Below are 72,089 nucleotides of genomic sequence, written 5' to 3'. Positions count from 1 at the left end.
CTCTCGCCTAAACGGGACACTGATATCAGTTTGTTGAAAAACCTTGGAAATTATAGGATTGAATTTTTTAAGTATTTTCTAATATCATTCCTACTTGCTATGTGCTTATAATTTCTGAATTGATCTTGTGTTAAACCATTCTTAATTTCTATTTGTTGATTTCTATTATTTTGTAGTATCCTGTATCATCAAAATGAATCCCATGTTATCATTGTTGACTGAAAACAAGCTGAATGGATCTGACTTTAATTAGTGGAATGAGAACATTAACATTGCTCTCATAGGAGAAAGTGCCTTGTTTGTTTTAACTGAGCCGTCACCTGAAGTGCCTGGGGACAATGCTTCCAAAGCTGTGAAAGAAAAGTATGACCGTTGGCAAAAAGCAAATGACAAAGCTCTATACTTTATGCTTTCTAGCATGGTTGACACCCTCAAAACTCGGTTTTCTAAAAATGAGAAGGCTGCTGAAGTTATGACGAAGTTAAATGAGCTATTCGGTAAGGCATCACTTCAGTTACGCTTTGACGCGACTAAGAAGTACATTAATGCACGGATGGAACCTCATCAAAACGTGCGTGACCATGTTCTCCTAATGTCAAGTTATTTCCAAGAAGCCTAGGATCATGGTGCTGAAATGGATAGTTGTAGCGCCCTAATGCTCAGGCACGCTACAATGCTTTTTCAATTATTGTGCAATCTTTGCTAATCAAAGAAATTTCTCGAAAAACGTGTCAAATTAAAATTTTTGCTTTAAATATTAAACTTTGTAATATAATAGAATATTTACAAATCCCGGGATCCCGATTTCAAACTTTTAAAAATTTACTGTTTAAACTTTACATTTCAAAATACATAACTTCCAGGTGGCACAACGACTTTCAAAATATAACTCCCAGATGTCCCGGGACCGAACACTCCAGGTCGCGCCGCTCGACATGTACAATCTCACCCGAGCTCAGGTTCATTCCTGTTCAGCCTTCGCCTTTCCTTTACCTACACATGGAAGCAGAAACTGTGAGTCAACAGACTCAGTAAGAAATGCATATAACATACCATATAATTTCCGACCTGTAAATAGGCGCCCATACACCTATTTACAGAGCTTAACAGATGAGTATGAACGTTCAACACCAGGGTACAACCACTATACCACATACACATCGTACCTCACTATACGAGTGTTGGTAGGGTTTATCCCGATCACTGAGTAACACTGAGTGATGTACCACACACCTTAGCATTTTCCCATGCTTGTGTTGGTATCACTGTATCGTACTCACAATCACAACAATCACTGTACCAATACACTCTATAACTTATTCATACAAGTGTTGGTAGTGTTTAACATAATTCAAGCATGCATATATAAACACATATACACACATTCAGATAATCACATCATACATTATACACAGTTCTTACCTGTTTTCCGAATTCAAGTGTGCTGGCCGACCTGAACAGAATTCACGTGCTAGATGGATGCCCTAATCACAATAATAGTAATACAGATGAGTGACTCGCTAAATCACTTTCCGGGACTTTAAACTTGAAACTAAAAGTTTCCCTATCGATAAACCTCATGACAATACCCTAAATATCCCAAAATCGGCCAAAACTAGGGTTCTGGAAAATCCCCCAACAGGCAGACCGGTTCCCAACCGGCATCCCGGTTCTGGGTCCCCAACCGGTCGACCGGTTGGTACTGGCCACCCAGAACCGGAATTCCGGTTCTACTGCTGGGAACCAAAAATTATCCCCCTTGATTCAATTCAATCCCAAACTTTACCAAACTCTCCAGTATACCTATACAATGCATAGACATCCATTTCCAACCAACAAATCACAGAACAAACCAATAATTCAATTTATGCCATTAAAGCTCAAAGCTTGAGTTTCAAAACTCAAGCTTGCTTAAAACCAACATCAAGCAATAAAATCAGCTACTAGGGACTTCAATCAACTTAAACCAACCCTAGAATTCGAACCCCAGGTACTTCAAACCTTAACAGCCCCTACTTAACAATATCACCAATTCAACCTAACTTTAAAACTTGAAAACTAAGAAGGGTTTCAATAGGGCTTACCTTAATTTGAATCTCCCAAGCTTTCTTTGCTGAAAACTCCAAGAATCAACAGCCCTTCCCCCCTTGATCAAGCCCCAGCCGAAAGAGAAAAGAGAGAAAGAGAGAGAGTTCTCTAGATTTTGATTTTTCTTTGATTTTTCCCTCAAATGAAATGGTTTTTCCCTTAATTAAAACTTTCTAAAAAAAACAAAGTGCTAGGTGTCAACTAGAGGGACAGCCACCTAATCCACTATTAACAAAATGTCTAAAATGCCCTTAGACTTAAAACTAGGGTATTTCTAAAGCTAGGGGTAAAATGGTCAATTTCCATAACCCCGCTCAATCCCGATAATTTATTTTCTCTAAATTATTTCCCACAATGAAATAGGATTCTAAACTTACCCATGTGATCAATCTAGCCATCCATCGCATTTTCCGTTGTCGCCGAGCAAAAATTACAAAATTAACATATTTCACATATAAGCTAAATAATACCCCTAGAGTTTAATAAAATCTCCGAAATTGAGAAATTATAACTCTAATATTTATTTCTAAATATTGGGGTCCACACTTAAATAAATTAATAAATAATAATAAAATAATATAAATTAGTGCTAATTGCTTTTACTAATCCACATTACTAGAGCGGTCATTACAATAATGCTACTCAAGTAAGTCTTATCTTGAATAGCCTAACTCCAGCATTTCTACCATACACTTCAAATTATAACATGAATAAGAAGGAAATTGACTTTCATGAATTAGTCAATGACCTTCAAACTTATGAAAATTTGATTGGAGGACCTAAGAAGAAAGGGAGTAAACCTCACAATCCTGGGAATGGTAATGGGAAGATGAAACCTGAAGCAAATGTTGCCTCTACTTCGAAGCCCAAATCGAAGAAGAAGTGGAAGAACACCAAGAAGCGAACAAAAGCCATGAAGAATAAAATGGTTGCTCCTTCTGGTGATGCTACACTTAAAGGAAAGTGTTTCTACTGCAATGAAAAAGGTCATTGGAAACCCCAATGTCCTAAACTTCTTGCAAAGAAACAAGGTATTTCTATTTATAAACTTTAAGAGTTTTAGTGAATTGTTATCCAATTGGATTTATGATTCTGGACTAACTTTGTTTATTTGTTTTCTTCTTCTTATAGGCCAAGCTACTTGAACTCAGATGAGTTGGATCAGAAAGCTGGATCAAAGGGTGAAATCGTCCAGATGAAGATGAAGCTCTTCAATTTTATTTATGAATTAATTGTTTTAGTTTGAAAGACAATTTTGATTTCAAATTTTAGTTAGGGATATTTATCCCTGTTCTTCTCATATTGTTGCAATACATTTTTTTTATTAATAAAGTTTTTTTATTTTCGAAATTCCACAATTGCAATTTATGAGATTGAGCTTCATTTACTTTATCTTCATCAATTATTACCACATTATATTTATATGTTTGTATGTGTGAGTGTTTTTTATTATTGATGCAAATTCTATAATATTTACAACTCTTCATTGAGTTATATTAAATAAACACTAGATACTATTTCTATGTTTATTAATAATTGTTAATTCTAATACAATTATTAAGAATTTGTTTAATAAAAGGATCTTTTGATCTGATAGGGGTGGAGAAAAGTTAAGAAAACTATGCAGTTCAGCAATCTTTTATATCTAATGAACTCAGGATAGTATTCAACTCCACATAATGACTATCACACTTAGAGAATCATGATCTTTACAACCTTTAGGGGTGGATCATAATCTCTATATGCTTAGGGGTGGAGGTTATCCATAGTACCCTATATGTATATTCTTAGGGGTGGAGTCTATTCCACAATTCCCTATGTAACACATATCTTCTTTAAACATGGAAGTAATATAATGAGTCAGCTATTATCAATATAAATTCTTGATCTTGATTGTATGTTCCATTTCGATTTTACTGTTGTAAGTAAAAGTTTTGATACCTATAAAATTTCTTTGTTAAAGTTTCACACTACCTTAATTGAGTGGGAGAATTTTAAAATTCTATACCCATCTTCATCAGGTTGATACTTGTGATAGGTACTTAAGAACACTACTGAAAAGCAAATCTAACCATTCACATGGATAGGAATAGATTATCAGAATTATGAGAATAAGATAAAGAACTCAAGTTCAGTCCATTCGAATGACTTGAACCTAGAATTCTTAATCCTCATAAAATTTGATGGTATCTTAATTTTGATTACTTTATCTCTGGCATGTATTTTTCACTTCAAATACTAGTCTGCTATGTTGATGACTTAGTCTTAACTTAATGATTCAGACTAATACAAAAGTCACAACTAGATAACTCTCCAAATAATCAGAGGTTAAAAGTATTATTTAACCAGACATCTGCTATTGAGTGGGAGCTATTTGAGATGTAATCAAATAGGGAACATTAGAAGATATTCAAGAAAGATTTATGAAAGTGATCTATATGACAGATATTAAGGAACTGTGTATCAGTTGTCCTGGTATCTCACCAACTCATTTCGAGATCCATGAGATGGTGCTTACTTTGGGGGTGGAGGAATTATTGAATAATAATTCAAGCTCTACCAGAGATGAGTTATAACTTTGTAAATTTCGAAAATACAAGAAAGTTATATTGCTGAAGAAGAGTCTACATTGTATTATCTCAATTACATATTTTAAAATATGAGAGATATGTATTCTGTTTATTCAGATGTACATTTAAAACAATAAAGATTTCAGTATCCCTTGATGAGTAAAGTATATAGTAAAGGATGTTTCATAAGAGTATTTATGAACTAGTTTCCAGAAGTTTGGGTGGATTCAAATATATTACACTTGATCTGAAGATCAAGACATCAGATTGACCTATTTGCATAGTTTGTTTTATATTAGTGCAAGTGGGAGTTTGTTGGGTTTTATGCCCTGAATAAAACTCTTTACAATCTGATTAGTTATCAATATAAGAAATTTGAAGTGATTGATGTTTGCATGAATTTTACATGCTAATGGTTTAAATATGTTTATTACATTTACACACAGAATAAGTTAAATCCAGATCATATGTTTATTCACAATTACAGTATAGTCAACACAGTGGAATGTGATTGTGATCATATGTATCAAAAGAATAAGTCCCTGTTTCATCAGTGTTATTGGATTTACACTAATGTGATAATCGGCGATGATGTGTACTTACACTTGGAGTAAGTGTTATGTTCTTTCCAGGACATTAGTAAAGTATACTAGTTTCGAATGTATGGAGTATACATTGGATTGGATCGATATTGCAACTAAGTTAAGATATTACAAACTTACCGTTATATACATCTTTCCAAGTCAATATCAGTAGTTGATCTTAAGATTAAAAGAATCTAAATCCTGATATGCTTGGGCTCAACTCAGGAATGCTATTCATGTTCTTTGATTTATTAGTTAAGCCTACTTTTAGGTCAGGGTGATACGTATATTTTGGGAACATGATAGTATGATTGAGTGGGAGTGCTGAACATAAATATGGAATCTATAGCTTCTACTGGTGTATAGAAGTAAAGTGATGATTCCCTTCGAGCTTAGCAAATAGAAGTAAATGGATGAGCTCTTGTGTAACTGACTAATCATTAGATCACTAAGCACCATTTATAGGTAGCTAAGTGTTTTAAGGGGCAAAATACATTGAGGGGTGAGAACGGTAAAGAAATCCCATCTCGATGTAGATCATCTATATAGAGGATCTTTAAGTCACAATAAGATTATAACAATGGTTAAATGAGATAGCATATTGATATCGTGGAACATACAATATGCTCTATATAAGTCTGAGAGTGCAATTCTAAGTTCTAAGAGTGGATTCAACGAAGAATTAATAAGTAGGAATTTACTTGGTAAATTTGGTTCACTTATTGGAAGCTCATCATATAGATCCATGGTCCCCATTCTAGTTGAGAACATTCTGTTTGTAAGACTCATTAATTGATTCGTGATTAATCAATTATAATTCTAAAGTTAGACTATGTCTAATTTTATGAATTTTCACTAAGCAGGAGTGAAATTGTAAAGAAAAGAGTTTCTAGGTTTATTTATTTATTAATGGACTTTATATGTCTAATTAATAATTAAATTAAATGACAATATAATCTATTTTAGTTATTAAATAATTAGTTTTGGCATTTAAAAGGTTAGAATTGGAAAATTGGCGTTTTTGTGAAAATAGAAATAAAATTTGATAAAACTGCAAAATCAAGTGGGGTCCACTTCTACACCTTGGCCGGCCACTTATTGAGGTTTTTCAAGTTAATATTTTCATTATTTTAATGCCAAATAATTCCTAACCTAAACCTAGTAGTTGCCTATAAATAGAAAGTGATGGCTCAGTCAAATAACAAGTTTTCACAAGCCTTTCTGATAGAAATTTCTCTCTTCAGAAAAACTGAGCCTTCCCCACTTTCTATACCTGGCTGAAACCCTCTCTCCTCTTTTCTCCTTCATCAATGTAAGGTTTTCTTAACTTTATATGTGTTTAATTTATCGTTTTAGAAAGTTCATATTTAGGGTGTTTAAACAACATACTTGTGAGTAGATGTAAGATCCTGGTAAAATAAATTCCAAGAGGAACAACCTTTACAGTGGATCAGTTAGCAAAATTGTATGTTAGAGAGATTGTAAGACTTCACGGGGTACCGAAGTCTATAGTTTCGGATAGAGATCTGAAGTTCACCTCCAAGTTTTGGCAGAGTTTGCAACGAGCAGTGGGTACAAAATTGAAATTAAGTACAACATTCCATCCTCAGACAGATGGGCAGTCCGAAAGGACAATTCAGATATTGGAGGACATGTTACGAGCCTGTGTTATGGATTTTGAGCCTGTGTTATCAGAGTACAATAGGGATGGCTCCCTATGAACTGTTATACGGTAGAAAGTGTTAATCTCTCATCCACTGGGATGAGACAGGGGAGAGGAAGTATCTAGGTCCGGAGTCATTGCAGCGAACCAATGAGGCAATTGAGAAAATAAAAGCTAGAATGCTTGCCTCACAGAGTAGACAGAAAAGTTACGCAGATCCAAAACGCATAGATGTTGAGTTCCGAGTAGGGGACCATGTGTTCTTACGGGTATCTCCAATGAAGGGGATCAAACGTTTCGGGAAAAGAGGCAAGTTACGCCCTAGATTTACAGGACCTTTCGAGATTCTCGAGAAGATATGTCAAGTGGCATACCGGTTAGCGTTGCCTCCAGCTTTATCAGCAGTTCACAACGTATTCCATGTCTCTATGTAGAGAAAATACGTTTCAGATCCTTCTCATATACTCAGTTATGAGAGCCTTGAACTGCAGCCATATATGACTTACGAAGAACAGCCAGTGCAGATCCTGGATAGAAAGGATAAACTCCTTTGGAATAAGACCATAGCATTGGTCAAAGTACTTTGGAGAAACAGCAAGGTGGAGGAAGCCACCTGGGAGCTAGAGTCAGATATGAGAGCTCAATATCCAGAGTTATTCAGGTTAGATTTCGGGGACGAAATCCTTTTAAGGGGGGAATAGTTGTAAAGACCGCTTAGTTTAATTTGGAAATTAGCAATTAATTATGTTTAATTATGAAAATTATTTATAGATATTTAAATAATTATTTATGCTGTTATTATCGAATTCTGCAATGCATTTTATGTGATATAGTTAATTTTATAATTTTGTATTTTCGGTGTCCGGCAACATGGAACTCGGTGTTTGGCTCAATAAGATCACAACTTAGTATGTTAGTATTGTGGGACAGTTATTTAGACATTGGGAATGTCGAGATTGGCCGGGAATTTAAAATTTTCCGAAATACCCTTTTAGTACCCTTAATGTGATGTTAGTGTGGAGGGGCAAAATGACCATTTTGCCCCATTTGTATTCTTGTCCTTTAGTGGACTTTGAGTGAAAAATTAAATGTTATTTGATTTATGATGGATGAAATAAAGAGTTTATTTTGAATTTATTCTCATTTGGTTCAAAGTTTCAAAAAGTAAGAAAATTAGAAAATTTGGAAAATTGCTTTTCTCTCTTCCTCTCTCTTTCGGCCACTTCTTGAGCAGCTGGAATTGGAGTTTTTCTTCTGTATTTCCAGCAAGAATCATCTTGATTTTGAGGTGCTTAAACTTTAGGTAATTTCCTTGTAGCCTTTCTTGGTGTTTTCTTGTGTTTTAAGAAAAAGTTAGTGAATTGCATGCTTGATTTTAGAGTGTTCTTGCTGCTGTATGTTGTTGTTGATTTCTGAAGTTTATCCATGAGTATTTGTGTAGATTAGAGCTACTTGTGTTGCATGTTGGTTGTGTTGTTTAAAGTTATGGAATTTCTATTCAAAAGCTATAGTTTTCAAAGAGAAAATGTGAAAATAGTTGCGGTAATGTTTGGTTGTGCTTGAGTTCAGTTTCTGCAGTTTTTATATGCATGAATATGTAGTTTTATTCAGGTTTTGATGCTTGTAGGTGAGCTTTAGCCAAGTTGAGTTTTCAACTCAAAGCTTGGAGCTCACATGGCATTTTTAGTATCTGTGTGTTCTGGGTTGTTTTGTTGCTTTGGTATTGTTCTTTGGGGTATTTAGAACAGGTCTGGAAGTTTTGGTGTGGTTTGGAATTGATTTGAGCAAGTTATGAATTTTTGAAAGTTTCCTGCGAGGAACCGGAATTCCGGCTGAGAATCCGGAATTCCGGATGGGGTTCAGGAATTCCCAGAACTGGAATTCCGGTTGCAGAACCGGTCTGCCGGTTGGGGGATTTTCAGGAACCCTAGATTTTCTCGTTTTTATGTTATTTGGGGTATTGCCATGCTTTTTATCGATAGGGAAACTTTTAGTTTCTAGTTTAAGTCCCCGGGAAGGGATTTAGCGTATCACTTATTAGTGTTGTGATTGTTATGGTTTAGGAGTCTGTAAACCGCTGTGCAGTTCGTTCCAGTCAGGTTGACCGGCACACCTGAATTCAGAATTGAGGTAAGATTAGTATAACAGTATGCATATGTATTACATGTTTAGCGTGCATGTTAGGAATCCTGTTAGATTACATTAGATATGTATGTTGGCTTTGTACCATCCGACCATATCACATCGGTTAGGCTAGACTATGACTAGCAACTGGAGTATGTCCAGTATACCGAGTATAGGCTGATTCTAGGGTTGGTGGTACTGTGCTATTTGACCGTATCACATCGGTTAGGCTAGAGTATGACTAGTAGCTGGATTATGACCAGTGAACCGAGTATAGGCTGACACATCGGTTAGGCTAGAGTATGACTAGCAGCTGGAGTATGATTAGTGAACCCAGTATAGGCTGTTACTTGTCAATAGTACCGTCTTATGAACGTTCGGGACTCAGTATCGTGTGGGACAGGACAGTTAGGGTTACGGTCAGGGGTATGGGCGTCTGATCATAACCCGAGATTTATGTATGATTATGATTTATGCTTTTCTTACTGAGTCTGTCCACTCACCGTGCTATGTTTATGTGTAGGTAAGGGCAAGGCCAAGGCTAAGGAACCGTGAGAGCGAGCCGATGAAGATTGTGCATGTCGGGGCGGTTAGGCCTGGAGCATACGATCCTCAGGACAGCAGTGTTTTTTGTAATTAGACGCTAGGCGTCAAGTATTTTGTATTAGACAATTTACCTTTGTAAAGCTTTTTTGTAAATGGGATCCCACAGTATTTTGTATGAAATATTTATAAGTTTAATTAAAAAGCAAAAATTTTAATTAATCACAATTTCCATAAACCTCGTTGATTAGCAACGAGCTGCATAATATGTTTAAAAATCACGTAATACGCCTATGCTAGTTAGGGTGTTATAATTTTTCACTTCAAATACTAGTCTGCTATGTTGATTATTTAGTCTTAATAGAAACTTAAAGTTTCAGACTAATACAAAAGTCACAACTAGATAACTCTCCAAAAAATAAGAGGTTAAAAGTATTATTTAACCAGACATCTGCTATTGAGTGGGAGCTATCTGAGATGTAATCAAATAAGGAACATTAGAAGATATTCAAGAAATATTTATGGAAGTGATCTATATGTTAGATATTAACGAACTGTATATCAGTTATCCTTGTATCTTCACCAACTCATTCGAAATTATGAGATGGTGGTTACTTTGGGGGTGGAGGAGTTATTCTATAACAATTCAAGCTCTACCAGAGAAGACTTATAACCCTGTAAATTCGAAATTACTAGAAACTTATATTACTGAAGAAAAGTCTACACTGTATTATCTCAATTCCATATTTTAAAATATGAGAGATATGTCTTCTGTTTATTCAGATGTACTTTAAAACAGTAAGGATTTCAGTATCCCTTGATGAGTAAAGCATATAGTAAAGGATGTTTCATAAATATATTTATGAACTAGTTTCCAAAAGTTTGGGTGGATTCAAATATACTACACTTGATCTAAAGATCAAGACATCAGATTGAATTATTTGCACACTTTGTTTTATGTTAGTGCAAGTGGGAGATTGTTGGGTTTTATGCCCTAAATAAAACTCTTTACAATCTGATTAGTTATCAATATAAGAAATTTGAAGTGATTTATGTTTGCATGAATTTTACATGCTAATGGTTTAATAAGTTTATTACATTTACACACAAAATCAGTTAAGTCAAGATCATATGTTCATTCACAATTACAGTATCGTCAACATAGTGCAATGTGATTGTGATCATATGAATCAAAAGACTAAGTCCCTGTTTCATCAGTGTTTTGGATTTACACTAATGCGATAATCAGCGATGATGTGTACTTACACTTGGAGTAAGTGTTATGTTCTTTCCAGGACATTGGTAAAGTATACTAGTTTCGAATGCATGGAGTATACATTGGACTGGACCGATATTGCAACTTAGTTAAGATATTACAAACTTACCGTTATATCTTTCCAAGTCAATATTAGTAGTTGATCTTAAGATTAAAAGAATCTAAATCCTGATATGCTTAGGCTCAACTCAGGAGTACTATTCATGTTCTTTGATTTATTAGTTATGCCTACTTTTTGGTTAGGGTGATACGTATATTTTGGGAACATGATGGTATGATTGAGTGGGAGTGCTGAACATAAATATGGAATCTATAGCTTCTACTGCTGTATAGAAGTCAAGTGATGATTCCCTTCGAGCTTAGCTAAATAGAAGTAAATGGATGAGCTCTTGTTTAAGTGACTAATTCTTAGATCACTAAACATCATTTACAGGTAGCTAAGTATTTTAAGGGGCAAAATACATTGAGGGGTGAGAACGGTAAAATTATCCCATATCGATGTAAATCATCTATATAGAGGATCTTTGATCACAATAAGATTATAACAATGGTTAAATGAGATAGCGTATCTATATCGTGGAACATATAATATGCTCTATATAAGTCTGAGAGTGCAATTCTAAGTTCTAAGAGTGGATTCAACGAAGAATTAATAAGTAGGAATTTACTTAGTAAATTCGGTTCACTTATTGGAAGCTCAGCATATAGAGTCATGGTCCCCATTCTAGTTGAGACTATACTACTTGTAAGACTCAATAATTGATTTGTGATTAATCAATTATAATTCTAAAGTTAGACTATGTCTGATTTGTGAATTTTCACTAAGCAGGGGGCGAAATTGTAAAGAAAAGAGATTCTAGGTTTATTTATATATTAATAGACTTTATATGTCTAATTAATAAATAAATTAAATGACAATATTATTTAATAATCTATTTTAGTTATTAAATAATTAGTTTTGGCATTTAAAAGGTTAGAATTGGAAAATTGGCGTTTTTGAGAAAATAGAAATAAAATTTATGAAAATTGTAAAAATCAAGTGGGGCCCATTACACACCATGGCCAGCCACTTAAATAGGTTTTTCAAATTGATATTTTCATTATTTTAATGCCAAATAATTCCTAAACCTAAACCTAAACCTAGTAGTTGCCTATAAATAGAAAGTGATGGCTCAGTCAAATCATAAGTTTTCAACATAACTTCGAATAACCTTTTCTGTCAGAAAATTTTCTCATCAAAAAAACTGAGCCTTCCCTTTTCTCTCTATATCCGAAATCATCTCTCTCTTTTCCTTTTCATAAATTTCGAACCTTAGTGATAGAGTAAGTGCCCACACACAACAAGTGGTAACTCAATCATAAATTGGAAGACTGTGAAGGATCTGTTGGTATTATATTTATCCAGGATCTTAGATCTACTTATAAGTATGTTGATTTAACAACCTAATATTGAACTTCTAAAACGATGAACTAAACACATAAAAGTTAAGAATAACTTACAGTGATTGCAGCGGAATTAATGTCTCCTTCCACTCAGATCTCTAACCCTTGATTCTGTACCGTAGCAGAGTATAATCAAGATCTGAGCCCGAAAGTTCTTCAGTTGGATGTGATCCTTCACAGTCTTCCAAACTATAATGAGGTACTGAATGATGTGTGTGGGCACTTCTCTCTCACTAGGAATTTCGAAATTTTCTCTCTTGTTTTCTCTCTTGATTTCGTGTGATACACAATGCAAAGCAAAAATTTCACATTCAAGCACACCAAGAAAAGAGAGGGGGCGGCTATAAATAGGAAAAGGGAAGACCACAACTTTCCAAATAAACAGTTTCCTCTTTTACTGTGTAATTGAATAACTGCCTTATTTAGTGTGATTCACCACTTTCCTATTTAGGCTAGGCTTTGATTAGCAATTATATGGCAAATTAAATTGAAAATAATAATTGGGAAATATGCAATCATGTGGCCGGCCATGGTGTGTATGGGCCTCACATGGATTTTGCAGTTTCCTCAGTTTTATTTCTATTTCTCCAAAAATGTCATTTTTCCAATTCTAATCATTTAAATGCCAAAACTAATTATTTAATAACTAAAATAGATTATTAAATAATATTGCCATTTAAAATTAATTATTAATTTAGACATGCAAAGTCTCATAATTAATAATTAAACCTAGAAACCCTCTTATTTACAATTTCATCCCTAAACTGTGAGAATTCACAAATTAGACATAGTCTAACTTTTAGAATTATAATTCATTAATCATAAATCAATTATAGAGTCTTACAAACAGTATAGTCTCAACTAGAATGGGGACCATGGATCTATATTCTGAGCTTCCAATAAGTTGAACCGATTTACCAAGTAAATCCCTAACTTATTAATTCCTCGTTGAATCCACTCTTAGAACTTGGAATTGCACTCTCAAACTTATATAGAGCATATCATATGTTTCACGATATCAATATGCTATCTCATTTAACCATTGTTGTAATCTTAATGTGATTTAGAGATCCTCTATATAGATGATTTACATCGAGACGGGACCAATTTACCGTTTACACCCCTTAATGTATTTTGCCCATTTGAACACTTAGTTACCTGTAAATGATGTTTTAGTGATCTAATATATAGTCACTGAAACAAGAGCTCATCCATTTACTTCTATTTAACTAAGCTCAAAAGGAATCATCACTTTACTTCTATACACCAGTAGAAGCTATAGATTTCCATATTTATGTTTAGCACTCCCATTCAGTTATGCTATCATGTTCCCAAAATATATGTATTATCCTGACTCAAAAGTAGGCTTTAACTAATAAATCAAAGAACAAGAATAGCACTCCTGAGATTGAGCCTAAGCATATCAGGATTTAGATTCTCTTAATCTAAGATCAACTTCTGACATTGACTTGGAAAGATACAACGGTAAGTTTACAATATCTTTAACCAAGTTCAATATCGGTCCAGTCCAATGCATACTCCATGCATTCGAAACCAGTATACTTTGCCAATGTTCTGGAAAGAACATAACACTTACTCCAAGTGTAAGTATACTTCATCGCTGATTATCACATCAGTGTAAATCGAAAACACTGATGAACAGGGACCAAATCTTTTGAATCATATAATCACAATCACATTCCACTGTATTGACGATACTGTAATTGTGAATAACTATATGTTCTGGATTTAACTGATTTTGTGCATATATCAAGTATATGTATTAAACCACAAACATGTAACATACATGTAAACATACTTCACTTCTAAATTGATAACTAATCAGATTGTAATGAGTTTTATTTAGGGCATAAAACCCAACAAACTCCCACTTGCACTAACATAAAACAAGTTGTGCATTACAATCAATCTTTTGTGTTGATCCTCTGATCAAGTGTAGTATATTTGAATCCACCCATATATCTGGAACCAGGTTCATAAGACACATGAAACCTCCCTAACTTATGCTTTACTCATCAAGGGATACTGAAATCCTTACTGCCCATTAAGTACATCTGAATGACCAGAAGACATATCTCTCAAATTTTAAAATTTGGAATTGAGATAAAGCAGTGTAGAATTTTCTTCAGTAAAATAACTTTCTGGTAATTTTGAATTTACAAAGTTATATCTTCTCTGATGAAGCTTGAATTATTATAGATGGGTTTTAACACTCTTCTATAATGATTCCTCCACCCCCAGAGTGACCACCATCTCACAATGAGTCGGTGTGCATATCAGAATCACTAATGCATAGTTCCTTATATAACATATACGTCACTTTTGTAAATCTTTCTTGATTGTCCCCTAATGTTCCCATTTGATTACATCTCAGATGGCTCCCACTCAATAGCAGATATCTGGTTAGAAACTTTTAACCTTTTACTATTGTTTCTGGGAACATCTCATTGTGACTTATTATCTTAATCTGAAACTGTAAGTTTATTAGGTCAACAACATAGCAGTTTAGTATTTGAAGTGTAAAATACTTGCTAAAGATTTAAGCAATCAAATCAAGATACCATAAAATGTTATGAGAAATAGACATCTTGAATCAAGTCTTTCGAATAGACTGTGCAAGAATTCTTCTATCTTACTCTCATAATTCTGATAAGTTGTTTCTATCCATGTGAATGGTTAGACTTGTTTTTATCAGAGGTGTTCTTAAGTTCCTATCACAATTATCAACCAAACGAAGATGGGTAAAGAATTTTAATATTCTCCCACTCAACCAAGGTAATGTGAAACATTATCAAAGAACTTTAATGGTATCAATAACTATTACAACAGTAAATCTAAACTGGAACATATAATCAAGATCAAGGATTTATTCTGATAATAGCTAATTTATTATATTATTTCCATGTTTGAAATTATGTGTCACAAAGGGTACTGTAGAATAAAGTCCACCCCTAAGTTTATAGAGATTATGGTCCACCCCTAAAGGTTGTAAATCTCTAAGTGTGATAGAGAGTCTGTGGAGTTGAATATAATCCAGAGTTCATTAGATATAAAAGATCGTTTGAACTGCATATTATTATTAACTTTTCTCCACCCCTATCAGATCAAAAGATCTTTTTATTAAACAAATTCTCAAATAATTGTTTTTTGAACTAACAATTATTCATAAACATAGAAATAACTTTTAGTGTTTATGTAGTAATAACTCTGTAAAGAGTTTAAATACCTTTTGAATTTGCATCAATAATAAAAACACATACACATTCAAACATAATAAATATAATAATCGGTAATAGATAAAATAAAGAACTGAAGCTCAACTCATAAATTGCAATATAATTGAAAAAGATATTTTATTATAAACCAAAAAAAAATTGTTTGCAATATTTATGAGAACCAAACAGGGAATTAAGATCCCAAAACTTGAAATCCAAATTGTTTGAAAAACTAAACAATTAATTCAAATGAAAGAGCTTCTTCTTTATTGTAGACAATCTCCATCCACCATCCAGCTTTCTAATCCAACTCGCTAAGACAGCACCCGAGTTTAAGAAGCTTTAGCTATAAGAAGAATAATAAACAGGGTTAGTAGTCCAGAATTATTAATCCAAAAGGATAATAATTCACTAAAAACACATCAGTTTATAAAGAAAATACCTTGTTTCTTTGCGAGATACTTAGGACATTGGGATTTCCAATGGCCTTTCTCATTGCAGTAGAAACACTTTCCTTTTGGTGTATTGCCAGAAGCTCCAGCATTTTTGTTCCTAGCTGCATTCGCAGCTTGAGCTCGCTTCTTGGCATTTTTCCACTTCTTCTTATGATTGGATTTGGAAGTAGAAGCAACAAGTGCCTCAGGATTACTCGTCTTATTACCGTTTCCAGAATACTGAGGTTTATTCCCTCTTTTCTTGGGACCTCCAATCAAATTTTCATATGTCTGAAGGTCATTGACTAAAGTATGAAAGTCTTGCTCCTTCTTATTCATGACATAATTTGATGTGTAGGGCAGAAAATCTGGAGTCAGACTATTCAAGATGAGACTCACTTGAGTAGTCTGATCCATTTCAGCACCATGATTCTGGGCTTCCTGGAAATAACTAGCCATGTGGAGAAGGTGATCACGCACATTCTGATGGGGTTCCATCCGTGCGTTGATGAATTTCTTAGTCGCGTCAAAACGAGACTGAATAGATGCCATACCGAATAGCTCAGTTAACTGCGTCATGATTTCTGCAGCCGTGACAGTGTTTGCAAACCTTGTTTTCAAGGTGTCAACCATGCTAGAAAGCATGAAGTAACGAGCTTTATTGTTAGCATTATGCCAACGCTCGAACTTCTCTTTCACAGTTTTGGTTGCATTGTCACTTGGCTGCTCAGGGGACGGCTCAGTCAACACAAACGAGGCACTTTCACCTATGAGAGCAATATGAATGTTCTCTCTCCACTTTGGGAAGTTAGACCCATTTAGCTTATTTTCAGTTAAGAGTGACAACATGGGATTTGACATTGTAATTCAGGATACTACAAGATAACACATAGATATCAATTATGGTTTATCACAAAATCTTATTTTGAAATTATTAGCACATAGCAAGTAGGAATGACTAGAGAAAATACAAAAAAAATTCAATCCTAAATAATTTCCAAGGTTTTCAACAAACTGATATCAGTGTCCCGTTTAGGCGAGAGTCAAAGCTATCATTCATCGAATAGAGTTGTCAGCTCATCTAAAATGGCAAACATTCTAGCAACCTTTTATTCGATCGAAAAGAGAATCCGACGTTGTCCCATTTAGGCGAGAGTCAAGGTCATTCTTATGTCTTGAGCTTCTACCATTGTTTCATATGTTTGTAAGTCTTATACAGTATCCACCATTAGGGTGATTAATACCAATATAAAACACTTACATACATACTTATCTTTCAAGATTAAACGGCGCTAACTTGCTAATGAACGTTCCTCCATTAGGGAGGATTACTCACTAAAACAATAGCTATGTAAAACCAACAATGGAGATCGAATATCTCAAAATAATAAAGCTCATTATTTATATTGTATTTTCTTCTATTATTTATTGATTTTAAATCTATATATATTTATTAAATTTTAAATTTAGAATAGAATCTAAATAAAAAATTTAATTTAATATCTGTAAAAATTAAACTTAGATGGTTAAGAAAATAAAATGAATTATTTCCATCTTAGTGTTAATTTTCCAACAAATATTAACAAAATTACTTAATTTAAGTTGTATTAATTTAAATTAATTTGCAACTCAAATTAAAATTTTCTACAAATATATATATTGTATTTCCAAAAATACACAATTTTCGAAATACATTTAAAATAAATCAAACTTTACTTAGAAAAAATACCTCAAGCAAAAATATTATCTATCTAGATTTTCTTGACTAATTAATCCAATTTCTAACAATATATTTCAGTTCCTTTATTTTAAATTAATCATTAAATGAAAAAGATCATTGATTTAAGTTGATTCAAAATTAATTAAAATAATTAATTTACAACTTCAATCTATCTTTCAAGATAAATTCAAAATCATCTTGCATAATTAAATGCAATTTTGAAAAAATGATTAATAATATAAATAGAATATATTTTGAAAATTATTCAAATTTAAGTTTTTATGGAAATACCCAACTTAAAATAATTTTCTTATTTAATTAAATATCATGAAAATAACAATATCTAAGTATCATTATGAAAATCAACTTAGATATTTAATTTTCAATTTAATTAAATGTATTAAATTCAGGAAATAAATAATTAAGTATAGAGAAGGCTTAATCATTAATTTCCAATTTAATACAAGGAAAAATATCCTTAATTGAATTGTACAAAAATTAATTATTAAACAATTAATTTCACAATCAATGATATTTTCCTATATTAGAAATAATAATTAGTATAGAAATTAATATCTAGAAAATATCTCAATTCTACTAAGTATCTTTTCAAGATCTGGAAAATGTCTGATTTAAGTTATTATAGAAAGAATCTATAATTTACAAACTTAAAATTTTCCAAACATCATTTAATTAAATATCAAAATTAGGTGGTAACTACCTAATTTAAAGATATTCCCTTTTTAAGTCTAAAACCAACTTAAAATAATATCTTTTAAGATTCTTCGATAACTAATTCCTAGAATTCCTCAGCTTAATATTATTATCAAAATATATTCAAATTTAAGTTAAAAGGAAAAATTAGTAATTACTAATTCATAACTTAAATAAGAATATTTAATGAAATAATAAAAGTAAGTTTCAGAAAGAATCTAGTTAGTTAAAATTCTTTATTTAATTAAATACAAGAAAAATACAAATAGTTTATCTAGAAATGAAATTCATTAAACTATGTTTTTTCTTAAATTAATTTCGAAGAAATTAATTATGTTGCTATTCAATTTTATTAGGTCAAACTAATATAATTAACCTAGCACAGTTATCCAAATCAGGCAAATGGGCCTTCACAATTGGGGTTGTTCATGTGAGGGGGGGCTGGGTCCAGTATGTCGCACCCACTTCTAAGGCTCCCAACTCTCACACAAGGCCCAAAAGAGAGGAATTTAACCTTAAAATGAACAACTGTTATTAATTGAATAGGCCCATTAACTAAATGAGCCTAAATAAAATCTATCAGGTTATGACATTTTATTTAGCAACAACAACCTATATGTATCTATAATAGAAATTAAACATATAGGCTCACAGAGGCACACAGATTTGGATGGATCCTATCATGTTACTAGGTCATACACAGATGAAAGAAGTTTGTAAAAATTACCTGTTACAAATTATCTACTTGATCTATCATCAATTGAACCATGGGTTAAAATCAGATCATTTGATCTGTCAACAAGTTAACCCTGGCAATTTAGATCAAGTAATAATAGGTTTTAGAAAAAAAAACTTACAAACAATCTAAAACACATACTCCTGCAACAAGGTTAGATCTGGATAGTTGGATGTAGGATTTATTTAATTTTAAATCTATATTTCGAAAAATAAAATTAAAAATTAAACCTACCATTTTGAAAAATTAGGTTTTGGGTAACCTAAATGCATTTCAAAATTAAATTGCTAACTTTCCTTTTAAATTTCATGTTATTTAATAAATCAAATAATAAAATAGAAAATGGTAAATACATACCCTTTTCTTATTTTACAATTTAATTTAATTGAAAAATAACAAAATTTAAAAGTTAACAAAAATACCTTATTTCCTCTTTTAAAATTATCATGATTATTTTGATCTTATTTTAATTAAGGTCAAGTTACCAAAAAAAATTAATATCTGACCTTAAAAAAAATAAAATAATCAAATTTTAAAGGAAATAAGAAAAGAGGTAAGCAAAACTTGATTTTTTTCCATTTTCAAAATCAAATTGCACTAATATCTAAAATTAATTTTTTAAAAAAAATAAAATTAATTTATTTCTCATAATTAGATTTGAAATTTGAAAAACAAAAGATCAACATACAAAACTACACAAAAAATCGAAATTTAATTCCATGAAATAGCATGAAAAATTGAAGAAAACGAAGAAAATAGCACAATTTACGGATGGGCGCGCGTAGGGAAGGAGATCAGCCGAGGTTCCTCGGCGCTGGGAGGCTGCCAGCAGCCCTTCCGCGCGTGTGGGTAGGGTGATCACCACCCAGATTTTTCCGGATTTTCAAAAATTCATAACTAATTCAAATTAAATCGAAATCGAGTTCTGTAAAAAGTAAATTGCTTAGAATTTTCCAAACTATCCAATAAAAATAATTCCAGATACAGACAATCAATTATTTTTCCCAGAATTCACAAACATCAATCAAACATCAATATGACACATCATGAAACCATCCAAATCACAAGCAAATCGTTTTAAGTCCAAATTTCTTGCAAGCAAATCAATTACGATGGCTCTGATACCAGTTGTTGGTATTATATTTATCCAGGATCTTAGATCTACTTACAAGTATGTTGATTTAACAACCTAATATTGAACTTCTAAAAAGATGAACTAAACACATAAAAGTTAAGAATAACTTACAGTGATTGCAGCGGAATTAATGTCTCCTTCCACTCAGATCTCTAACCCTGGATTCTTGTCTGTAGCAGAGTATAATCAAGATCTGAGCCCGAAAGTTCTTCAGTTGGATGTGATCCTTCACAGTCTTCCAAACTATAATGAGGTACTGAATGATGTGTGTGGGCACTTCTCTCTCACTAGGAATTTCGAAATTTTCTCTCTTGTTTTCTCTCTTGATTTCGTGTGATACACAATGCAAAGCAAAAATTTCTCATTCAAGCACACCAAGAGAAGAGAGGGGGTGGCTATAAATAGGAAAAGGGAAGACCACAACTTTCCAAATAAACAGTTTCCTTTTTACTGTGTAATTGAATAACTACCTTATTTAGTGTGATTCACCACTTTCCTATTTAGGCTAGGCTTTGATTAGCAATTATATGGCAAATTAAATTGAAAATAATAATTGGGAAATATGCAATCATGTGGCCGGCCATGGTGTGTATGGGCCTCACATGGATTTTGCAGTTTCCTCAATTTTATTTCTATTTCTCCAAAAATGTCATTTTTCCAATTCTAATCATTTAAATGCCAAAACTAATTATTTAATAACTAAAATAGATTATTAAATAATATTTCCATTTAAAATTAATTATTAATTTAGACATGCAAAGTCTCATAATTAATAATTAAACCTAGAAACCCTCTTATTTAAAATTTCATCCCTAAACTGTGAGAATTCACAAATTAGACATAGTCTAACTTTTAGAATTATAATTCATTAATCATAAATCAATTATAGAGTCTTACAAACAGTATAGTCTCAACTAGAATGGGGACCATGGATCTATATTCTGAGCTTCCAATAAGTTGAACCGATTTACCAAGTAAATCCCTAACTTATTAATTCCTCGTTGAATCCACTCTTAGAACTTGGAATTGCACTCTCAGACTTATATAGAGCATATCATATGTTTCACGATATCAATATGCTATCTCATTTAACCATTGTTATAATCTTAATGTGATTTAGACATCCTCTATATAGATGATTTACATCGAGACGGGACCAATTTACCGTTTACACCCCTCAATGTATTTTGCCCATTTGAACACTTAGTTACTTGTAAATGATGTTTTAGTGATCTAATATATAGTCACTGAAACAAGAGCTCATCCATTTACTTCTATTTAACTAAGCTCAAAAGGAATCATCACTTTACTTCTATACACCAGTAGAAGCTATAGATTTCCATATTTATGTTTAGCACTCCCATTCAGTTATGCTATCATGTTCCCAAAATATATGTATTATCCTGACTCAAAAGTAGGCTTTAACTAATAAATCAAAGAACAAGAATAGCACTCCTGAGATTGAGCCTAAGCATATCAGGATTTAGATTCTCTTAATCTAAGATCAACTTCTGACATTGACTTGGAAAGATACAACGGTAAGTTTACAATATCTTTAACCAAGTTCAATATCGGTCCAGTCCAAATGCATACTCCATGCATTCGAAACCAGTATACTTTGTCAATGTTCTGGAAAGAACATAACACTTACTCCAAGTGTAAGTATACTTCATCGCTGATTATCACATCAGTGTAAATCCAAAACACTGATGAACAGGGACCAAATCTTTTGAATCATATAATCACAATCACATTCCACTGTATTGACGAAACTGTAATTGTGAATAACTATATGTTCTGGATTTAACTGATTTTGTGCATATATCAAGTATATGTATCAAACCATAAACATGTAACATACATGTAAACATACTTCACTTCTAAATTGATAACTAATCAGATTATAATGAGTTTTATTTAGGGCATAAAACCCAACAGGATCACATACACAAAGAGAAGGACATTCGGGCTCAGATCTTGATAATACTCTGCGACAGAAAGGATACAAGGGTTAGAGATCTGAGTGGAAGGAGACATTAATTGCGCTGCAACCAATGTAAGGTTTTCTTAACTTTATATGTGTTTTTTTATCGTTTTAGAAAGTTCATATTTAGGGTGGTAAACAACATACTTGTGAGTAGATCTAAGATCCTGGTAAAATAAATTCCAACACTTTGGTAGTAGTTTTCTCAGTTGGTTCGACTGAGGGAGTGGGATTGTCCTCTTCTTGAGTGGAAGAGGACGCAACATTGGAAGGAGTTATATCTGAAAGCATTTCCTCTAAAACAACTTTACTTTTCGGTTTGTTGTCTTTAATATAGTTCTCTTCAAGAAAAGTAGCATTTGTAGAAACAAACACTTTGTTATCCTTGTGACTATAAAATAGTCCACCCCTAGTCTCTTTAGAATTTCCGACAAACATGCACACTTCAGTTTGTGATTCAAGTTTGCCTTCTTTCTTTCTCAAGACATGAGCAGGGCACCCCCAAATTCTGTAGTGGCGTAAACTAGGTGTACGACCATTCCAAAGTTCGACGGGTGTCTTAGGGACTGCTTTAGATGGAACAACATTTAAAATGTCATTAGCCATTTGTATAGCATATCCCCAGAAGGACGTGGACAGAGTTGAATAACTCAGCATAGACCTAACCATTTCCAAAAGAGTGCGATTTCTTCTTTCTGCAACTCCATTTTGTTGTGGAGTGCCTGGGGCAGTGTATTGGGATTCAATTCCAAGTTCAATTAAATGATCTTTGAACTGCATATCCATATATTCTCCACCCCTATCAGTTCGCAAGATCTTTAATGATTTACCTAATTGGTTTTGAGCTAAAGCATGAAATTCTTGAAACGTTTCAAACGTTTCAGATTTCTTTTGCATTAGGTAAAGAAAACTATATCTAGAGTAATCGTCAATGAAAGTGACAAAATACTCATAACCACCTCGGCTTTTACATTCAAAGGTCCACAGACATCGGAATGCACTAACCCTAGGGGTTGTTTGGCATGCTCTCCCTTTGCAGAGAAAGAACGTTTAGTCATTTTTCCTTCCAGGCAGGACTCGCATACTGGCAGTTCACCTAAGACGACATTTTTCAATGGACCGTCTTTGGTTAGCCTATTGAGTCTATCAAAGCCTATATGACCAAAACGTAAATGCCATAGATAAGTTTGATCATCATTATCAATCTCTTTCCTTTTGAGATTTCTAGGTTTAGCTACATGGAAAAGTTCACTGTTTAGTGAGATTGTGTATTTGGTCTTAAAACATAAAGCCCTTGTTCCATGGGAGCAACACATATTTGAAATCCATTACGAGAAATTAAACAATTAGAACTCGAAAAATTCAATATATAAGATTGTGTTTGCAAACATGAGACACTAATCAAGTTTCTACTAAAGTTTGGAATAAATAAAACATTTTCTAAAATTAAAAATCTTTGTTGAAACTTGATGTGGGCTTTTCCTCTAGCTTTGACCGACACTAACTTGCCATTACCAACTTTAAGCTTTAACTCTCCTAGAAGCAGATTTTCCCAAGTTTCAAGCAGCTGCAGTGAAGAACATACATGGTTAGTAGAACTAGAATCAACAATCCATGCGGATTTCTCGTTGTCTAAAACACATGATTCAAAGACAAAAGCATTACCTTCGTTTGAATTGTTTAGAAGCTGGGGACATCGTTCTTCTTGATGTCCCTTTTCATTACAATTCGAACATAGAAGATTATGTCTGATAATTGTACTTGAAGAAGCAGCTTTGCTAGAGCCTTCATGCTTAATCCTTTTCCTCTGATTAAGATTTGCAAACCTAGGAGGACCCATTGCAATCAGATTCCGTTCATGGGCTCGTAATTCTGCTTCGAGCTTGTGCATGTCGGAGGAGTTGAAATTGTTGATCATGTAAGAAACAACAAATTCATTATACTCCAGAGGAAGACTATTAAGAATGAATTGGACCCATTGTTCTCTTGATAAATCAATCCCTAGTAGATTTGCCTTTTGGAACTTCAGATTCATCATCAACAGGTGCGAGTTTATGCAACTACCAGGATGCATTTTCACACTATAGAGTTCTTTTGCTAAGATATCAACTATGAGAGGATCGGGGTGAGGGTTATTCACATTGGCACTACAACACATCAATAAAACAGAAGTAAGGTTTTGGTTCATAAATTCATACACATTTTCAGAAAATAACAAACAATCACATATGTTATAAAAATACTAAATCTAACATAGTTTATTTTCCAAGGATTTTCAACAAACTGATACAGTGTCCCGTTTAGGCGAGAGTCAGGGCATCATCCATTGAATAGAGTTGTCAACTCATCTAAAATGATAATCACTCTAGCAACCTTTTATTCAATCAAGATTTGAATTCAGCGTTGTCCCGTTTAGGCGAGAGTCAAGGCAATTCTATCTTATGAGCTTCCACCATTGCTTCATATTTTGTAAGTCAAATATGGTCGCCACCATTAGGGTGATCCATACCACATAAAACACTTACAAAGCTACTTATCTTTCGAGATTAAAAGGTGCAAACTGGTCGAGTAGCCCTTTATAGAAAGGAGCTCTCTAGTTGGGATTCACACGCACAGCCTTATCCTATGAGTCCGCCTATGCTACGCGCCTGCCTTTGAGAGCCTTTCCGCTGGTTCCCTTCGTCGGCGTCATCGAACCACGTTAGCAATCCAGAAAAACTGGAAGCTCGAAACGACCGGTCAAAGGAATAAGGGAAAGGCAAGGCAAATCGCCAAGCTACAATCGCCCTTTTAGCCACTCGGCAATGGGGCACCGTATAAGCAGTCCCCCCCTCTACGAAATAAATGATCGAAAATGCTTCACAAAGACATAGGGGCAGACGGATCGTAATAACATAAATACATCGAAGACTTCGAAAACTAAAGCAGGCCCCTTCTTCGACTATTCGACCTGCTCCTCGATAATATTTTTCCGACGTGGCAGTAAGACTTAAATGTCCTTACAACATTTCCCGACCGTCATTGTTTACTCCGAAAACCGTCGGTCACTTGGGGGGGGCGAGACATGACCGCGACTTAAGATTCAAGTACCGTTGAAAAGACTAAAGGAACGGGGGGAATGACTACCTGTAATAAAGCACAGGCTAATATGAGCCGACCAGAAGAAGCAAGGCTTAGATTACCAGATCCTGGACACAATCTTCCTAGAGATGGAGAGCCCCTTGCCTCCTAATGAACGTTCCTCCATTAGGGAGGATTATTCACTAAAACAAACGCTATGTAAAACCAACAATGGAGATCGAATGTCTCTTGATTAAAGCTCATTATTTAAAATTTGTATTTTATTTAATCATTTATTCCGTATTATAATAATGAAAAATTACAAATTAAAGTTGGTTTAAATAAAAAATTAACTTTAATTAAATTTCAATTATTATTTAAATTCGAAAAATAAATTCGAATAAAATGGAACAAATTTGAAAATATCTTGTTTAAGTTGTTTTAGAAGAATCTAAAAAATCAACTTAAATATCTTTCAAATTAGATTTAATTAAATTAAAATTAAGTTGTAACCACTTAATTTGAAAATATTCCATTTTAAGTTAATATTTGAAAAAATATCAACTTATAAAATATCTAAATAATCTTAATAACCAATTCCTAAAATTTCTCACCTTAATTTTGAAATTTTAAATCCAAAAGATATTCAGATTTAAGCTGATTAGTTATGGATAACTAAATATCAACTTAAATAGGAATATTTAATGAAAAATTTAAATTAAGCATCAGAAAGAATCTAGATGGTTATAATTCTATCTATAATTAAATACAAGAAAATACATATAGTTTAGCTTAGAATAAAATTCTTTAAACTATCGTTTTCTTAAATTAATTTCAAAATAAATGAAATTAATTATGTTGCTAATCAATTTTATTAGGTTAAACTATCTTAATTAACCTAGTACAGTTATTCAAATCAGGCAAATAGGTTCATGTGAGGGGGTGCTGGGTTCAGTATGTCGTACCCACTTCTATGGCTCCCAACTCTCACACAAGGCCCAAAAGAGAGGAATTTAACCTTAAAATGAACAACTGTTATTAATTGAATAGGCCCAAAACTAAATGGGCCTAAATAAAATCTATCAAAAACTATGATATTTTATTTAGCAACAACAACCTATATGCATCTATAATAAAATTAAACATATAGGCTCACACAGGCACACAATTTGGATGGATCCTATCATGTTGCTAGGTCATACATAGATGAAAGAAGATTGTAAAATTTACCAGTTACAAATTATTTACTTGACCAAGGGAGCCATGAGTTAAAATCAGATCATTGGATCTGTCAACAAGTTAACCATGGCTATTTGCAATCAAGCAATAATAGGTTTTAAAAACTTACAAACAAGCTAAAACACATACTCGTGCAACAAGGTTAGCTGGATAGTTGGATGTAGGATTTATTTAATTTTAAATTATTAAATTTTGAAAAATAATTAAATAAAAAAAATTATTTTCGAAAAATTAATAATATAATAAATATATATTTTTGAAATTAATAAAATAATATTAAAATTAAACCTACAATTTTGAAAAATTAGGTTTCAACTAACCTAAATATCATTTCAAAATTTCCTAACTACTTTTAAAAATTTAATGTTATTTTATAAATTAAATATTCAATAACAATAAAAAAGATAAATAAATATCTTTTTCAGATTTTATGATTTAATTTAAATAAATAAAATGACAAAATTTAAAAGTTAGCAAAATATCTCACTTCTATTTAAAATTACATGATTATAGTTATCTTATTTTAAATTTAAATAAGGTCAAATTATTTTAAAAAAATATTTAATTTAAAATTTAAAATCTGACCTTAAATTTAAAAATAAGATAAGATATAATCAAATTTAAAAATAAGATGGATAATTAAGCAAAAAAGATAGATATTTACTATTTTGAAATTCAAATTACACTAATATCATGAATTAATTTGAAATAAAATTAATTAATTTAAAATAAAATTAATTAATTTAATTATGATATTTAGAATTGAATTAGGAATAGTAAATGTCTAAATACAAAACTACACAAAAAATCGGAAGTTAAATCCATAAAATAGCATGAAAAATCGAAGAAAAACGAAAAAATTGCGAGCTGTACGGACAGTATGCATTGCATACTGTCCGCGCGCGCAAGACAGGGTGCACTGCCGAGGATCCTCAGCACAGGAGGCTGCATGTAGCCTCTCCGCGCGCGCGAGGCTTAGTTTCAGACAAGAAACTGTGTCTGAACGCGTGCTGTCCGAAGGTTGCCCTTCGTCCCCGCGCGCGTGTGATGAGGCACGATTCCTGATATTTTTCGAAACTTCAAAAAATCATAACTAATTCAAATTAAATCGAAATTGAGTTCTGTAAAAAAGTAAATTGCTTAATTTTTTCCATAGTATCCAATAAAAATAATTCTCGAAACAGATATTTAACTATTTTTCACGAAAATTCACAACCATCAATCAATCATCAAACAACACTCACAACAACATGATACCATCCAAACATCAAACAAATCGTTTTAAGTCCAAATTTCTTGCAAGCAAATCAATTACCATGGCTCTGAGGCCAGTTGTTGGAAATTATTTTACTAGGATCTTAGATCTACTCACAAGTATGTTGATTAACACCCTATATATGAACTTCTAAAACGATTATGAAATAAACACATATAAAGTATGAGAAACCTTACATTGGGTGCAGCGGAATAATATGACTCCTTCCGTTCAGATCTCTAACCCTTGTATCCTTTCTATCGCAAAGTATTATCAATATCTGAACTTGGATCTCTTTCTCTCCTTCTTTAGTGCTGAAACTCCTTCTTGTTGAATATCTTTCTTCACGATCTTCCTCACTATGATTGAGGTATCACTTGCTGTGTGTGGGCACTACTCTAATCACTAAGTGTTTCGAAATTTCAAGGAAGAAGAGAGAGTAAGAAGTGGCGTCTAGGGTTTAGAAAGAGAAGGCTCAGGTTTTTCTCTGAATGAAAAGTGTAATTTTCCTGAAGCCTTCACTATCTATTTATAGCATTCCACTAGGGTTAGGTTTGAATTATTTGGCATTAAAATAATGAAAATATCAGATGATAAAGCCTATAAAAGTGGCCGGCCATGGCTATGTGGATTTGGGCCTCACTTTTTGCAATTTTGTAGTTTTATCATTTTTGCATCTCATTTTCTCAAAAACGCCAATTTTCTAATTCAACAATTTAAATGCCAATTCTAACTATTTAATAACTATAAATTATTATTAAATAATATTGTCATTTATCATATTTATTAATTGAACCATACAAAGTATCATAATTAACAAATATGCCCCTAAAACTTTTTCTTTACAATTTCGCCCTTACTTAGTGAAAAATTCACAAATAGACATAGTCTAATTTGAGAATTATAATTGATTAATCAAAACCAATTATATGAGTCTTACAAGCAATATTATCTCAACTAGTGGGGGGACCATGGGTCTATATAACCGAGCTTCCAATAAGCAGATCAAGAATTTATAACCTAAATTCACTGACTTATTAATTCTTCGTTGAATCCACGCATAGAATTTAGAATTGCACTCTCAGTATATAGAATGCTCTATATGTTCCACCATATAGACGCATCATTAGTTATCTATTGTTATAATCCTAATTTGATCAATGATCCTCTATATGAATGATCTACACTGTAAAGGGATTAGATTACCGTTACACCCTACAATGTATTTTATCCTTAAAACACTTAACCCCGTATAAATGATATTTCAGCTTATGTGAAATGAGTACTCCACCATTTATTTTTGTTTGGTCAAGCTCGAAGGAGATCATCCTTTACTTACTATTCGCTAGATAGAAGCTATAGATTCCATGTTTATGTTAGCGCTCCCACTCAATTGCACTACCGTGTTCCCAAAATGTACGTATCACCCTGACCTAAAATTAGGCTTAACTAACAAATCAAAGAACACGAACAGCCTCCTGAGATTGAGCCTAATCATAACAGGATTAAGATCATTTGATCTAGGATCAACTAGGCAATATTGACTTGAATAGATATTACGGTAAGTTTAATAAATCTAAGTCAAAGTTCAATATCGGTCCCTTCTGATGCATACTCCATGCACCCAACCTGAGCTTTACTTTAACCAATGCTCTGGAAAGAACATAATATTTCTCCAAATGCAAGTAAACTCTGTTGTAGATTATCATATCAGTAAAACCCTGTGTCTGATAAATCTAGGAAACTTTATTCACATAGTCATGTTTACTTTCCAATATGTTGACAACACAATAAACAGGATCAAGTATGTGAAAAGGGTTTCAGATGAATTTATAAATCAAATAGACAAGCAATTGATAAGGTGAACCAAAACATACACAAATGAATGAAAAATACTTTTGTTTCTTTATTGATGTTGAATAAAATGGATAACATTGAAATGGAGTTTTATTTAGGGCATAAAACCCAACAGCCACTTGGTAAGCTTTTTCCAATTGATATTTTCATTATTTTAATGCCAAATAATTACTAACCTAAACCTAGTAGTTGCCTATAAATAGAAAGTGATGGCTCAGTCAAAAATATGCTTTTGGTCAGAAAATCAGAAATTTGCTTTTTCAGAAAAACTGAGCCTTCCACTTCTCTCTCTATAGCCGACCCTATACCTCTCTCTTTTCCTCTTCTCAATTTCAAACCTTAGTGATAGAGTATTGCCCACACAAAGCAAGTGGTACCTCAGTCATAGATTGGAAGACTGTGAAGGATCACACACAAAGAGAAGGACATTCAGGCTCAGATCTTGATAATACTCTGCGACAGAAAAGATACAAGGGTTAGAGATCTGAGTGGAAGGAGACATTATTCCGCTGCAACCAATGTAAGGTTTTCTTAACTTTATATGTGTTTATTTTATCGTTTTAGAAAGTTCATATTTAGGGTGTTTAAACAACATACTTGTGAGTAGATCTAAGATCCTGGTAAAATAAATTCCAACAACTGGCCTTAGAGCCATGGTAATTGATTTACTTGCAAGAAATTTTGACTTTAAAACGATTTGTTTGTGATTTTGATGGTTTCATGTTGTGTTGTGTGTTATATGATGATTGATTGATGTTTGTGAATTTTCATGAAAAATTATTAAAATTCTGTTTCTAGAATTATTTTTGTTGGATAGTATGGAAAAAATTAAGCAATTTATTTACAGAACTCAATTTCGATTTAATTTGAATTAGTTATGATTTTTTGAAGTTTCGAAAAAATATCGGGATGAAGCACTCATCCACGCGCGCGGAACCGAGTGATCCTCGGTCAGACGCGTGTTCGGACAAGGTTTTGTCCGATCAACACGCCCAGGGGTGTCTGAAACCCCTTCTTCGCGCGCGGACATGCTGCAGATTTCCCTTACGCCGAGTTTTCTCGGCCGTGCACTCCCACCTGCGCCCGCGGGCAGTATGCACAGCATACTGTCCGTACAGCTCGCATTTTTTTTGTTTTTCTTCGATTTTTCATGCTATTTCATGGATTTAACTTCCGATTTTTTGTGTAGTTTTTTATTTAATTTTATTTTTCAATTTTCAAATCTAATATCAGAAATAAATTAATTTGAATTTTTTAAAATTAATCTTATATATTAGTATAATTTGAATTTGAAAAACAAGTAAACATTTATCTTTTTGCTTGATTTTTTATCTTATTTTTAAATTTGATTATATCTTATCTTATTTTTTAAATTTATGGTCAGATATTATTATTTTTTTTTAAATTAAATATTTTTTTTTAATTTGACCTTATTTAAATTTAAAATAAGATAACTATAATCATGATATTTTGAATAGAAATAAGATATTTTGCTAACTTTTAAATTTTGTTATTTTATTTATTTAAATTAAATCATAAAATCTGAAAAAGATATTTTAAATATTATTTTATTAATTTTGAAAATATATATTTTTTTTATATTCGAAAATTAATATATTTTTTATTATTTAATTATTTTTCGAAATTTAATTATTTAAAATTAAATAAATCCTACATCCAACTATCTAGTTAACCTTGTTGCAGGAGTCTGTGTTTTAGCTTATGTGTAAGTTTTATAAAACCTATTATTGCTTCATCTAAATTGCCATGGTTAACTTGTTGACAGATCTAATGATCTGATTTTAACTCATGGTTCAATTGACAATAGGTCAAGTAAATAATTTGTAACAGGTAAATTTTACAACTTCTTTCATCTGTGTATGACCTAGCAACATGATAGGATCCATCCAAATGTGTGCCTGTGTGAGCCTATATGTTTATTTTATTATATAGATGCATATAGGTTGTTGCTAAATAAAATGTCACACCATGATAGATTTTATTTAGGTCCATTTAGTTTTTGGACCTATTCAATAAATAACAGTTATTTATTTTAAGGTTAAATCCCTCTCTTTTGGGCCTTGTGTGAGAGTTGGGGGCCATTAGAAGTGGGTACGACATACTAAACCCAGCTCCCCCTCACATGAACTACCCCAATTGTGAAGGCCCATTTGCCTGATTTGAATAACTGTGCTAGGTTAATTAAATTAGTTTAACCTAATAAAAATTGATTAGCAACATAATTAACTTTTAAAATATATGAAATTTATTTTCATTTTAATATTTTAATGTTAATTTTAAGAAAAACACTCTTAATTTTAGATATTATTTATGGACAAACTATTTGTATTTTTCTTGTATTTAATTAAATAAAGAATTTTAACTAACTAGATTCTTTCTGAAGCTTATTTAATTAAATATTCATATTTAAGTTATAAATTAGTTATATTAACTGATTTTTCTTATCCAACTTAAATTTGAATATTTTATTTAAATTTAAAATTAGATTTGGTGTTGCTCATATTTTACAAGAGATGCTTACTTATAAATCGGTTCATTAGTTATTAAAGATTCTTAAGATATTTTTTTTAAGTTAGTTTTAAACTTAAAATGGAATATTTTTCAAATTAAGTGGTTACAACTTAATTTTTGATATTTAGTTAAATTTAAATTTGAAAATATTTAAGTTCTAGATTTTTTCTATAACAACTTAAATTAGATATTTTTTCAAATTTTGTGGAAAAGATACTTAGTCAAATAAGATATTTTCAAGATAGTTATTTCTAGACTACTTATTATTTGTAATATTAAATAGGAAAATATTATACATTGTGAAATTAATTATTTAAATAATTAATTTTGGTACAATTTAATTTAAGTATATTTTTTCCTAGTATTAAACTAGAGATTAATAATTAAGCCTTCTCTACCCTTCATTATTTATTTCTTGAATTTAATACATTTAATTAAATTGAAAATTAAATATCTAAGTTGATTTTCAGCATGATACTTAAATATTTCTTTTTCATGACACTTAATTAAATAAAAAATTATTTTTAGTTGAAATTTAATTTTTCAACTTAAATTTAAATAATTTTCAAAATATGTTTTCTTTATTTTATTAATCAATTTCGAAATTGCATTTAATTATGCAAGATGATTTTGAATTTATCTTGAAAAATAGATTAAGTTGTAAATTAACTATTTATTTTAATTCTTGGACCAACTTAAATCAATGATTTTATCATTTATTGATTAATTTAAAATAAATGAATTAAAGTATATTATTAGAAATTGAATTAATTAGTCAAAGGAAAATCTAGATATGTGATATTTTTGATTGAAGTATTTTTTCTAAGTAATTATTATTTAAGTATTTCGAAAATATAAAGTTTTATACTTTATTCTTCAAAATACAATAAATACATTCTTATGAAAATTTAATTTGAGTTGCAAATTAATTTAAATTAATACAACTGAAATAATTTTCTTAATATTTATATATCAAAATTACTACTAAGATGGAAATAATTCAATTTATTTCAATCACCATCTAAGTATAATTTTATAAATATTAAATTAAATTCTAATTTAGAATTTTAATTCTAAATTCGATATTTAATGAATATATTTTATTATAAATAATAAAGAAAGTACATTTTAAAGAATGAGCTTTATTATTATTAAGATATTCGATCTCCATTGTTGGTTTTACATAGCTTTTGTTTTAGTGAGTAATCCTCCCTAATGGAGGAACGTTCATTAGCAAGTTAGCACCGTTTAATCTCAAAAGATAAGTAGCTTTGTAAGTGTTTTATATGGTATGGATCACCCTAATTGTGGCGACTGTATTTGACTTGCAAAATATGAAACAATGGTAGAAGCTCATAAGATAGAATAGCCTTGACTCTCGCCTAAACGGGACAACGCTAGATTCCAATCTTGATCGAATAAAAGGTTGCTAGAATGTTTAACATTTTAGATGAGCTGACAACTCTATTCAATAGATGGTAGCTTTGACTCTCGCCTAAACGGGACACTAATATCAGTTTGTTGAAAACTTAGGAAATTATTTAGGATTGTATTTTTTTTGGTATTTTCTCTTATCATTCCTACATGCTATGTGCTTATAATTTCTGAATTGGATTTTGTGTTAAACCATTATTGATTTCTATTTATTATTTTGTAGTATCCTGTATAACCATGATGAATTCCATGTTATCACTCTTGACCAAAAATAAGCTAAATGGATCTAACATTCCAAAATGGAATGAGAACATTATTATTGCTCTCATAGGAGAAAGTGCCTTGTTTGTGTTAACTGAGCCGTCTCCTGAAGTGCCGGGGGCAATGCAACCAAAGTTGTTAAAGAAAGGTATGAGCGTTGGCAGAAAGCTAACGACAAAGCTCTATACTTCATGCTTTCCAGCATGGTTGACACCCTTAAAACTCGGTTTTCTAAAACCAAAAAGGCTGCTGAAGTTATCACGAAGTTAACTGAACTATTCGGTAGGGCATCTCTTCAGTCTCGCTTTGACGCGACTAAGAAATACATCAATGCACGAATGGAACCCCATCAGAATGTGCATGATCATGTTCTCCTAATGGCAAGTTATTTCCAAGAAACCCAAGATCATGGTGCTGAAATGGATCACACTACTCTAGTAAGCCTTATCTTGAATAGTCTGACTCCATCATTTCTGCCCTATACATCAAATTATTTCATGAATAAAAGGACATAGACTTTCATGAGTTAGTCAATGACCTTCAGACATATGAAAATTTGATTGGAGGCCCCAAGAAGAAAGGGGGTAAACCTCAAAATTCTAGCAATGGTAATGGGACGGTCAAACCTGAGGCAAATGTTGCCTCTACTTCTAAACCCAAATCTAAGAAGAAGTGGAGAAACACCAAGAAGCATGACGAAGCCATGAAAAACAAAAAGGCTACTGCTTCTGGTGACGCACTCAAAGGAAAGTGTTTCTACTGCAATGAAAAAGGTCATTGGAAACCCCAATGTCCTAAACTTCTTGCAAAGAAACAAGGTATTTCTTTCTATAAACTTTAAGAGTTTTAGTGAATTATTATCCAATTGGATTATTGATTCTGGACTAACTTTGTTTATTTGTTTCTTCTTCTTATAGGCCAAGCTACTTGAACTCAGATGATATCTTAGTGAGTTGGATCGGAAAGCTGGACAAAAGGGTGAAGATCGTCCAAGATGAAGATGAAGCTCATTTATCTATTTTTGAATTAATTGTTTTAGTTTAAAGACAATTTGGATTTCGAATTTCAGTTAGGGATTTTTATCCCTGTTTTCTCATAATGTTGCAATACATTTTTTTTATTATTAATAATATTTTATTTTCTATTCAAACAAATTGCAATTTATGAGATTGAGCCTCATTTACTTTATCTTAAACCACAATTACCACATTATATTTATATTTTTGTATGTGTTAGTGTTTTTATTATTGATACAAATTCTATAATATTTACAACTCTTCATAGAGTTATATTAAATAAACACTAGAAATCATTTCAATGTTTATTAATAATTGTTAATTCTAATACAATTATTGAGAATTTGTTTTAAAAAAAGGATCTTTTGATCTGATAGGGGGTGGAGAAAAGTTAAGAAAACTATGCAGTTCAACGATCTTTTATATCTAATGAACTCTGGATTGTATTCAACTCCACATAATCTCTATAACACTTAGAGAATCATGATCTTTATAACCTTTAGGGGTGGATCATAATCTCTATATACTTAGGGATGGAATTTATCCACAATACTCTATGTTACACATATTTTCTTTAAACATGGAAGTAATATAATGGATTAGCTATTATCAATATAAATCCTTTATCTTGATTGTATGTTCCAATTTAGTTTTACTGTTGTAGTAAATAATGATACCTATAAAAGTTCTTTGATAATGTATCACACTACCTTAATTGAGTGGGAGAATTTTAAAATTCTTTATCCATCTTCATTAGGTTGACACTTGTGATAGGAACTTAAGAACACTACTGAAAAGCAAATCTAACCATTCATGTGGATAGATATAACTTATCTGAATTATGAGAATAAGATAAAAGAATTCTAGTTCAGTCTATTCGAATGACTTGAGCCAAGATTTCTTAATCCTCATAACATTTTATGGTATCTTAATTTTGATTACTTAATCTCTAGCAAGTATTTTTCACTTCAAATACTAGTCTGCTATGTTGATGTTTTAGTCTTAAAAGAAACATATAGTTTCAGACTAATACAATAAGTCACAACTAGATAACTCTCCAAACAATAAGAGGTTAAAAGTATTATTTAACCAGACATCTGCTATTGAGTGGGAGCTATCTGAGATGTAATCAAATAAGGAACGTTAGAAGATATTCAAGAAAGATTTATGAAAGTGATCTATATATTAGATATTAAGGAACTGTATATCAGTTATCCTTGTATCTATGTAACACCCTAACTATCTTAGGCGTATTACGTGATTTTTAAACGTACTGTGCAGCTCGTTGCTAATCAACGAGGTTTATGGAAAAACGTGATTAATTAAAATTTTGCTTTTTCATTAAACTTATAAACCATTTTACAAAAGTCTCGGGATCCCGATTTATAAAATATTTACAAAAGTTTTAACTGATTAACTTTTACATCAAAATGAAAGTCGTCTAACGACAGTTACAAAAATCTCAGCCGTGCTGTCCCGAGGATCGTACGCTCCAGGCCTAACCGCCCCGACATGTACAATCTCATACGCTCGCTCACGGTCCATCAGCTACAGCCTTGCCTTTACCTACACATGAACATAAACTGTGAGTCGACAGACTCAGTAAGAAAAGCATAATAATATCATACATGAAACTGACTGCCGTGTCCAACACGATACTGAGTCCCGCTACTGCCATGTCCAACATGGTACTGAGCACTACTGCCATGTCCAACATGGTACTGAGTTTTGAACGTTCAGGGGACGGTACTATTGACAAGTGTCCTCCTGATCGGTCGAACCGGTCATACTCCGGCTGCTGGTCATACTCCAGCCTGTACCGACGGGATAGGTCAATAGCACTGAACCACCAACCAAGTGTCAGCCTGATCGGTCGAACCGGTCATACTCCGGCTGCTGGTCATACTCCAGCCTGTACCGACGTGACAGGGTTGGATGGTTCGAAGCCTAAATACATAACTAATGTAATCTAGCAGGCTTCCTACATGCACGCTAAACATGTAATCTACATATGCATACTGTTATACTAATCTTACCTGGATTCCGATTTCAGGTGTGCCGGTCAACCTGACTGGAACTGAAGCTGAGCGGCGGATTACTGGCTCCTAAACCATAAAAATCACAACGCTATAAGTGACACGCTAAATCACTTCCCGGGGACTAAAACTCGAAACTAAAAGTTTCCCTATCGATAAAAAGCATGGCAATACCCCTAAAAACCCAAAAACGAGGAAAACTAGGGTTCTGAAAAATCCCCCAACCGGTAGACCGGTTGCCCAACCGGAATTCCGGTTCTGGGAAATTCAGGACCCCCATCCGGAATTCCGGATGCACAACCGGAATTCCGGTTCCTCGCAGGCAGCCAACTAAAAATCCCATAACTCGACCAATTTAACCCCAATTGGTCCCAAACTTTCCAGACCTGCTCTATATGTCCCAAATAACATATCCAAGGCATCAAACCTACCCAGAAACCACAGATACAAAATTTGCCATTGGAGCTCAAGCTTTGAGTTCCAAACTCAAGCTTGAGCAAACCACCTAAACAAGCATGCAAACCAACTTAATTCTACATAACTAAGCATAATATCACCTCTGCAAACTAACAAGAACATCCAGCAACATCACAGAACAAAATGAACCATTTCTTTCCAAAATTCATAACTTTTTCACATAAAAACTAAAAGCTTGAACAATCTAACTAATATGCTTTCAACACAGCTCAATCAACATCAATAATCATGCTTTGAATCACACAAATTAACCACAAAAACACAGCAGCAAAATCAACTAAAAACTCATGCATGCATCATCATTTTTCATCATATTTTTCAAGAATTTAAAGAAAAAGAGTTAGAATCACCTACCACAATCAAGAGCTCACAAATTAAGGTTGAATCAAGCTTTGAAAATTGAAGAAAAACCCAGCTTTGCACCCCAAATACCCAGCCGAAAATGGAGAGGAAAAGAGAGAGAGTTTTCTTGAAAATTTCCAATTTTTTTTTTCTAAGTGTTGTAAAATGAAAGAAATAAAAGGAATAAAGCCATTTAACCCAAAATCATTTCAGCCAACAATTAACAATTAAAATAAACATTTATTCCAATTAATAATCACTAAAAGAAAAAATATCATTGGGGCAAAAAGACCATTTTGCCCCTCCATACTAAACCACATAATAACCACTAAAGGGGTATTTTTGGGAAATTCTAAATTCCCGGCCATTCCCGACATTCCCAATGTCTAAAACCCGTCCCCAAACTACTAACATACTAAGTTGTGATTTCTACTGAGCCAAACGCCGAGTTCCAAAATACCGGACACCGGAAATGCGAAATATAAAAGCTACTGATGACATAATCATGCATATCTGAATTCCATAAATAACAGCAATAAATTATTTAAATAGCTATAAATAATTCCATGATTAAACATAAACAACTGCTAATTTCCAAATTAACTAAGCGGGCTTTACAACTATTCCCCCCTTAAAAGGATTTCGTCCCCGAAATCTAACCTGAATAACTCTGGAAATTGAGCTCTCATATCTGACTCTAGCTCCCAGGTGGCTTCTTCCACCTTACTGTTTCTCCAGAGAACCTTGACCAACGCTATGGTCTTATTCTGAAGGACTTTATCCTTTCTATCCAGGATCTGCACTGGCTGTTCCTCATATGACATGTCTGGCTGAAGCTGAAGACTCTCATAACTGAGTATATGAGAGGGGTCTGAAACGTATTTTCTCAACATTGAGACATGGAATACGTTGTGCACTGCTGATAAGGCTTGAGGCAATGCTAACCGATATGCCACTCGACCTATCTTCTCGAGAATCTCGAAAGGTCCTGTAAATCTAGGGCATAACTGGCCTCTTTTCCCGAAACGTTTAATCCCCTTCATCGGAGATACTCGTAAAAACACATGGTCCCCTACTCGGAACTCAACATCTCTACGTTTCGGATCTGCGTAACTCTTTTGTCTGCTCTGTGAGGCAAGCATTCTAGCTTTTATCTTCTCTATCGCCTCATTGGTCCGCTGTACTGACTCAGGACCTAAATACTTCCTCTCCCCTGTCTCATCCCAGTGGATAGGGGATCTACACTTTCTACCGTACAATAGTTCATAGGGTGCCATCCCTATCGTACTCTGATAACTATTGTTGTACGAGAATTCTATCAACGGTAGATATTTACTCCATGAACCCTCAAAGTCCATAACACAGGCTCTCAACATATCCTCCAATATCTGAATTGTCCTTTCGGACTGACCATCTGTCTGAGGATGAAATGCTGTACTGAATTTCAGCTTTGTACCCATTGCCTGTTGCAAACTTTGCCAAAATTTGGAGGTGAATTTCGGATCCCTGTCCGAAACTATCGACTTCGGTACCCCGTGAAGTCTCACTATCTCCCTGACATATAACTCTGCCAACTGATCCACTGTAAATGTTGTTCTAACCGGCAGAAAGTGAGCAGATTTCGTAAATCGATCCACCACTACCCAGATGGAATCATGCATACCCGTGGTCCTAGGTAACCCGACCACAAAATCCATCGTAATATCCTCCCATTTCCATTCTGGTAGGGTTAGAGGCTGCAACAACCCTGCTGGTCTCTGATGTTCAGCCTTGATCTGCTGACAAGTGAGGCATCTCGATACAAATTCTACCAAATTCTTCTTCATTCCGCTCCACCAGAAGTACGGTTTCAAATCTTGGTACATCTTGGTGGTGCCGGGATGCAGAGAATATGGAGTAGAATGAGCCTCCTCAAAGATCTCGTTTCTCAATTCCACACTGCTTGGAACACAAACCCTGGCTTTATACAAAAGCATCCCACTATCTGACACTGAAAAGTCTTTGGCTTGACCAGCCAATACCTCATCTCGGATCTTCACTAACTCCGGATCTGTCATCTGAGCAACCTTTATTCTTTCCAACAGATCAGATTGCAGCGTTAAGTTGCGAAGCTGACCTACCACAAACTCAATGCTGGATCTAACCATATCCTCAGCTAACTGGGGTGAGATCTGAACCATGCTAGCTACCTGCCCGGGACCCTTTCTGCTCAGGGCGTCGGCCACTACATTGGCTTTTCCGGGATGATAGAGGATCTCGCAATCGTAGTCCTTCACTAATTCCAACCAACGCCTTTGTCTCATGTTCAAATCTTTCTGAGTAAAGAAATACTTGAGACTCTTATGGTCGGTATAGATCTCGCACTTCTCCCCATAAAGGTAATGCCGCCAAATCTTCAGTGCAAAAACCACTGCGGCTAATTCTAAATCATGAGTCGGGTATCGCTGTTCATAATCCTTTAACTGACGGGAGGCATAAGCGATAACCCGATCGGCTTGCATCAATACGCACCCCAAACCCTGTTTGGATGCGTCACAGTAGACTACGAACTTCTCCTTGTCCGAAGGCAAAGCTAGTACGGAGCAAGAATCAATCTCTGCTTCAGCTCCTGAAAACTAGCTTCGCATTTATCTGACCAGATAAATCGCTGATTCTTCTTTGTAAGCTCGGTTAGGGGCATTGAAATTTTGGAGAACCCCTCCACGAACCTACGGTAGTACCCAGCTAATCCCAAGAAGCTTCGATCTCTCGTCACCGTCTTCGGTCTCGGCCAATCCCTGACGGATTCAATCTTCCCGGGATCCACCTTGATCCCATCTTTACTCACAATGTGCCCTAGGAAGGACACCTGAGACAACCAGAACTCACATTTCTTGAACTTGGCGTAGAGCTTATGTTCTCGAAGTCGTTGCAGTACCATCTGAAGATGTAACTCATGCTCCTCTTCTGACTGAGAGTACACGAGGATGTCGTCGATAAACACAATCACACAGATATCGAGGAAATCCTTGAATACTCTATTCATCAGGTCCATGAATGCTTTGCAGGAGCATTGGTTAGTCCGAATGACATAACCGTAAACTCGTAGTGTCCATACCTAGTGCGGAAAGCCGTCTTTGGAATGTCCTCCTCTCGGATCCTCAATCGATGATAACCCGAACGGAGATCAATCTTAGAAAAGACCGTCTTCCCCTGAAGCTGATCGAACAAGTCATCGATCCTAGGTAGTGGATATTTATTCTTCACCGTCAACTTGTTCAACTCTCTGTAGTCGATGCACATCCTCATAGATCCATCCTTCTTCTTGACGAACAAAACCGGGGCTCCCCAGGGAGACACACTGGGCCGAATGAACCCTATGTCAAGCAACCCTTGGAGCTGAATCTTTAATTCCTTAAGTTCAGCTGGAGCCATCCTATACGGGGCTTTGGAAACCGGATCCACCCCTGGTGCCAAGTCAATCACGAAGTCAATCTCCCGCTGAGGTGGTAACCCTGGAAGTTCTTCGGGAAAAACGTCCAAAAATTCCCGAACCACTCTGATGTCCTCTGGCCGAATGGTGTCTGGCCGAGTGGTGTCCACCACCACGGCCAGAAACCCTAAGCACCCACCGTGTAATAATTCTCTCGCTGACATAGCCGAGATCACCGGGATCCGAGATCCCTGAACCGAACCCACAAACACGAACGGTTCTTCACTTTCCGGTTGGAAGACCACCATCTTCCTCTTACAGTCAATGCTCGCCGAATATTTAGATAGGAAATCCATTCCTAAAATAATATCGAATTCGACTAAGCTCATCTCTATCAGATCAGCGCTTAACTCTCTACCGTCTATCCTGATTGGCATAGACCTAATCCACCTATTGGAGATAACCAATTCTCCGCCAGGTAACAGGGTTCCAAACCCTGATTCATATCTATCAAAGGGTCTACCCAACTTACTAAAGACTCTGGCCGCCACATAAGAATGTGTAGCCCCAAAATCAAACAGCACTGAATAAAGCGAGTTGTTAATAAGAAGCTGACCTGTAACAACTGATGGGGTGGCATCTGCATCAGCCTGCGTGATAGCGAACACCCTGGCTGGAGTGGGTATCGCTGGAGCTCTCGGTGCCTCTGGCCGGAGCTGGGGACATTCCCTCTTGAAGTGTCCGGGCATGCCACAATGAAAGCATCCCTGCCCCTTGCACTCACCCCGATGATGCCTCTTGCAGCTAGGGCACTCGGGATAGGAGAATCGGGTCTCGGTACCACCAGACGACTCCCTCGTTCGGTTCCCCCGGAACCTCTTGTTCGACTCGAGCCGCCGGAAGCGAGTGGGTGCTCTCGTCCTCTGATCAATGGCCGAACCACTACTCCCCCTGCTATAGCCTCGATGCGGGGAGGGGGTAGGAGCCCCGCCACCAACCGGAGTACTGACTGAATCTGACATGCACCCCACTGCGCCCTCAGCTCGCAGTGCCTTCTCCACCATCTGAGCGTAGGTGGTGCTGTCATCGGTGGTAATCATCAGGTCATGCCTGATCTTGGGATTCAACCCGTCCAGATACTTCTCCTTCCTGCTGAAGTCGGTCGGCACAATTCCCGAGGCTAACCTCGCCAACCGGTCAAACTGAGTAGTATACTCAGTGACGCTCATGTTCTCCCGCTGGGTCAGGTGAACGAACTCTTTCCTCTTGGCGCTTCTGACCGCCTCATTATAGTATTTCGCGTTGAAGAGTTCTTGGAACCTCTCCCAAGTCATGGTGGTGACGTCATGGATCTGAGACACCATGTCCCACCATACCAGGGCGTCCTCCTGGAACTGAAATGTGGCGCACACCACTCTGTCATTACCGGTGACACCCATGAAATTCAGAATTCTGGTAATCACCGTCAGCCACTGCTCGGCTTTCGTTACATCCGGACCTCCCAGGAATACCGGAGGTGCTTGCTTCCGGAACCGCTCATACAATGGTTCCAATCTATGGGCCGCCACCACTATCTCGGCCTGGGCAGCAGGGGCAGGTGCCACTGGAACTACGGGCACTGGAACTGCAGGAGCACCCTGCTGTCTCAACCTCTGAATCTCGAGGTCTTGCTCTTCGATCCGGGCTTGCATCTCCGCAAACCGCAACTCCCAATTCGGGGCTCCCTGATCGGCTGGGGGAGCCTGGGCAGCCTGTGGCGGGTTCTCATCACCCCGGCCACGAGCCCTGCCTCGGGGACCTCTACCTCGGCCCCAAGCAGGTGGGGGAAACTGAGCTCCCTGTCCCTGATTCGACCCTACGGAGTTGCCCCGACTCCCGGTAGTCCGTGGGCGTCCATCTAGTTAGAACCGCTGCGAAACCAAGAGTTGGCATATCGTGGTCGTATTCAAGGCGAGCTTACTAATGCCGCTTAATTTGGAAACTAGAAATGAAACATGCGCCTATTCTACTATCGTGCTACTAACATGCTTCCTAACGGGCTTTTCTTTTTCATAAGCCGAATAAAATAAACTACTGAAGCAATAAAGGCTTACTGAACCGTGAACCGAGCTAACTGCTGATGATGATTGTACATGTCGTGACGATCTTCGGAAGACAACCTGGCGGCTCTGATACCAAATTGTAACACCCTAACTATCTTAGGCGTATTACGTGATTTTTAAACGTACTGTGCAGCTCGTTGCTAATCAACGAGGTTTATGGAAAAACGTGATTAATTAAAATTTTGCTTTTTCATTAAACTTATAAACCATTTTACAAAAGTCTCGGGATCCCGATTTATAAAATATTTACAAAAGTTTTAACTGATTAACTTTTACATCAAAATGAAAGTCGTCTAACGACAGTTACAAAAATCTCAGCCGTGCTGTCCCGAGGATCGTACGCTCCAGGCCTAACCGCCCCGACATGTACAATCTCATACGCTCGCTCACGGTCCATCAGCTACAGCCTTGCCTTTACCTACACATGAACATATACTGTGAGTCGACAGACTCAGTAAGAAAAGCATAATAATATCATACATGAAACTGACTGCCGTGTCCAACACGATATCGAGTCCCGCCATCGCCATGTCCAACATGGTACTGAGCACTACTGCCATGTCCAACATGGTACTGAGTTTTGAACGTTCAGGGGACGGTACTATTGACAAGTATCCTCCTGATCGGTCGAACCGGTCATACACCGGCTTGGTCATACTCCGGCCTGTACCGACGGGATAGGTCAATAGATCGAACCACCAACCAAGTGTCACTGATCGGTCGAGCCTGGTCATACTCCGCCGCCGGGTCATACTCCGGTACCGTACCGACGTGACAGGATTGGATGGTTCGAAGCCTAAATACATAACTAATGTAATCTAGCGGGCTTCCTACATGCACGCTAAACATGTAATCTACATATGCATACCGTTATACTAATCTTACTCCGGATTCCGATTTCAGTGTGTGCCACAACCCGACCGGAATCAAGCCGAGCTACGGCGGACATCGGCTCCTAAACCATAAAAATCACAACGCTATAAGTGACACGCTAAATCACTTCCCGGGGACTAAAACTCGAAACTAAAAGTTTCCCTATCGATAAAAAGCATGGCAATACCCCTAAAAACCCAAAAACGAGGAAAACTAGGGTTCTGAAAAATCCCCCAACCGGTAGACCGGTTGCCCAACCTAATCGGTTCTGGGAAATTCAGGACCCCCATCCGGAATTCCGGATGCACAACCGGAATTCCGGTTCCTCGCAGGCAGCCAACTAAAAATCCCATAACTCGACCAATTTAACCCCAATTGGTCCCAAACTTTCCAGACCTGCTCTATATGTCCCAAATAACATATCCAAGGCATCAAACCTACCCAGAAACCACAGATACAAAATTTGCCATTGGAGCTCAAGCTTTGAGTTCCAAACTCAAGCTTGAGCAAACCACCTAAACAAGCATGCAAACCAACTTAATTCTACATAACTAAGCATAATATCACCTCTGCAAACTAACAAGAACATCCAGCAACATCACAGAACAAAATGAACCATTTCTTTCCAAAATTCATAACTTTTTCACATAAAAACTAAAAGCTTGAACAATCTAACTAATATGCTTTCAACACAGCTCAATCAACATCAATAATCATGCTTTGAATCACACAAATTAACCACAAAAACACAGCAGCAAAATCAACTAAAAACTCATGCATGCATCATCATTTTTCATCATATTTTTCAAGAATTTAAAGAAAAAGAGTTAGAATCACCTACCACAATCAAGAGCTCACAAATTAAGGTTGAATCAAGCTTTGAAAATTGAAGAAAAACCCAGCTTTGCACCCCAAATACCCAGCCGAAAATGGAGAGGAAAAGAGAGAGAGTTTTCTTGAAAATTTCCAATTTTTTTTTTTCTAAGTGTTGTAAAATGAAAGAAATAAAAGGAATAAAGCCATTTAACCCAAAATCATTTCAGCCAACAATTAACAATTAAAATAAACATTTATTCCAATTAATAATCACTAAAAGACAAAATATCATTGGGGCAAAAAGACCATTTTGCCCCTCCATACTAAACCACATAATAACCACTAAAGGGGTATTTTTGGGAAATTCTAAATTCCCGGCCATTCCCGACATTCCCAATGTCTAAAACCCGTCCCCAAACTACTAACATACTAAGTTGTGATTTCTACTGAGCCAAACGCCGAGTTCCAAAATACCGGACACCGGAAATGCGAAATATAAAAGCTACTGATGACATAATCATGCATATCTGAATTCCATAAATAACAGCAATAAATTATTTAAATAGCTATAAATAATTCCATGATTAAACATAAACAACTGCTAATTTCCAAATTAACTAAGCGGGCTTTACAATCTACCCCAACTCATTCAAGTTTTCTGAGATGGTGGTTACTCTGGGGGTGGAGGAGTTATTCTATAATAATTCAACCTCTACCAGAGAAGACTTATAACTTTGTAAATTCGAAATTACCAGAAAGTTATTTTACTGAAGAAAAGTCTACGCTGTATTATCTCAATTCCATATTTTAAAATATGAGAGATATGTCTTCTGTTTATTCAGATGTACTTTAAAACAGTGAGGATTTCAGTATCCCTTCATGAGTAAAGCATATAGTAAAGGATGTTTCATAAATTCTTTTATGAACTAGTTTCGAGAAGTTTGGTTGGATTCAAATATACTACACTTGATCTGAAGATCAAGACAACAGATTGATTTATTTGCACAGTTTGTTTTATGTTAGTGCAAGTGGGAGTTTGTTGAGTTTTGTGCTCTAAATAAAACCCTTTACAATCTGATTAGTTATCAGTATAAGAAATTTGAAGTGATTTATGTTTGCATGAATTTTACATGCTAATGGTTTAATATGTTTATTACATTTACACACAAAATCTGTTAACTCCAGATCATATGTTTATTCACAATTACAGTATCGTCAACACAGTGGAATGTGATTGTGATTATATGAATCAAAAGACTAAGTCCCTGTTTCATCAGTGTTTTGGATTTACACTAATGTGATAATCAGCGATGATGTGTACTTACATTTGGAGTAAGTGTTATGTTCTTTCCAGGACATTGGTAAAGTATACTAGTTTCGAATGTATGGAGTATACATTGGACTGGACCGATATTGAACTTAGTTAAGATATTATAAACTTACCGTTATATCTTTCCAAGTCAATATCAGTAGTTGATCTTAAGATTAAAAGAATCTAAATCCTGATATGCTTAGGCTCAACTCAGGAGTGTTATTCATGTTCTTTGATTTATTAGTTAAGCCTACTTTTGGGTCAGGGTTATACGTATATTTTGGGAACATGATAGTATGATTGAGTGGGAGTGCTGAACATAAATATGGAATCTATAGCTTCTACTGGTGTATAGAAGTCAAGTGATGATTCCCTTCGAGCTTAGCTAAATTGAAGTAAATGGATGAGCTCTTGTTTAAGTGACTAATTCTTAGATCACTAAACATCATTTAGAGGTAGCTAAGTGTTTTAAGGGGCAAAATACGTTGAGGGGTGAGAACGGTAAAATTAACCCATCTCAATGTAAATCATCTATATAGAGGATCTTTGATCACAATAAGATTATAACAATGGTTAAATGAGATAGCATATCTATATCGTGGAACATATAATATGCTCTATATAAGTCTGAGAGTGCAATTCTAAGTTCTAAGAGTGGATTCAACGAGGAATTAATAAGTAGGGATTTACTTAGTAAATTCGGTTCACTTATTGGAAGCTCAGCATATAGATCCATGGTCCCCATTCTAGTTGAGACTATACTGCTTGTAAGACTCAATAATTGATTTGTGATTAATCAAATATAATTCTAAAGTTAGACTATGTCTGATTTGTGAATTTTCACTAAGTAGGGGTGAAATTGTAAAGAAAAGAGATTCTAGGTTTATTTATTAATTAAGAGACTTTATATGTCAAATTAATAATTAAATTAAATGACAATATTATTTAATAATCTATTTTAGTTATTAAATAATTAGTTTTTGCATTTAAAAGGTTAGAATTGAAAAATTGGCGTTTTTGAGAAAATAGATATAAAAATTGTGAAAACTGCAAAATCCAAGTAAGGCCCATTAACACCTATAGCCGGCCACTTGGTGAGCTTTTTCCAATTAATATTTTCATTATTTTAATGCCAAATAATTACTAACCTAAACCTAGTAGTTGCCTATAAATAGAAAGTGATGGCTCAGTCAAAAATATGCTTTTGGTCAGAAAATCAGAAATTTGCCTTTTCAGAAAAACTGAGCCTTCCACTTCTCTCTCTATAGCCGACCCTATACCTCTCTCTTTTCCTCTTCTCAATTTCGAACCTTAGGGGTAGAGTAGTGCCCACACACAGCAAGTGGTACCTCAATCATAGATTGGAAGACTGTGAAGGATCACACACAAAGAGAAGGACATTCAGGTTCAGATCTTGATAATACTCTGCGACAGAAAGGATACAAGGGTTATAGATCTGAGTGGAAGGAGACATTATTCCGCTGCAACCAATGTAAGGTTTTCTTAACTTTATATGTGTTTATTTATCGTTTTAGAAAGTTTATATTTAGGGTGTTAAACAACATACTTGTGAGTAGATCTAAGATCCTGGTAAAATAAATTCCAACAATCTCTGATTCGAATAGCTTCTTGAAGAGTAGCTTTGCAATACAAATAACTGTCATCAGCGAATAACATATAAGACACTTTCGGAGCACCGTTCGCCACTTTGCAACCATGAATGAGCCCCATATCCTCATATCTTTTAATCAAAGCCGAAAGTCCTTCCACACAAAGAATGAAGATATAAGGTGACAACGGATAGCCTTGTCGGATACCTCGAGTAGGAGTAATTGGCCCCATTGTTCTACCTCCATGAACAACCTTATACTTGGCCGAGTTAACACACTTCTTCACCAACGAAACCCACTTTTCTGAGAAACCAATTCTCCTAAGAACCGCATCCAAGAATTTCCATTCTATGCGATCATATGCTTTGCTAAGATCAAGTTTTAATGCCATGAACCCATCCTTACCTTTTTTTTTTCTCTTCAAGTAGTGAAGCACTTCAAACGAGACTAAAATGTTGTCGGTTATGAGTCTCCCGGGAATAAAAGCACTTTGAGATTCTGAAATAATTTGATCCATATATGGCCTCATCCGATTAGCCATTACTTTAGTAATGATTTTGTACAACACATTACATAAAGCAATAGGCCTTAAATCAACAATACTTTCAGGTGTTTTCTTTTTCGGAAGCAAAACTACATTTGCATCGCCACAACTTGAATCAAACTCACCCGTATTGAAGAAACTCTGAACCACGGCTGTTACATCATTCTTAACAATCTCCCAACATTTTTGGTAAAAGGCAGGCGTCATACCATCCAGACCTGGACTCTTGTCGGGGTGCATGCTGAAGACAGCTTTTCTTACTTCCTAGGCAATAATAGGTTGGTGGAGATCTTCATTAATTCGGGTTGTAACCTTCTTCTGAATGCACTGAATCAGAACTTCACTTCCTAAATCTGAAGTAGTAAATAAATTGGCGAAATAATCCACAACAACGTCATCAAGGCCATTATCCCAATCCTTCCAATTATCACTTGAATCTTTAAGTTTCGAGATATAATTGAAGCTTCGACGATTTCTAGTAGCGCGGTGGAAATATTTACTATTTTGATCACCCTCTTTCAACAAATATTGCTTAGCCCTTTGTTTCCAAAAAACTTCCTTTTGATCCAAAACCATAAAGAGCTCCTTCTTCACTTCGGCATACCATTGGATAGAAAAAGCATCTATTTTATTCTTCAAACTCTTCAATTCGGTTCCGCATTTATTGATTCGAATTTTGAAATTTCCAGTCACATTAGTTCCCCAAGTAGCCAACTTTTCTGCACAAAGAGCTATTTTATCAGCAACAGACATGCTGCTGGAAACAGTCCAGCAATCTTTTGTTGGGCTTTGTGCCCTAAATAAAACCCATTTCAATATAATTAGATTTACTTATTAATAAAGATTATATATAACATTTTATGTTGCATGGTTCACATGATTTATTTCATGATTATATATATAATGTATGAATTCTATTTAAGTCCAGAACATATGAATTTGTTAAAGATTATAATGTTGTCAGCACAGTGGAATATAATCTTAATTATATGTTCAAAATTTTATTCCCTGATTTGTCAGAACACTGGATTTAGATTGACATGGTATAATCAGCGATAGGTATTCTTACACCTTGGAAAAGTGTTATGTCCTTTCCAGGACATTGGCAAAGTTTACCAGTATCGGATGTATGGAGTATGCATCGGAAGGGACCGATATTGAACTTTTATTAGATATATTAGAATTCACCGTAATGTCTATTCAATTCAATATCACCTGTTGATCCTAGGTCAAATGATCTTAATCTTGATATGATTAGGTTCAATCTCAAGAGTGTTATTCGTGTTCTTTGATTTGTTAGTTAAGCCTACTTTTGGGTCAGGGTGATACGTACATTTTGGGAACACGGTAGTGCAATTGAGTGGGAGCGCTAACATAAATATGGAATCTATAGCTTCTATCTGGCGAATAGAAGTAAAGGATGATTTCCTTCGAGCTTAACCAAACGAAAATAAATGGTGGAGTACTCATTTCACTTAGCTGAAATATCATTTATACAGGGTTAAGTGTTTTAAGGATAAAATACATTGTAGGGTGTTACGGTAATTTAATCACTTTACGGTGTAAATCATCTATATAGAGTCAAGGCTATTCTATCTTATGAGCTTCCACCATTGTTTCATATTTTGTAAGTCAAATACAGTCGTCACCATTAGGGTGATCAATACCATATAAAACACTTACAAATATACTTATCTTTCGAGATTAAACGGTGCTAACATGTTAATGAACGTTCCTCCATTAAGGAGGATTACTCACTAAAACAATAGCTATGTAAAACCAACAATGGAGATCGAATATTTTAATAATAAAGCTCATTATTTAATGAAAGTTGTATTTTCTTTTGAAACTTATTTTAATTTATTTATTTTAAATATGTATATTTATTTAATTAAAATTTCAAATTTAGAATGAAAAATTTTAAATATAAATTTTAATGTAATATTTTTAAATTATACTAAAATGGATATGAAAATAACGTGAATTATTTCCATCTTAGTAATAATTTCCATAAATATTTAGGAAATTATGCAATTTAAGTTGTTTCAAAATTAATTTAAATTAATTTACAACTCAAATTTAATTTTTTATAAATATATATTGCATTTCGAAAAATGAAGTGTATAAGAATACTACTTTCGAAAATGCTTTAAAATAAAATAAAATAAAGCCTGGAAAAATTATCTTAATTTTATGTTGGTCCAAAATTAATTAATTAATTTACAACAAAAATATAATTTTCCTATTTAATTAAATATTTAAGTATCATGATTAAGAATCAACTTAAATGTTAATTTTCTATTTAATTAAATACACTAGAAAAATACTTCAAGCAAAACAGATAATAACTATCTAGACTTTCATTGACTAATTAAATTTCTAATTATAATATATTTTAGTTCATTTATTTTAATTAATCATTAAATGAAAAAATCATTGATTTAAGTTGGTCCAAAATTAAAATAAATAATTTTCAACTTTAATCTATTTTTCAAATAAAATTCGAAATTTCTGCATCAAAGAAATGCAATTTCGAAGTTGTGAGAAAAAGATTAATAAAATAAAATAAAATATATTTTTAAAATTATTCAGATTTAAGTTATTCTAAAATAATATTCCAAACTTAAAATAATTTTCCACTTTAATTAAATAACATGAAAATAACAATATATAAGTATCATGATGAAAATCAACTTAGATATTGAAATTTTCAATTTAATTAAATGTATTAAATTCAAGAAATAAATAATTAAGTATAGAGGAAATTTAATTATTAATTCTAGTTTAATACTAGGAAAATATACTAAACTTAGATTGTACCAAAATTAATTTATAAACAATTAATTTCACAATCAATGATATTTTCCTATTTTGATATTAGAAATAATAATTAGTACTAGAAATAACTATCTAGAATATATATCATTAACTAAGTGTTTTTCTTAAATTAACTTTAAAATATTAAAATGAAAAATAAATTTAATATATTTTAAAAGTTAATTATGTTGCTAATTCAATTTTAATTAGGTTAGACTAATATAATTAACCTAATACAATTATTTAAATAAGGCAAATGGGCCTTCACAATTGGGGTAATTCATATGAGGGGGAGCTGGGTTCAGTATGTCGTACCCACTTCTATTGGCCCCCAACTCTCACACAAGGCCCAAAAGAGAGGAATTTAACCTTAAAATAAATAATTGTTATTCATTGAATAAGCCCAAATCTAATTGGGCCTAAATAAAATTACTTATGTCAAATTTTATTTTAGCAACCTAGTCCATTTACTTAGTAAAACTTAAATGGGCTTCCTATATGCATCTAAGCCCAATAGCAAACATAAAGGCTCACACAGGTCAAATGATTTGGATGGGCCCTATCATGTTACTAGGTTTACACAGATGAAAGAAGTACAAAAATTACCTGTTACAAATTATTCATAAGATCTATTGACAATTGGACTATGATTAAAATCAGATCATTGAATCTAACAACAAGTTAATCATAGCAATTTAGATCAAATAAATAATAGGTTTGTTAAAAAAAAATTGAATAAACAATATAAATAAATAAACAAACATTGTCCATGTAACAGATGTGAAATAAGATATTAATATAATTAAATTATTATTCTTAAACTAACCAACTAAATTCTAAAAATTTAGGGTTGTTAAAACATACCCTAAAAATCTCAAAAAAAAAAAAGAAACTAATTTTCAAATATCTAGGTTTATTTGAATCAAATTAAAGTAAAAATATAAAATAAGATCAATGATTTGAAAGAAAGAATCTTCAATATCACTTTCAAATCTTATAATTTAATAAAATAAACCAATTTTAAAATAGATTTGGTTAGATAATTATTATTTTAGGAATAAAATAATAAATAAATAATAATTACCATAATTATATGTCAAAATATCTCATATTAAGCAATATTCAAATTTTTACAAAATATCTAAGTTATTTAAATATTTAAGATATCATTTATAAATTTCCAATAAGGAAAAAATGATATATATAAAAAAAATTTATAAATTTTTACACTAGTGATTAAAATCCATTGTTCGTTTAAACAAGTAATGGATTGTCAAGATAAGAAACTAAGAAGAAAGCCAAGAGAACTATAGTTTGATCCATTCACATGGAGTAACCTAAAGTTTTCTATAACAAGGACATAAAAGGAAATTTTCATTAATAAGTCTATTCAATGGACTTAACAAAACTTCATGTTCCTAGTATTATAGGTTTGAATTTATCTAAACCTATGGCTTGTGGTATACCTGGTAATTACTTACTCTAATGCAAGCAACTTACTTTAATAAGATGGTAAAGCATTTTCTTTCCAATGGCAATCTATAGAAGCTTCACAACTTCTAAGCATAGATTTTATTTATCTAAGGAAAAGTCTCAACTATTCAAGAAAAGATAAAGCCATGAAAGAATTTCTTAAATCAACATTGAGAGGTCTCAGATATTCTTTTGTATGCCTTAGACCAGACACCTGCTATTGAGTGGGAGTAATGAGTAGGTATCAGATTAATCCACGAGAGGAACATTGAAAGACAATCAAGTAAATCTTAAGATTAAGAAGATGAACTATATGTTAGTCAATAAGGGTGTGTTTAAAACTCTTAGACTACACCACATCAGATTTCAAGACTTGCCTTTGTGCTAGAAAGTCTGCTGATAAAATGGTGATTACTCTGGGGGTGTAGTAGTGATTTTGGAGAAGTGTAAAAACCTATCTTAAGTCTCTTAGTCTACCAGAAAGAGACTGAATGTTAAAGTTGCAGTAAAGGTACTTATCAGTCGTAAGAAATTTCTATACATTTGTGTCACCGTTCCAACTTGCCTTAACTACTAGTGTTACTTCCTGAATAACCAAGAAGTAGGTGCCAAAAATATAGAATCCAGTATCCCAAGAGAGTAAACATATAGAGAGGAATTTCACATTATCAAGGATTTTGTGATTAAGGAAGAGTAATGGTGGAGAAGAGGTTGTGTTTAATTCAACCTGTCAGATCCTATTACGAGGAGTTTACTACTACTACACTTGATTTGTATATCAAGGTGTTAATGATTATTTGAAATGCACATTTTGTTTTATATTAGTGCAAGTGGGAGTTTGTTGGGTTTTGTGCCCTAAATAAAATCCATTTCAATATAATCAGATTTACTTATTAATAAAGATAATAAATAACATTTTATGTTGCATGGTTCACATGATTTATTTCATGATTATATATATATAATGTATGAATTCTATTTAATTCCAGAACATATGAATTTGTTAAAGATTATAGTGTTGTCAGCACAGTGGAATATAATCTTAATTATATGTTCGAAAGTTTATTCCCTGATTTGTCAGAACACTGGATTTAGACTAACATGGTATAATCAGTGATAGGTATTCTTATACCTTGGAAAAGTGTTATGTCCTTTCCAGGACATTGGCAAAGTTTACCAGTATCGGATGTATGGAGTATACATCGGAAGGGACCGATATTGAACTTTTATTAGATATATTAGAATTCACCGTAATGTCTATTCAATTCAATATCACCTGTTGATCCTAGGTCAAATGATCTTAATCTTGATATGATTAGGTTCAATCTCAAGAGTGTTATTCGTGTTCTTTGATTTGTTAGTTAAGCCTACTTTTGGGTCAGGGTGATACGTACATTTTGGGAACACGGTAGTGCAATTGAGTGGGAGCGCTAACATAAATATGGAATCTATATAATTGCGCAAGTGTGCACAATCACAAACAAGTAATACAATGATAAGTAAATCAAAGTTCGTCTCCACAGGGACTTTTTACTAAATAATGTTAAATCAACTAAGAGCAATTCCAAGAATTTCAAATAAAAATAAAATAAAGTCACACATTAATTCATGAGAAAAATTGTAGCCTTGAATCTAAACTTGAGAACTAATTTTTTTAAACTAAATAAACTAAAAATAAGAAACTAAAAGTGATTAAAATGGTAGTAATTTCAGATTTAGAAAATAGACTTGAGTGATTAATTTCCACTTGTATGTCCCAGTTGATACAGCAATGACTCAGCAATCCTGGGAAAGTTAACAGATTTCAAAAAAACCAGCAAGCTTTTTCCAAAACTTGCAATAAACCATTCACAATCTCACAATGCATTCCTACACCAGTTTAGATCACAAATAGTCCAATAGAGCATCAAATCCTTAGTTATACATGGTAGCCAAATATTCCTATTTCACTACTAATTAATACCTAAAAGTAAAGGTAAAAATCATGCATCAATTAGAAGGGTTCAACTAGGTCTTACTTTTCCAAGTAAGATCTAGCTTGCTAAATGTTAAAAATGGCCAAAAATTAACATTCATTCAACATTTCATCACAACTAATTGAACCAAGCCAAGATTACTTCATCATTGCAAAATCAAAACACTAGTCCGTACAAGGGTTCATAACCACCCAAATCTCAAAAAGTTTAGTTCATAGCTGAAATTAAAAACTCAAAACTAGAAGATATATTGTTCATGGAGTTAAAGAGAACTTGAAGAGAAGGAAATGATACAAACGAAGTAGAGAGCAAGGGAAATGAGTGGTGAGCTCAAATCCTTTCTTTGAATGTTGCCTTCTTCTCCTTCTTCTCAATCTTCTTCTTCTTTGTACTCTCTTCTTCTTTGTACTTAGAAACCTCTACTGCTGTATTTTTCGTACTCTATTCAAGTGCAGCCAGCCTCCTCCTCATTTTTCTCCATCTTGTATCACGCCTCCCTGCCTCCTTGTTCATATAATATATATATATATATATGATTTCTCCATTTCAACTCATCACTTAATTTTCTTTTGACCCATTCTTTCTTTGGGCTTTCTTTTTTTCTTCTTCTTTTTTTTTATTTCTTGCCCAACATCATGGCCCATAACACTTAATATCAATTTTGCATTTAAATTCCTACAACATCACACACAATTGTATTTAATTAATTGGGAGACTAAATAAACAAATAAAAATTAAAAAATTAATTAAAACTAATTTCAAAATACTAAAATTAATATTTATGCAAAATTAAAGAAAACCAAATAAAAGTCACTAAAATAAACTAAAAATTCTTGAGAACAAAACTAATTTAATGCCCAAAAAGATATAAATAACTCTATTTTCATAGAGTTATCACACCCCAAACTTAAAACTTTGCTTGTCCTCAAGCAAAAAGAAAAAATAAACTAAAATAAATGTAAAACAATAGGCAATATGACACTAAAGTTGGTGATTTCCAAAATTTCCTTAGAGATTGATAAGTGAACATAGCTTAGAAAAAAATAAAAAGATTGTCCAATGATTGTGAAAAATTCAAGCACAAGTTTCATTCCAATTTTGATTACTCCAAGTGTGTGTGATGCCTTTTCTCAAAATATTACTTGCAATTTAGATTAATTTATGTAAATATGAATTAAGCACAAAATCTCTAAAATGACAAAGTCTCATAGGTTTATTTTTCATCTCTCTCTCCACTAATGTAGACAAACACAAAACCAAAGATCAAAAGGACTTTTTCAAGCTTGTAATGAAAGGCTTAGGTGAAGGTAGTTAAGAAAAGTCATTTTTGGCTCAAATCACCTAAAAGCACCTTAATTTTCGTAAGACCAAAATGAGACCTTACACTTACTTCCTCAAAAAATATCCCACAAAAAATTTGAGTATTAACATTGCCATTATTTATTGCCCCAAAATTTTCCAAAATAATGTGCTCCCAGGAGTTATAGCAATGCTTTAGCATAGCATTTTTTTTTTCTGTCTCTGCTCCAGAATGCTGAAGCAATGCTATAACACCTGGGACTTCAAGCTTCTAAAAAAAACTTGCTCTTTTTTTTTTTTTTTTTTTTTGCAAGGGGTGGCACACCCCAAACTTAATTTTAAACACACTTTTTTTTTCAAGGGGTGGCACACCCCAAACTTAATTTTAAACATTCTTTTTTTTTTTTTGAATAACTAACAATACAAATATAATAATGGCAATATACACAAAATATGGTAATTCTCCCCCAACTTAAAATTCAACATTATCCCCAATGGTGAGAATAATAAAGTAGTACAATGAAAACACTCACCCAATTACCACTCAACCAAAATTACCCTCCTCCCACCCCCTTCATGACACAACAAACAATTATCTTAGAATGATAAGGTGCTCAAAGGGTATATGGTGTGAAGATTTGTATCTAGTTAGGCTTACATGTGGTAAAAAAAATAAAAATTAAAGGGATTCAATTATGCTCAAAGAGGGTGACTAGGGATGAAATAATACTATGGTTGGCTCGAAAGGCTCAAACGGTCCAAAAATGGCCTAAATCATGTCTTTGGTTAAGCATTGTCTAGGATTTCGCCTCAAGAGAGAATCAAACAAAATTCTAAGACTTGTGAGATCACAAAATCATATATTTACACAAACTTTCACCAAATCACACACAATAAAATGATCAAGGCATTCGTGCTCAAAATTAGACATATCTCAATCAAAATGAAACTAGCACAAGAATTAGTCACAAGCTCAAACAATATTTACATTTTTCAACAAGCTATGCACACTATCAATCATGTATTAGAATGTGGAAAATCACCAAACCAAAGCACATATGCCTAAAAAAAAAAAAAAATTCAAACAAGCAAAATAAAAGAAAAGAAAAGAAAAAAAACAATATTTAGTTTCCCAAAACATGTTAAGCACAAAATTCTCAAATATGTGTGAGCAAGTTTAAAAATAAATAAAGAAGAGTTAAAGAAGAACTCCCCTAGGCAATGATGTGCAAACTTGCTTGTGTCAACCTCCATAAGTGAGTCCAATTCTATTTGACTTTATGCTTGCACCTACAAGAGAGAAAAAGAAAAGAAAGAGAGAAAAAAAAAAAAAACTACAATGCACTTGTCAAAATCATTTAACATTGCATATTTATTGAATTTAAAACAAAACCAAGACAAAGTTTAGAAAGCTCGGGTTGCCTCCCAAGAAGCGCTTGATTTAAAGTCGTCGGCTTGACTTTTTGAGAAGCACTCATCAAAGAGCGGCTTCCGCCCATAGAGAGTGGCATATGCCCTCACAAATGGGTCTTTGTCATGAACGCCCTCAAGCTTGGCGAGATATTGAATTGATGAGCGCAAATGTTCAACTTTTCTTGAATTCGATGAATGCACATGATGGATGCCAAGGTACCATGCCAATGGTGGAGGAGGAGGTAATGGCCAAAAAGGATCCTCATAAACATAGTATTCCATTACCATGGGCTCTTGGACTTGAGGAATGCAAAAATGCTCTTGCTGAATTTTTTCAAAAACTAGGCAGTTTTGCTGTGATAATGCTACAGCATTATGAGCAGCAATAAGTGTTGACCAACTTGGAATGCTTGCTTCCTTATCTTTTTTTTCACTACTTTGGATTGAAGTGAGCTCTTGTAATTGCTCAAAATTTTCCCCAAGTATCTCCAACTCATTACCATTCCTCAAAATGACATTTTCACTTTCTTCTTTCTCCCTTGAATTTTCCATATCAATACCCAAAGTTTCATGGGATTTATCATGCAACTCATTCACCAAAAGCTCAAATTGGTTCTCCAATTTCCTCAAGGATGAAGCTTGGCTTTGAATTAAGGCATCATTTTTAGCCATGAACTCCATCATCAACACTTCAAGTGAGCTTGATTGAGCCATTTGATGAAGATCTTCTTCTATGTTGAACTTTTGTAAATTTACTAAAATCTCATCATTTGGTCCTTGAGTGTAAGTGTCCAAATTTGGCTCCAAATTGTTGTAATTGTCCTCCCAAACATGGTCATTGTTTGGACAATTACAACACCACTCATTGTACTCCGCCATGTCTTCCAACATCCAATAGGCTTCATCAATTGATAGTTGGTAGAAATTTGTGGTACCATTTCCTCTTTCTACCCATTTTCGTGTGCTTGGATTCAACCCATTGAGGAAGACCTCTAATTGACACTCTTTGGACAACCCATGATATGGAAACCTCACTAGAAATGCCTTGTATCTCCACCATGCTTCATACAAGGGCTCCAAGTCATGTTGAACAAAATTCATAAGGACTTGCAAATGAGACATCTCAAGACCTTGCAAAAGAAACCAAAACAAGACAGACAAAGCGTAAAATAGAACAAGGAAAATAGAATGAACAAATGAAAAACTAAAAAAAAAACCAAATTGATAGTAATTAAGTTCCAAAAATAAAATTTCACTAAATCAATCCCCGGCAACGGCGCCAAAAACTTGTTGTGAAAATTCTATTGCTTTATAATTGCGCAAGTGTACACAATCACAAACAAGTAATACAATGATAAGTAAATCAAAGTTCGTCTCCACAAGGACTTTTTACTAAATAATGTTAAATCAACTAAGAGCAATTCCAAGAATTTCAAATAAAAATAAAATAAAGTCACACATTAATTCATGAGAAAAATTTGTAGCCTTGAATCTAAACTTGAGAACTAATTTTTTTAAACTAAATAAACTAAAAATAAGAAACTAAAAGTGATTAAAATGGTGGTAATTTCAGATTTAGAAAATAGACTTGAGTGATTAATTTCCACTTGTATGTCCCAGTTGATACAGCAATGACTCAGCAATCCTAGGAAAGTTAACAGATTTCAAAAAAACCAGCAAGCTTTTTCCAAAACTTGCAATAAACCATTCACAATCTCACAATGCATTCCTACACCAGTTTAGATCACAAATAGTCCAATAGAGCATCAAATCCTTAGTTATACATGGTAGCCAAATATTCCTATTTCACTACTAATTAATACCTAAAAGTAAAGGTAAAAATCATGCATCAATTAGAAGGGTTCAACTAGGTCTTACTTTTCCAAGTAAGATCTAGCTTGCTAAATGTTAAAAATGGCCAAAAATTAACATTCATTCAACATTTCATCACAACTAATTGAACCAAGCCAAGATTACTTCATCATTGCAAAATCAAAACACTAGTCCATACAAGGGTTCATAACCACCCAAATCTCAAAAAGTTTAGTTCATAGCTGAAATTAAAAACTCAAAACTAGAAGATATATTGTTCATGGAGTTAAAGAGAACTTGAAGAGAAGGAAATGATACAAACGAAGTAGAGAGCAAGGGAAATGAGTGGTGAGCTCAAATCCTTTCTTTGAATGTTGCCTTCTTCTCCTTCTTCTCAATCTTCTTCTTCTTTGTACTCTCTTCTTCTTTGTACTTAGAAACCTCTACTGCTGTATTTTTCGTACTCTATTCAAGTGCAGCCAGCCTCCTCCTCATTTTTCTCCATCTTGTATCACGCCTCCCTGCCTCCTTGTTCATATAATATATATATATATATATATATGATTTCTCCATTTCAACTCATCACTTAATTTTCTTTTGACCCATTCTTTCTTTGGGCTTTCTTTTTTTCTTCTTCTTTTTTTTTTATTTCTTGCCCAACATCATGGCCCATGACACTTAATATCAATTTTGCATTTAAATTCCTACAACATCACACACAATTGTATTTAATTAATTGGGAGACTAAATAAACAAATAAAAATTAAAAAAATTAATTAAAACTAATTTCAAAATACAAAAATTAATATTTATGCAAAATTAAAGAAAACCAAATAAAAGTCACTAAAATAAACTAAAAATTCTTGAGAACAAAACTAATTTAATGCCCAAAAAGATATAAATAACTCTATTTTCATAGAGTTATCAGCTTCTATCTGGCGAATAGAAGTAAAGGATGATTTCCTTCGAGCTTAACCAAACGAAAATAAATGGTGGAGTACTCATTTCACTTAGCTGAAATATCATTTATACAGGGTTAAGTGTTTTAAGGATAAAATACATTGTAAGGTGTTACAGTAATTTAATCCCTTTACGGTGTAAATCATCTATATAGAGGATCATTGATCACATTAGGATTATAACAATGGATAACTAATGACGTGTCTATATCGTGGAACATATAGAGCGTTCTATATGACTGAGAGTGCAATTCCAAGTTCTAAGAGTGGATTCAGTAAGGAATTAATAAGTTAGGGAATTTACTTGGTAAATTCGGTTCGACTTATTGGAAGCTCGGTTATATAGACCCATGGTCCCCATATTAGTTGAGACCATACTGCTTGTAAAACTCAGTTAATTGATTTTAATTAATCAATTATAATTCTAAAAGTTAGACTATGTCTACTTTATGAATTTTCACTAAGCAAGGGCGAAATTGTAAAGAAAAGAGATTCTAAGTTTATTTATTAATTAAGATATTTTATATGTCTAAATTAATAAATATATTAAATGGCAATATTATTTAATAATTATTTTTAAGTTATTAAATAATTAGAACTTGGCATTTTTGAGAAAATGGGAATGAGAAATGATAAACTGGGAAAGTTGCAAAGTGAGGCCCAATTTCCTTATATGGGCTTCCCACTATGCATAGGCTTTTACCATTTTATTTTTCCATTATTTTAATGCCACACAATTCTAACCTAAACCTAGAGGGCATTCTATAAATAGAAAGTAATGGCTTCAGGAAACAACACACAATTGCATCTCATTCTTTTCAGAGTGAATTCCTGAGCCACCACTTTCCTCTCTCTTTTCTTCTCTTGTAAATTTCGAAATCCTTGATTGATAGAGTAGTGCCCACACACATCAAGTGGTACCTCAATCATAGTATGTAAGACTATGGAAAATCAACCATCAAAGAAGGAGAGTAAGAGATCCAGATTCAGATCTTGATAATGCTATGCTACAGAAAGGGATCAAGGGCTAGAGATCTGAATGGAAGGAGTCATAATATTCTGCTGCACCCACTGTAAGGTTTCTTAAACTCTTATGTGTTTATTTCATTGTTTTAGAATTCATATTAGGATGTTAATCAAACATACTTGTTAGTAAATCTAGATCCTGGTAAAATATTTCCAACATCTTTAACAATCTCAAGACACATAGGCTCCTTGAGCCAAGCATTTTCAAAACGAAAGCAACGGTTAGGAATAAACTTCTCAGGCACTACAAACTCTAGAAGAATAGGATTATGATCTGAAGGAGAAGTTTCAAGATTGATAAGCCGAGATTGAGGAAAAAATTGAAACCAAATAGATGAAACAAGAACACGGTCAAGTCTTACTTCAATCCATCTCGACGTTCCTCTACCTCTTTCCCAAGTGTACGGATATCCTACCAAATAGTATTCTTATATACTTCTTTTTTTTCGAAATGCAATATATATTTATAGAAAATTAAATTTGAGTTGTAACTTAATTTAAATTAATTTTGAAACTTAAATTGAATATTTTTCTAAATATTTATTGGAAATTATTACTAAGATAAAAATAATTCATATTATTTTCATATCCATCTAAGTATAATTTATAAATATTAAATTAAAATTTATATTTAGAATTTTTCATTCTAAATTGGAAATTTTAATTGAATAAATATATATTTAAAATAAATTGATTAAAATAAATATTAGAAGAAAATACACTTTAAATAATGAGCTTTATTATTAGGATATTCGATCTCCAATGTTAGTTTTACATAACTATTGTTTTAGTCAGTAATCCTCCCTAATGGAGGAACGTTCATTAGCAAGTTAGCGTCGTTTAATCTCGAAAGATAAGTAATTTTGTAAGTGTTTTATATTAGTATTGATCACCCTAATGGTGGCGACTGTATTTGACTTACAAAATATGAAACAATGGTGGAAGCTCATAAGATAGAATAGCCTTGACTCTCGCCTAAACGGGACAACGCTGGATTCCAATCTTGATCGAATAAAAGGTTGCTAGAATGTTTATCATTTTAGAAGAACCGACAACTCTAATCAATGGATGGTATCACTGAGTCTCGCCTAAACGGGACACTGATATCAGTTTGTTGAAGACCTTGGAAATTATTTAGAATTGTATGTTTTAGTATTTTTACTTGTCATTCTTACTTGCTATATGTTTAATAATTTCTGAATTGTGTATGAATTTATATTGATCCATGTTATTTTCTGTTATTAAATTGTAGTTTAATTTCGAATCTTAATTTCGAATCCCTAATGGATTGTCAACCATTAGACAAACATAATAGTGTTAGATCTCGAAAGATAAATATTGTAAATGCAACATCTAGCTGTTCATCAATTCATGACACCTTAGACTAGTATTTACAATATGAAACAAGAAGATTGTATAAATAAGATTACTTTGACTCTCGCTAATCGAAGCATCGTTGGATTCTTATTTAAAAATGAAATTCCTAATTCCTCTTAGCTTATTCACTTTGAATTAGCTCAATAACATATCATTGGATGAATGGTCTATAAATCATTTCATGTCATTCTATATTTTCTCTTAAGAAATTAAATGACGCTTATGATTATATTCCCAAAATTCTATCCCAAAATGATATAAATCCTCAATCTTAGAAATCTCCTACTTGTATAATCAACTTAGAGTTAAATTAGTAGTGGTGGTCCAAGAAAGAATTACTCATTATACAGTTACACTTTAACAAGTGTTTAATAACCATTTTCTATCAATGGATTCAAACTGTATGTTAGTATGAATATGAGTTTAGTATTCTGTGACCAGGATCCACTTGCAATATTCTAAGAACTCTTTGATGTAACTAAACCTAAGTCATCAAAAGACACAACCATATTTTATAAATCTATGGCATTTGTATCTTGTTCCTAGCGATTTTGACAAGATCCTTCTCTGCAAAGAGTGAGTATGCCTATATCCACTGAAAGTATAATCATCTCATTCGCAAATGGATGTACATTCTGGGGTGGATATGAGTTTTCGTTATATTCTTAAAAACGATCACTCTAGATTTTACCTTATGCAAAAGAAATTTGAAACGTTTGAAAAATTTCATGAATTTCTAGCAATGGTGAAAAACCATTAAGGTAAGTGGTTAAAGATCTTGCGAACTGATAGGGATGGAGAAATAGTTAGTAGATATGCAGTTCAAAGATCATTAAGTTGATTTTTGAATTATATCCAAACTTACCTCCCCAGAAATTCGAGTTGCATATTGATGATTAGTTACTAGTCGTTGCCTAAATCCTTCTATGGTAATACAATTTCAGAATGATGCAATGGTTGAGTACTTAGTGTAAACCATTACTAGATTCATGGATGACCTAATCGAAATCTTAAGAAAAGCTAGAACTGTTAACCATGGTTTGCATGTTTGTTAGCTATTCTAAGTGATTAGGGATGGACCATCCCATAGTCAATAGATAAGAAAGTGTTTGTTTAAACAAATACTATTTTTCTAAGAAAATAACTAAGTCTGAAAAATAAGGTAGCAAATAAATGAGATATCTTTTCTTGATTCCAAAAGTGTTCTATCATCTTATTCTATACAAGATGATCCCATTGTCTCTGTTCTCTTGACACAACCGAAGAGGTTAATACCATTTAGTTTTCTTAGACATAATTCACGGTACCTTATCATAGTGGGAGGGTTTCTAGGAACTCACCTTATTATGACTTGGAAGACACTAGTGATTAAAATCCATTGTGAGTTTAAACAAGTAATGGATTGTCAAGATAAGAAACTAAGAAGAAAAGCCAATAGAAAGCTGTGGTTTAATCCATTCACATGGAGTAACCTAAATTTTTCTATTACAAGGACATGAAAGGAAATTTTCGTTTTTAAGTCTATTCAATTGACTTAACAAAACTTCCTGTTCCTTGTATTATAGGTTTGAGTTTATCTAAACCTATGGCTCGTGGTATACCTGGTAATTACTTACTCTAGTGCAAACAGTTTACTTTAGTAAGATGTAGAAGGATTTCCTTTAATTGGCAATCTATAGAAGCTTCTTGACTTCTAGGCATAGATTTTATTTATCAAAGGAAAAGTCTGAACTATTCCAGAAAAGATAAAGCCGTGAAAGAATTCCTTCAATCAACAGTAAGAGGTCTCAGATATGCTTTAGTATGCCTTAGACCAGACACCTGCTATTGAGTGGGAGTAATGAGTAGGTATCAGATTAATCCAGGAAAGGAACACTGGAAGAAAATCAAGTAAATCTTAAGATTAAGAAGAAAAACCATATGTTAGTCGATAAGGGTGTGTTTAAAACTCTTAGACTACACCACATCAGATTTCGAGACTTGCCTTTGAGCTAGAAAGTCTACTGATAAGATGGTGATTACTCTGGGGGTGGAGTAGTGATTTTGGAGAAGTGTAAAAACCTATCTGAAGTCTCTAGGTCTACCAGAGAGAGACTGAATGTTAAAGTTGCAGGAAAGGTACTTGCTCAGTCAAAGGAAAGTTCTATACATTTGTGGCACCGTTCCAACTTGTCTTAACTACTAGTGTTATTTCCTGATTAACCAAAAAGTAGTTGCCAAAAGTATAGAATCTAGTATCCCAAGAGAGAAGACATATAGAGAGGAATTTCACAATATCAAGGATTTTGTGATTAAGGAAGAGTAATGGTGGAGAAAAGGTTGTGGTTAATTCAACCTATCAGATCCTATTACGACGAGTATACTACTACTACACTTGATTTTTATATCAAGGTTTTGAGATTATTTTAAATGCACATTTTGTTTTGTATTAGTGCAAGTGGGAGTTTGTTAGGTGTTGTGCCCTAAATAAAACCCATTTCAATATAATTAGATTTACTTTTTAATAAAGATCAGAAATAACATTTTATGCTGCATGGTTCACATGATTTATTTCATGATTATATATATATAATGTATGAATTCTATTTAAGTCCAGAACATATGAATTTGTTAATGATTATAGTGTTGTCAGCACAGTGGAATATAATCTTAATTATATGTTCGAAAGTTCATCCCCTGATTTGTCAGTTCACTGGATTTAGACTAGCATGATATAATCAGTGATAGGTATTCTTACACCTTGAATAAGTGTTATGTCCTTTCCAAGGCATTGGCAAAGTTTACCAGTATCGGATGTATGGAGTATACATCGGAAGGGACCGATATTGAACTCTGATTAGATTTGTTAAAATTTACCGTAATATCTATTCAATTCAATATCACCTGTTGATCCTAGATCAAATGATCTTAATCCTGATATGGTTAGGTTCGATCTCAAGAGTATTATACATGTTCTTTGATTTGTTAGTTAAGCCTACTTATGGGTCAGGGTGATACGTACATTTTGGGAACATGATAGTATAATTGAGTGGGAGCGCTAACATAAATATGGAGTCTATAACTTCTATAGGAATTTAGAACTGAAACGATGATATCTGTCGAGCTTGGCTAAATAGAGATAAATGGTTGAGATCTCATTTCACTTCGCTGAAATATCATTTATACGGAGCTAAGTGTTTTAAGGATAAAATACATTGAAGGTGTAATGGTAATTTAGTTCCTATTCAATGTAGATCATCTATTACAGGGTCATTGATCAAATTAGGATTATAACAATAGATAATTAATAGCGTATCTATATCGTGGAACATATAGAGCATTCTATATGACTGAGAGTGCAATTCCAAGTTCTAAGTGTGAATTCAATAAGGAATTAATAAGTTAGGGAATTTACTTAGTAAATTCGGTTCGACTTATTAGAAGCTCGGTTATATAGGCCCATGGTCCCCATACTAGTTGAGATCATACTGCTTGTAAGACTCAGTTAATTGATTTTGTTTAATCAATTATAATTCTAAAGTTAGACTATGTCTAGTTTATGAATTTTCACTAAGCAAGAGCGAAATTGTAAAGAAAAGAGATTCTAGGTTTATTTATTAATTAAGAGACTTTATATGTCTAAATTAATCAATATATTAAATAGAAATATTATTTAATAATTAATCTTTAGTCATTAAATAATTAGAATTGGCATTTAAATGGTTAAAATTGGAAAATTGGCATTTTTTAGAAAATAGGATTGAAAAATGACAAAATGGCAAAATTACAATGTGAGGCCCATTATCCATATATGACCGGCCACTATGATTAAATTTTACCATTTATATTTTTCATTATTTTAATGCCATACAATTCTAACCTAAACCTAGATGGCATTCTATAAATAGAAAGTGTTGGCTTTAGGAAACTATGACTTGCATATTGTTCCTTTCAGAGAAAAGCCATAGCCGCCCCTCTCTTCTTCTTCTTCTCTTGAATTTTGAAATACCTTGAGTGATAGAGTAGTGCCCACACACATCAAGTGGTATCTCAATCATAGTGTGTAAGACTGTGAAGAATCCAAACAACAAGAAGGAGAATCTGCATCAAAGGAAGGAGAGAAAGAGATCCAGGTTCAGATCTTGATTATGTTCTGCTACAGAAACGAATCAAGGGCTAGAGATCTGAACGGAAGGAGTCATTATATTCCGCTACACCCACTGTAAGGGTTTCTTGAACCCTTATGTGTTTATTTCATTGTTTTAGAATTCATATTAGGATGTTAATGAAACATACGTGGTAGTAAATCTAGATCCTGGTAAAATATTTCCAACATAGTCATGTTGCACTATTTTTCCCTTAGCTCAGGTTTTGTCCCACTGGGTTTTCCTGGCAAGGTTTTTAACGAGCCAACGTGCAAATAATTATGAATATGAAATATATATTGTACTCTTTTTCCCTAGCTCTCCCACTAGATTTTTCTGGCAAGATTTTTAACGAGGCAACTATAAATCATGTTAACATATTTGCATTTTATGAAGCAAGTAGAGAATGTGTGGGAGTGAGATCATTGACATAGCATATTCGGGAAACATATGGATTGCACTCTATAAAGCACACAAGCAGTTCTCTATGAAGATAATACTGCTTGCATCGCTCAACTAAAAGGAGGGTACATTGAAGGAGATAGAGATAGAACTCATTTCACCAAATTCTTCTTTATACATTTCAAGAAAATGCATATTGGTGTTCAACAAATTCAGTCAAGTGTCAATCTTGCAAACTTATTCACAAAGTTATTATTAAAATTAACATTTGAGAAGACAGCAGAGAAGATCAAAATTCGTCGATTAGAAGATCACCACGAATGCCTAAATGAGGGGGGGTTAGTTTACACTATACTCTTTTTCTTTTTGATCAAGTTTTTCAGCAAGATTTTGAATGAGGCAGCTATTATGGACATTCAAGAGGGAGTGTTATAAATATTAATAATTATGTGCATGTCCAAATCTTTTATTTATTACCATTAATTATTATCAACATTTCTCTTTTTCTTAGTTTCCCTTTTTCTTAGTTTCTTAATATTTAACTCTTCTATTTGTATAAATAGGGGTTCACCCCATTGGAATAAACAACTGAAAAATTCTCATTCACTTTCTCTTTCTCTCTTCATCTTCTTCTTCTTTCTTCTCATCTATTCTATATTATTCTATATTATTTTATAACATTTTCTAATTTTTTTTATTATTTTTTCTAATTTTTTATTATTAATATGTAAAACAAAGCATTAAAAAAAACATTAATATACACGTATGACTTTTTTAAAAATTTATTTTATATCTTAAATATAACTAATTAAAATTATTAATATGAAAACAAAGCTTCACACACAACAAAAAAATCCTACGATATTTTTTTCTAAAAAAAAAACTATATACATGTTGTTGACTTCGCTTTTAGCCAACGACAATGAGTCTTTTGATAAGCGATAAACGATATGTCGTAATAAGAATACGTAATAAAACAAATAATAATAATAAGAAGACACAGAAATTTTATAGAGGTTCAGCCCTGAGCAGTTCGGTAATAGCCTAATCCTCGTTAGTTGTATTGACTTAAGAATAAGGAAGAAGATTCCTTTTCTTATAGCTCTTACAATAATATCTCTGAATATAATTCTTAGATAGCCTTAGCTTATAGCGTTTCGGCGTATGATCACTGTTATACAGTTTCGATCAATCTCTCTTTTTTCGTCCTCCTGCCCAGTGAACATTCCTCACTATTTATAGGGCAGGAAACTTGAGGAGAGGAGTTTCCTCTCTCGTTACAAACCGCATAAACACAAAGATCGTGGGATCATTGCTGAATGCTAGGATCGTGGGATTGAGGCCGTATACACCGATAGTGGAATCGTGTGTATGCCATATCCACGCAAGTTGATCCCTGAGTTATAGGGATTGAGCTGGTGACTCACAAAGTGCTTGGCTGAATTCGCTAAGTGTTGCTCATTCTACACGGCTCGTTGAGTATTCAATTATGGACATGCCAGCGAGGCATCCTGCTCGGCATGTTGATCCGACCAGGTGCTCTAAGTTGATCCCACGTGTCACCATTCATGTGATGCCACGTCAGAGTGCCAATTTTGGGATAACATTTGCCCCCCAAGTCTGTGCGGGACCTCCGAGGTTGCGTATAGACTTATTCCGAGCTGGCTCTACCTTGGAAGGGGATACGTGTCGAGCATGACCGTTTGAGACTCGATGTGAAGCTGACTGGGCGTCCCTCCGGTTTTTGGCTAATTAATGCTCTGACAATTAATATTTTGAAAATCCAAATTTCTCTCTCCACGGCTGACGGTTGCACTTGATTATTTTGATTTTCCATATTTGCTTTCAAGGCGGGAAGTTGAGGCGTCTAAGGTTCCTTTACGTACAGTTACCTTTTGCCTATAAATACTTGGAATACTTACACATTTCCTCATTTCATCACCCTTCGTTGTTAAGCAAACTTCAGAGCAAAAAGAGAGTTTTCAGGCTTCAAAGTTGCTAAAGAGTTTACAGACGATTTCAGGCTTGCTTGAATCCGAACACTTGAATCTTTGAGTAAGTTTCTGAATCCCTTTATGTTTTTCCTTTGCATGCTTGTGCTTTTGAATGTATCTTTGCAGTAGAAAGAACACTGTAGGAAACCCTAGGGTTTGAAACTTCTGCGACTCTTCTTTTCCATGTTCTTGCGTTAGCTTTCAGCCATAAGGCTTATTTTAGAACTACATTGTGTCTGTTTTCCATTCTGCTTTCTTTAAGCTTCATGAACTTTTTTGCCCTAATTCAAGAAAAACTTTCTGACTTCTTGAGTTTAGACTTTTCTTCGAACATGGTTGTTCTTTAATCTGTTGGGTACTCCTGGTCGGCATATTTGCTTGTTTTTTCGCTTGATACTCCGTCCAACACTCATCTTGCGTGTTTTCTTTTGTAGATGAACCTTGGTGAGTCTTGGGAGCCTGAGCATCAAATCGACCAGGAACTACTTTAACTTCTGCACGAAGTCCACCCTCGTTTTCGCGCTAATCCTTCTTCTGATTTCGTACCCAGCCATAGAATGATGGCTCGTACGAAGAAAACTACGCGTCTGGCTGACGATTTTGATCCCCAGGTGGCTCGGCTTGCCACCCTGCCCAACGCCGAACAGGATTTTGTTGGAATTTATTTTACCAGGATCTTAGATCTACTCACAAGTATGTTTATTAACACCCTAAATATGAACTTTCTAAAACGATGAAATAAACACGTATAAAGTTTAGGAAACCTTACATTGGGTGCAGCGGAATTAAATGACTCCTTCCGTTCAGATATCTAGCCCTTGATTCCTTTCTGTAGCAGAGCATTATCAATATCTGAACCTGAATCTCTTTCTCTGAATCTTTGATGCTGAAACCTCCTTCTTGCTGAAAGTCTTTCTTCACAATCTTCCTCACTATGATTGAGGTATCACTTGCTGTGTGTGGGCACTACACATACACTAAGAATTTCGAAATCTCAATGAGGAAGAGAGAGTGGGTGGGTTCGGCCAAAGATAGGGAGAGAGAAGGCTCAAGTTTTTCTCTGAATCAGAAGTGTAATTTTCCTGAAGCCTTCACTATCTATTTATAGCATTCCACTAGGGTTAGGTTTGAATTATTTGGCATTAAAATAATGAAAATATCAGTTTAAATTTCCTACAAAAGTGGCCGGCCCTATACAAGTGGATTTTTGCCTCACTTTTTGCAATTTTGCAGTTTTATCTTTTCTGCATCTGATTTTCTCAAAAACGTCAATTTTCTAATTCAACCATTTAAATGCCAATTCTAACTATTTAATAACTATAAATAATTATTAAATAATATTGTCATTTATCATATTTATTAATTGAACCATACAAAGTAATTCACAAATAGACATAGTCTAATTTGAGAATTATAATTGATTAATCAAAACCAATTATATGAGTCTTACAAGCAATATTATCTCAACTAGTGCGGGGACCATGGGTCTATATAACCGAGCTTCCAATAAGTAGATCAAGAATTTATCACTAAAATTCACTAACTTATTAATTCTTCGTTGAATCCACGCATAGAACTTAGAATTGCACTCTCAGTATATAGAATGCTCTATATGTTCCACCATATAGATGCATCATTAATTATCCATTGTTATAATCCTTATGTGATCAATGATCCTCTATATAAATGATCTACACTGTAAAGGGATTAGATTACCGTTACATCCTACAATGTATTTATTCTTTAAAACACTTAACCCCGTATAAATGATATTTCAGCTTATGTGAAATGAGTACTCCACCATTTATTTTCGTTTGGTCAAGCTCGAAGGAGATCATCCTTTACTTACTATTCTCCAGATAGAAGCTATAGATTCCATGTTTATGATAGCACTCCCACTCAATTGCACTACCGTGTTCCCAAAATGTACGTATCACCCTGACATAAAAGTAGGCTTAACTAACAAATCAAAGAACACGAATAGCCTTTCAAGATTGAGCCTAATCATAACAGGATTAAGAACATTTGATCTAGGATCAACTAGGCGATATTGACTTGAATAGATATTACGGTAAGTTTAATAAATCTAAGTCAAAGTTCAATATCGGTCCCTTCCGATGCATACTCCATGCATCCAACCTGAGCTTTACTTTAACCAATGCTCTGGAAAGAACATAGCACTTCTCCAAATGCAAGTAAACTCTGTTGTAGATTATCATATGAGTAAAACCCTATGTCTGATAAATCTAGGAAACTTTATTCACATAGTCATGTTTACTTTCCAATGTGTTGACGGCACAATAAACAGGATCAAGTATGTGAAAAGGGTTTCAGATGAATTCATACATTATGTACATATAATCATGAAATAAATCATGTGAACCATGCAACATTAAATGTTATTTCTGATCTATATTAATAAGTAAATCTGATTATATTGAAATGAGTTTTATTTAGGGCATAAAACCCAATAGATTTGGCGGTCCCAATGGAGGAGGACCGTGAGGGGGACGCTGAAGTCCAGGAGGTTGAGGAACTGGACGAGGCACGTCCAGGCAGCCCTCCCGCTGCTGAGGGAGAGGAGGAGATTGAACCCCCAAACTATGGGGAGTACAATGAGGCTGGGCAACCAGTTGATGCTGACGGGAACGTCCTGGTTGCATGCGTCGACTACGTCACCGAGGAGCTTGCTGAGGCGATTCCTCATCGGAGGCAGGGTACCTTGGGCACCAGATGGGTGAGTCCTCCGTCCAAGATTTCGGAGGCACGCCTCCGCTTTCTCGACCAGGACAGATACCTAGGCGAGCTGGACTTCTTCATTCCCGCCCACGACAATCGCGCTTCAAACCCTAGTGAGGGGATGTGCGCCTGGTCGGGGGCTCATGGCCAGCAAGAGGCGTTGATGCCCTTGCACAAGTACTTCCGGGATGTGGCAGACTTCTTCGGCCTCTGCGCGGCCCAGATCACTCCCAAGGGCATTAAGTAATTT

This window comes from Cannabis sativa, unplaced genomic scaffold, assembly GCF_029168945.1.
Source record: "Cannabis sativa cultivar Pink pepper isolate KNU-18-1 unplaced genomic scaffold, ASM2916894v1 Contig7, whole genome shotgun sequence".
Taxonomy (NCBI): domain Eukaryota; kingdom Viridiplantae; phylum Streptophyta; class Magnoliopsida; order Rosales; family Cannabaceae; genus Cannabis; species Cannabis sativa.
Note: the sequence above shows the minus strand (reverse complement) of the source record.